At 40.2% G+C, this 72,089-nt stretch overlaps 3 protein-coding genes across 3 annotated transcripts; 2 read left to right on the top strand and 1 right to left on the bottom strand.

Moving 5' to 3' along the window:
- Positions 1–26,785: 26,785 nt before the first annotated feature.
- Positions 26,786–28,694, bottom strand: tmem81 (transmembrane protein 81). The gene is made up of 5 exons (XM_063900077.1): positions 28,458–28,694; positions 28,203–28,348; positions 27,413–27,528; positions 26,970–27,160; positions 26,786–26,878 (listed from the first exon to the last, which is right to left on the bottom strand). Exons 1-5 carry the CDS (start codon positions 28,680–28,682, stop codon positions 26,786–26,788), a joined length of 771 nt encoding a protein of 256 aa, XP_063756147.1. The 5' UTR covers positions 28,683–28,694.
- Positions 28,695–31,865: 3,171 nt separating this feature from the next.
- On the top strand, positions 31,866–36,041 carry LOC134868733 (ras-related protein Rab-7L1-like). Its single transcript, XM_063890040.1, has 5 exons — positions 31,866–32,342; positions 34,047–34,118; positions 34,196–34,377; positions 34,991–35,112; positions 35,361–36,041. Exons 1-5 carry the CDS (start codon positions 32,225–32,227, stop codon positions 35,479–35,481), a joined length of 615 nt encoding a protein of 204 aa, XP_063746110.1. The 5' UTR covers positions 31,866–32,224; the 3' UTR covers positions 35,482–36,041.
- A 5,104-nt stretch (positions 36,042–41,145) lies between these two features.
- On the top strand, positions 41,146–67,059 carry LOC134865861 (cryptochrome-1-like). Its single transcript, XM_063885653.1, has 15 exons — positions 41,146–41,339; positions 43,898–44,061; positions 48,769–48,877; positions 49,090–49,232; positions 49,356–49,540; positions 49,871–49,959; positions 51,115–51,255; positions 51,494–51,805; positions 52,411–52,562; positions 61,416–61,618; positions 62,010–62,114; positions 62,268–62,384; positions 62,962–63,042; positions 63,732–63,853; positions 64,698–67,059. The coding sequence occupies exons 2-15, from the start codon at positions 43,904–43,906 to the stop codon at positions 64,704–64,706; spliced, it is 1,926 nt and encodes a 641-aa protein (XP_063741723.1). The 5' UTR covers positions 41,146–41,339; positions 43,898–43,903; the 3' UTR covers positions 64,707–67,059.
- Positions 67,060–72,089: the final 5,030 nt, after the last annotated feature.

Here is a 72,089-nt window from a genome sequence, read left to right as displayed (position 1 = left end):
ATACCTGGTTTGAAAGACACAGGTCCCCTCAGTGGACAATCTGAAGTGTGCTAAAGATGAGCATTTGAGTGAAATATAGTTCCACAATAACTAAAAACCACACAAAGAAAATTATAGAGGCACAAGTAGAAAAGGACACAGAGATAAATAGGAAAATTGGACAAGAGGGTCAAATTGGAACTCTACCATGAGGAGTACGTTAATGACAGCCAGACCCTTGATTTCCCTTTTATGATAAACTCTGACAGGTGGATTTTGAACTCAACAAGCTTTCTGCAGACTAGCATCATGTTTCAGAAGTAAATACTTGGCCTTTAAAGATTGCTTTAAGGAATGCAGCTCCATCAATTATATTCAACACGATGGAATTCACTTCAGTAATTCTTCACCCATAGCCTTTAGAAGACAGTAGACAAACATAAAATCCATTGAAGAAGAAATGCAGTTGACAGAAATATTTTACACGATTTTTTGGAGTGTTGTTCTTGTGACTTCAGGTGCATTGAGATTGAATGAACAACACATGCTAACTTTGCTTTTTTTTCACAATCATATTGCCACAAGCTGTTATGTGAATACTAGGAAAACGAAAACTGCTCAAAAACTACTAAAGGCATTGACAAAAAAATGTCCTTCTTATTGTTGGAGTACAATACATTGATATGGGTGGTTAGACTTTGGGTTTGGAGGACATGTTATGACATCATCTATATCAGCGGTTCCCAACCTTTTCGACTCAGGGCCCACTTAAGAATAAAAAAAATCCCGGCCCTCATTCAACCACAAGCAATACGGAGGCTAAATAAAGTTCTCCAATTACTTTTTATTTCATTTGTAAAAGGAGCTGCCCATCAGTAACAAACAGAAACAACACACTAAAACGTGAGGGGCTGTCTGCAATAGGCAAATTAATAACGATTTCCTTCAGAAATTGAGAAATGCATTCATATACATAACAATTGCACATGTGTTACACGCATCAGATGTAGTGAGGTAAATCACACATACAATGAAACATCAAAACAAGCCAAAACGAGTGCATTAAACTAATAGGCCTTAAAAAAAATGCTGTAAATGCAGCATGTAGGCTCAGCCAGGAGCAAGAGATCGCTTCGTGTGAGCTCCCTGATCAGCCTGTTGGGTGTTCTTTTCCCCATAATGACCGCCTCGCTGCACATTATCCCTTACTTATACACTACGGATGTTTGTGTTTTTTACCAAAAACGACCAATCAGGTGCATTATCAACGTGGTCCAGCGGGAAAGTTCCTACCGTCCTAGATATTCTATTCTATATTCTATATTCTATGAACCGTAAGAGAAACGTTTGAAATTGTACAATGCATCTGATTGGTTACTTATAGACCAGCTCCCTTCTCCTGAAAAACACATGAGTTTGACACACCGTGAAGGAAATCTTCTCGAGGTTCTTGCAGTTGATGAATAAAAAACAAAGCGCGATAAAACACAAATTCATTTACATTAAATATCTGAGAGGTCACAGACTTCAGCCAAAGAACAACCCACTGAAAAAACTGCCTGAATCCTCCAATGCCTAGACAAGGCACAGTTATATTTTAAGGACTTTAAATGAAGCATTGGAAATGGATTTACATGCGTTCAAATATAAAGTGTCATATCAGTTTTGAGGAAAGTAAAAGGAAACATCCAGTTGTTCATCCTCCTACATTATTACTTCTATGTTGGGTGTTCTTGGCTTTGAAATTGGACCTTTGTGCTTGAAGTGGTTACATCCTCACCTTGAAAATAATCAAAATATCTTCCAGTCATTTCAGCCTAAACACATGCTTTAGGTTGACAAAGTGATGGTAAGGAGGAATCAACAGGCAGGTTGTCTGAAAGGGAAAATAAGTATGACCTGTTGTGGGTTCAATCACTCCAGTATGAGAAAATAAAACTGAGAAAGATCAATAAAGCACAAACACAGATATGGTTTTCTCATTATTATGTTCTTGTACAACAACATAACAATGAGAAAACACAACCTGTAGTGCTCTCCAAAGATAGACAGATGTGTGTATGTTTATAAAGCTTTAGACACCGCCTACAGAACACATTTCGATCCTAACAATCATTACAGAGATGAAGTGATGGGCAAGTTACTTCCAAAATGTAATACAGTACATATTACTTAATACATTATTACTGTCTCTGAACAGTAATGTGTTACACTACTTTGAGCTACTTTGAGTTACTTTGTAAATTACGCTTCCCTGACACCAATTGATGTATTCACAACATCTCCTTTGTAGTAAACAAAGATCAAGGTCTTCAATTACTCACATGCATGCCTCGGGGCCTGCGTGATCAATACATGTGATTAACGTGGTGCAACTTTCAGAATAAATTGGAACAACACAGCGTGGTGAGACGAGTGGAAACTGTAAACACAGATGGTTAGGGGGAAGCCTTTGTGTATAGTGCTTTCATATAGAATAAATGAAAATAGAATGTGTGTGTTTCTATTTTTGTCATACATTTTGCTGATAGAGACAGTGATAGAAATGTTGGATGAAAATCAAAGGGGCCCTATTACACTTTCGGGAGGGGGTTATATATAGGTTGTTGTGCATGTAAATGGTCTGCAAAAGCTAAACTCCCAAAGTGTCTCTCCCACACACAAGAATGAGCATAAAAGGCCCCCTTTAATAAAATATATGTGCTGAGCCAGATCATTTTGGAATGAGAATATAAGGTTCTCCTATGTTAACTGCTGCGGTTAAATATCAAGGGAGATGATGCAAAGTTATCTGAGCCAGCAACTATAAACAGTTCAGTAAAATGCAGTCATGGATGTTTACCAAGATAGGTTCGATTTCAATGAAATGTGTTACACTACTTTGCGCTACTTTGAGTTACTTTCACCAAAAATAACCGCAAAAGTAGAGCTAAAATGCTAAAATGTAGTTTATTGCAGCTCATTAATTAAAGCTATCTATGGCAGTATGCAGAAAATTAGGAAAATATTTAGACGTAAAACTCATGCTCCATTTAAGTGGGCTGAATAATATGTGATACAGGTAACATGACGTCTCTGTGTGTTATGAATAACATGTTAGTGGAGCCTCTGCACGGCCCTGTGACCTGCTGTATATGATCGAGTCTCAATGGCAGCGTTAGCTCACCTTGTCATTGGTGTGTTAACGGGGATTTGGCTGACAAGCTTTCTAAAAGTTGGCGATTCCACAGAGGACAGAGGCTGCATATCTTCAGCACTCAGCCACGAGTCTCTCAAGCAGCATAACAGACCCAGAGAAAGTAACCTTCTGTTGCTTTGGCCTACGCACACTCCTGTCTTTTTTGTTCTTTTCTCCGAGCCTGCAGCTCTGCATTGTGAGCCTGCAGCTCTCCATTGCGAATCTGTTTCTGCAGCCCTCTTAACCAATAGTAAACAGGCTTACTGAGTTACTATTCTACCTGCACAATTGTTCCTCTGATGTCGGAATGTCTCTCGATGTTTGTGATTTCTTAAAAACAAAACACCGCATCATTTCGGGTTGAAATGTGTTGTAACTGCGTTACTGAGAATTTTAACGGGCATTATATTACCCACATTTCAGAAGTAATGCGTTATATTACTGCGTTACAGCTAAAAGTAATACATTACTGTAATTCCGTTACTTTTGTAACACGTCACACCCAACACTGCAGAGATGGAGGTCACGACCTTGTGACCCCTTAGGAATGTTCCTATATCTTTCTTAGAGTATAGGTTACACACTGTCTTCACACTGACATGTTAAGTAGGCCCCTTATCTGAAACTATAATGAATAAACACATTTATGAAAGATCACATACCTGTAAGATTAGCTGCTATGGTTTGACGATAAATAGTTTTTAATTGACACCCTTGACCCAACTTTTGACATGAACCATTTGAACTCAACATGTGACCTTGAATAATCTGCTGATCAAACAGTATGTTATGTTCAGGAGGCGTTTGAACAGGGTTACACCATTCATTTTGCTTCAAGATACTGGGAAAACACAGCTCCAGTTTATTTTCCTGTCTTTCTTTACTTACCTTTGTTTATTGCTTGCATATGTCTGTTTGTGTGATTCAAGGGCATTTCATTTTCTCACCTTATGTTCATTATTTCTGCTGTTGCTGATGTGTTTGCCTACCAGACCATAGATGTTACTTTGTTAGAATGTATGTGTTGGCATATAATCAGGACATACATCATCATGAATCACGACGTGTCTGTTTGTGTACTCAATGCCGGTGTAAATTACGCTTCCCTGACACCAGTTGATGTATTCACACCATCTCCTTTGTAGTAAACAAAGATCAAGGTCTTCAATTACTCACATGCATGCCTCGGGGCCTGCGTGATCAATAAATGTGATTAACATGTTGCAACTTTCAGAATAAATTGGAACAACACAGCGTGGTGAGACGAGTGGAAACTGTAAACACAGATGGTTAGGGGGAAGCCTTTGTGTATAGTGCTTTCATATAGAATAAATGAAAATAGAATGTGTGTGTTTCTATTTTTGTCATACATTTTGCTGATAGAGACACTGATAGAAATGTTGGATGAAAATCAAAGGGGCCCTATTACACTTTCGGGAGGGGGTTATATATAGGTTGTTGTGCATGTAAATGGTCTGCAAAAGCTAAGGTCCCAAAGTGTCACTCCCACACACAAGAATGAGCATAAAAGGCCCCCTTTAATAAAATATATGTGCTGAGCCAGATCATTTTGGACTGAGAATATAAGGTTCTCCTATGTTAAATGCTGCGGTTAAATATCAAGGGAGATGATGCAAAGTTATCTGAGCCAGCAACTATGAACAGTTCAGTAAAATGCAGTCATGGATGTTTACCAAGATAGGTTCGATTTCATTTTCAGAAAATGCAGTTTTAGGACATTACCAGAGAAAAAGGGGGTATTGTTCATTGGTGTGTAATTATTGAAGACTGAAGGATATAGGTTCAGTTTCATTGTTTAGCTTAAAAGTGGCTTCATGTTTGAAAGGTTGGAGGAAATGGCTGGTTTCCAGGGTATTGATAATTTAATGACTGCTGCAGGCAATGGTGCCAATTACATCTTTTTAGTTTAGTGAATCATAGATGTCAAGGATGGACCTCTACACAAACATCTCTCAAACAGTTGGCTGTCATCCCCAGAGTGCTATGCCACACAATAGTATCATTATTCCAACATTGAAATTAAAATGGAGATAAATTGCAACAGCGAGAAAGGCTCAATTGTGAAGATACTCTATCTCAGTTCAGTAATTGTTGCTTTCAGAGCTGCTGTCATGGATTGAGGTGAACCTCAACCACTGGCTGAAACCTATACCCTACAATTCAGCAGCGATAAAAGGGTAATAATAGCTGTCATCATCAGTAATGCTCTCCCTCCAGACAGTACATGATGCCCTGAGTGTGTAATGGCAAGGCTCACAGACAAAAGAATTGTCGGTGAACTAAGGATTTTTTTTCCCGGAAATTATGAGATCAATGAAGTCTGCTTTTATAGCTGTGTTTCTAACACATTTGAAATTGGGAAATAAAGAAAATACAGATTGTAGATATATAACTTGGATGTGCACTATTTGTAACATGAAATTATTCATTGTAAAGAACCAAAGATTGGGTGTAGTTATATATAATGTCATAGAAATGCCCTCTTGAGAGTCCTTTAAATGTGTGCATTACTTTAAATATTAATACATATATGTACGCTTATGTGTAAACACTTTATTCAACAATCTATTAAGCTATGTACGAAAAGCAAAGCGCCCCATTTATATACTAACAGTGTGAGTGAGCCCAGAGAATAGAGGGAATATAAAGATTTTGCATGTTCCCTGCATAAGAACCATTTTCTTTATTCCTTTTCCTCATTTTCTTTAATACTTTACTTCTTTGCTTCATTTCTTTTATTGCAGATCCCAAAGTATGAAATTACCCAAACCTGGTGATAAGTGCTTTTCAGACATCTGTTCCATTAGGGGTAATGCTTAATTGCAAATTATTTTATGTTGAAGGAGTCTTTGTTCAGCTTAGCTTGTCGATAAGTGGGTGTGCAATGTCTTGTGTGAGTTATCCGTTTCTCCCCCATACACATGATAAAAAAATGAATGAATTATCTTAAAAATCAATATGCTTTTGATAGAAACTAATACCTTTTCTTGCTCTTTTTCTGGGCTACTCTGACCATTCGATATTACTTTATCTGTCATCTTCTCTCATATCATGTCCAGCAGTGGCTCAGTCAGTAGGGGCTTGGACTGGGAATCATAGGGTCGCCGGTTCAAGTCCCCGAACAGACTTGAAATATGGAAAGTGGACTGCTACTTGGAGAGGTCCCAGTTCACCTCCTAGGCCCTGCTGTGGTGCCCTTGAGCAAGGCACCGGACACCTCCAATCCCCCCTCCCCATTGCTCCCCGGGCGCTGCATGATAGCTGCCCACTGCTCCTAGCACTAGGATGGGTTAAATGCAGAGGACCAATGTCACTGTGTGTGCTCTGCTGTGTGCATGTATGTGACAAATAAAGAGGGTTCCTCCGATTCTATTCTATTCTATTCTTCTATCTTTCTTAGCTTCTCTAATATCCTCAGCTAGTACAGGACTTTCTCAGGACTCTCTCAAGATAAACATTGATTGTATATATTTTATATTTCATATTAAACATGCATTAACCATAGCATTTTTTGAAAAAGGGACAAATATTGTTAGCAAAATTGAAAATGAACAGCAACAACAGGTACACACAAACACACACACACACACACCGTTTTTCCATATATTTAGGGGACATGGACTTACAATTATTTTCCGTGAACTAACCCTTAACATAATCCCTGCATCTCTAATCATAACCCATAACTTAAATTTACTTTACCTTAACAAAGTCTTTTGTCGGAGATTTGGAGTTGCATGTTGTCCCCACAATGTAAGTAATACAATACCACAAACACACACACACACAATATTTAAAGGGATGGGAAATCAACAGTTTTCCTAACAATACACAACTGCCATAATTAATTGCACAGACTTTGTAAGTAAAGGCTCAAATTAATCAATCAAGGACACTGTGCCCATGGTAAACTTACCTGTGACAGACTTGCTAATAGGGCAGTCACCCAGTACACGGCACATTTTTCCCTGCCTTTATAAAATTGACTTGCAAATTGGTCAGAAATTACCTGCATGCCAAAAATACCACAGTGTATTTCAAATCCACCATTTGACCAGTCAGAATCAACCCCCTGCCTCTTGCAAGCTGGAGTCTGACCAGACCGAATTGCACAGCATCTCAGAAAAAATTCCTGGGTTCTTGAATGCTGACACCATGAATCTTTCTACAGAGTGGTAAAAAACATCCCGCACTTTAGAAATGTTAACCTACCTCTATCAAATGATCCTTCGTGTCAGAAATACAGGCATGTCTTTTGGGCATTTTTTCTCAGAAATGTTAAAAGCCAAACACATCATTAAGTTGATGCTTTTATCCAAACAAACCTCACCACTGTAGACGTGACGGGAGAAAATCAGGGTTAAGCATAGCCAAAGGACACTTTCACATGTTCACTGCAGGGGCTAAGGATAACCATTGAACCCCTATGATTGGTAGATGCTTCGATCAGACACACATTAACCCCCCTGCGCCGTGGCTGCCCCATCTCATCAAAGACCAGTACAACCTGAGGTCTCAACAGCCTGATTTTACAACATATCAAACTATAGTACAAATTATTGCTTTTACTTGGTTTGACCACCTTTTATTCATTTCTTCAGACTGAATAGACCTTTTTGTTCCCCCTTCTACTCTGATAACTTGTTTCATTATTTCTTAAACCAAAAAAAGTGACAAACAAGACAAGAAAATCACAAACATGACCCAAACTCTGGAGACACGACATCCAAAGACCATGGGCTCTAATTAAAACACGTCCTACAGCAGCCATCAAACAGCAGATTGAGGTAAGACACATTGATGAAAATCAGAAGGTTCTTGTCATCTCGTCAGGACTCCCCCTCTCTGATTGCAGAAGGTATTTATACAGACAAAAATCACTATGTCAATCTAAATTTACAATCAGCAGCAGGAGAATGTGTCAATAACTTAAAAATACAAGTATTAGTAAAAAATGCTAGATAAACCTACAAATAAAATAGAAAACGAAAGAGTGTTTGATGACTGCCGACGTTGTTTTATACAATACATATGTTTTGGGTTGAAACGTACATGTGTCCAGGAACAAGGAAAGGGGAATAATAACTCAACTCAACTTTATTTATGGAGCACCTTTATTACAAACAAGCAGCCCAGTGCGTCACAGATCAATCTCGGATCTTCTGCTTAAAATAACACAAGATGGTTTCAACAGAGCTCAACAATGTTTAAAAGTTACATCAAACAAAGTGTGCTTTACTTTAAAGTCTCTATACTTACAACATCTCCCTAAATAAACCATCAACAACATCTGCAGCCAGTCTAAGCTTTATCACAGATGATATCTGATGTCATATTGCCACTCCATAAAGTGTGTAGAATTCATGTGATACTGAACACAACACTTTTCAAAGAGCCACACATCCATCTGAAGTTCAGTTACATCATGCTGTGAGAACTTTAATGACTTTAAGGGCGTCTGTCGAGCAAGGACTGTGAATAATGTATCAAAATAATGTGACATACATCAGAAAGACTGAATGCCGAAAGCACACTGTCTAAAATAAATCAAAGCAAAAACAGTCAAAAATACCCACATAGTTCAAATCAAAACAATGATCACAACAGGAAGGGCAAATACGGTCAACGCTTTTTCAGGGTTGGTGGTTTTAGGGGTATTAATGTACAGGAGGGACAAAAGAGAATTGGAGTAGGAGGTGGGAAGTGAAGGGCTGGTGCATTAGTTCCCAATCAGCTCCAACATTTTCTGTTTAATGTCCAACGTGTACCCAAAAAAACAGCTGGGTTTTCGGTCCGCTAGCTAACGCTGTTATCTTGTCTATGATTAGCCAGTGATCTTCTGTTGTTTTCCTGCCTCTTTTGATTGTCTTTCCTTATTAGTTCTGACTGTTAACTATCTGAACTCCTAAACATCCGTCCCTTTATCCCCTCATTCATTTTGATTTTATCACTGTCCTGGTTTTCAGTTTCTTTTCCTGATTTATGTTCGGGAAGAAAAAAAGGGTCACTATAATATTCGTTGGACCGCCTTTTGTCATGAACGTTGTTTCGTGTCTGTCATGTCCTTGTGTTGTGTTTTATTTTGAAATGTTTTCCCCTCTTGTGTCATGTTAAGCTTCACTTCCTGTCTGCGTTTCCCTCCTGTGCCTGATTGTGTCATTGTGTTCACTTGTTGCCCCCGTGTTTTCCTCCCCCTTCCAGCTGTCTCTTGTCTTGTGATTACCCATGTGTATTTAATCCCTGTTTCCCTTTTGTCTCTTGTTCGGTCGTCGTCATCTCTTCCCTGATCTTGTCCAAGATACCTGCCTGTTCCTGTCGCCCTTCATGTCTGAAGCTAAGTGTTTTTCATGTCCTGTGTTCCCCTTGCTTTGTGTTTTCGTCAACAGCTTTTGAATAAAGCTCGCTTTTTGTTTGGACCCTTACCTTCCTCCCCTTGATTTACTGCACTTGGGTCCTGTTTCCCCAACCCTGACACCTTTAGCTTTGATTACAGCACGCATTCGCTGTGGCATCGTTTCCACAAGCTTCTGCAACGTCACAACATTTATTTCTGTCTTGCATAAATTTTCCGCCAATATCTTGTATTGATGACGGGAGATTCGGACCACTGCGCAAAGTCTTCTCCAGCACATCTCAAAGATTCTCAATTGGGTTCAGGTCTGGACTCTGTGGGGGCCAATCAATGTGTGAAATGATGTCTCATGCTCCCTGAACCACTCTTTCACAATTTGAGCCCGATGGATCCTGGCATTGTCATCTTGGAACATGCCCGTGCCATCAGGGAAGAAAGAATCCATTGATGGAATAACCTGGTCATTCAGTATATTCAGGTAGTCAGCTGACCTCATTCTTTGGGCACATAACGTTGCTGAACCTAGACCAGACCAACTGCAGCAACCCCAGATCATAGTACTGCCCCCACAGGCTTGTGACCTTTTTTTTGGCCGGGCAGTGTAAGCTCTGCCTTGTCTGGAAAATGCCTTGGTTAAAGGTATTTTCTTGTCTGAGTTTCTGTCTCATATGTTTGGGCTCACCCTGTTCAACTGACTGTGACAGAGTTGAGAAGTGAGAAGATGTTTGTCACACTGATGGAAAAAGTTATTTAGTTTACCTGGACATCAACGGTAGTTAGCATTAGCCCCAGGATGGCAGTTTCAAGAGTTAAGAAATCCTCTCAACTAAAAAATGTTTTCCCTTGGTTATGTACTGATTTGTACAGACTGTGTCAGTTGCGATGTTTCACATTTCCTTTGCTGGAGGGGGAGATGTCTGTGGAGATTCAAACAAACCCTGGGCAAGCTAGATTAGGTACATCAGAAATGCAAAACAGCCAAACACTGTCTATTAGGCAGTGGGGTATAAGGGTGAGAAGTGGTGGATGGAGCGACACCAAATGTATAAATTCTCAATGAGGGAGATACAGTAGATGTGCTTCCTGCCTCTTTTCACAGTTTATTAGACTTTCTAAGTTAGAAAACTATGGTAAACAAATAATAATGATGGCAAAGTATTTTCACACTTTGCCTAAAGGGGATTTAATGATGTTTGGGTTGTCAGTATGGCTGGTCCTTTAATTTGTGTTGATAGCAAACACCACAGGAGAATGGAGGGTCATGGGACACAGTTCTGTTTAGTTTGCTATACTTGGCGTGGTTGGTAAGGAATTAAAGTATCATTTATTTTTATTTTATTAGTACATTTTGCAGGGACAGTGCAAATTGACATTTCTGTGAATGCTGCAGAGTTAGCAAAGAGGCTATTGTCATCTGTGGGTCCATGGACAGATAGGGTTGGTTATAATGTCAGCCTAGAAACAAATTCTATTTATAATAACAAGTCAATAGATTAAATAAAAACATGCAAAATAGAAAGGATCCCAATACTGGAAATGCAAACTAAAAAAACGTGTTTTTAAATAAATTAAAACAAACTGAATGTTTTTTTTCTCTAATTGTTGATGGGATGGAGTTCACTGAACTGCAACCCTAACAAAAACCTAAAATAGCTATTCCTGATGATGATGAAATGATTGGGTTGACATTAAGCTTTTGCAGTATTTAAATTGATATGGATCTTGCTGACCATTATTCACATAACAAGCGTTTGAGGTGGAGAAGCGCACACACACACACTTAAAAAAAACAAGGTTTAATTATGAGTGAAGTTTTCAAGTATACATGCATGAGGACACGAAACACACTTGTGCTCACGATCATCAAAGCTTGTTGTTGTGCTGTTATTAAAAGCCTTTAAAAGCTCCCTTGATATTCAAATGTTAGAGTCAGAGGCCCTTGAGTCGGGTCTGCGCTGATCACAATGATCAAATGCTCGACAAACGCTGATACACAAGAGGGTCTCCAAAGCACTTGAAATATAAGCGTGTGACACACAGACAAAGAGAATTCAAATTGATGGTGTGATGAACTAAAAGAGGCTCTGAGGCCGGATGTTGGATATTTTCCCCCTTATTTTCCATATTTGTTTATTTAAAGTGGTTTTCACCTTCACCTACAACACAAGAGTCTGCTGTTTTCTGTGGTACGTCTCTCTAATAAATGTAGAACCTATTTCATTCATTTTCAAAACAATTGGTCTCTCTTCAACTCTAAGGGTCTCACGATGCTACATATGTGGTGTAGCATTAAAGCATGCTGGACTTAACAAGCCGCTCAACTAGACAGCTGTCCGCTAGTTGGCTAGCTGGCTTCTTCTGTTGTTGCTCTAATATATTATTACAATCCCCACTTTCTTTTGTATTAGTCCAACACGTGTGTTCGTGATCTGAATATAACAGCAATGATCCTGCTAGGAATTTACATAAATGAGATTGGTCAGTTGAATACAGTTTGCATGATGATGAGCTAATGGAAAACATTGAGATAATATATTAATGGCTGCTCTTGAATGCCACATCCCTGTTATTAAGTAGACTAAAGTCTCACTTTTCAAAGACATTATGCAAATAAGTAATAGTAACATATTCTTAGCCCTCTTACTTGATTAACCTATGCCAGATAAAGGCACGGACTGACACAGTGAGACAAAGAGAGGGAAACACAGAGGAAGATAAGGGCAGGAAAACAGGAAGGAGAAAAAAAGAAAGACAAACAAGAGGATTAAAGTGAAGAGGCCCAGAGATGAAGCTCAGTTATAATAAATGTCATTGTGCAAGAGGGAATGGCTCTGTCCATGGAGACAAAGTGTAGACATCTACATAAAAAGGGGGCCTGTTTGCCCCCTTGAGCAAGGCATCCAAACTGCTGCCCACTGCTGCAGAGGCTAAAATGCAGAGGATAAATATCAAGGTCACAATAAAATTGGTTTTAGGTGTGCGTGCATTAAAGCAGTAAATATGAAAATGAATAACGTTTGACTCCCATCGACATGTTTAACCTCAGACTACATTCAAGCATTGGGCTATTAGTGTTCTACAAACACGTTTTTATATTTGTACTAGTTACATTGGACGTCCTCGACTGATTTACTGATGTAAATGAGGTCTTATAACTACTTGGTTCTCTTGTCAATGTGTTCATCCTTCGTAACCTTAGAATTCTCTTGTTGTATATTTTATTCTGCTGGATGTAATATCATTCATTTTGACTTTTACCCGGTCTATCTTTATGTACTTCTTTTTATCATTTTCTGTTTTGTTTATTCTTGTATTCTGTTCCAGCTGAATGTCTTTTATGCAGCAATTAATTGTCCATCTGTTAGAATAGAATTACTTTATTGATCCCAATTTGGGAAATTGTTACATGTGAACACTTGAGTACAATTGTATACTGGCAACAAAAACACAAAACTGCAATACTTTTAAACGAGTTATTTAACTTTAAATATCCATGTGAAATCAAATGACATGGCATAGTACATTTTTAGGTGAAAGTAGGGCAGTTTCACACAGTTTTTTTTCAACTGGACCAATTACAATACAAGTCTTTTTGTGACTTCCAGTAAAAAAAAAGGAGCAATTAATCATCATTCTCATGTCTGCTAGCATCAAACTAAACACACACACTCAAATGGTCAGCTCTCACCAGTTAGTCCATATATAAATGTCAGAAGTGAAATTGATTTAAATTGCTTTGTCGTCACTGCAGGACACACAAACGCACACACATGCACTAATGTTCTCTTCCTCACTGCAGGATACAAACACACACAAACACACAGACACACACACACACAAACACAGAGTCTCCCTCCTGTGACTGTCTCCAATTAATGAGCAGGTGCACCTGAGCAGGTCTTTTAGAAAAGGTCATCCATCAGGGGGGGTGTGTGTGTGTGTGTGTGTGTGTGTGTGTGTGTGTGCGCGTGTGTTTTGTCTAACCGATTTGCCCTCAATTTCAGCACCAGACTATCTATCGTGTTTCCTTTTAATTTTACCTCTAAAGCTTGACTATAGTTACTGCTGCTTAAACTGTCTGTTTGCATTACATGGTTATGGGTATGCATGAGCAGGTGGTGAACACACATACACCCCCCCCCACACACACACACACACACACACACACACACACACACACACAAACAAAAACATACATACAGACACACACACAATCAGAGGTGGGCACTGACTTTAGCGCTCAGTCACATCTAATATGTCCATTTCTGACCCAGTGGTCATGGATAAACACGGAGCCTGATACAAGGCTTGGTTGAAATGCAGCCAAGACATTTTTAGTATCTCTCTGCCTATGTTTCACGATTTATCTGTGGTTTTGTCTGTGATTTTTTTATTTATTAAATTGAATAGTCTCTAAAATCACAGACAAACATACAGTAATTAGTTTAAGCCCAAGGTGACATTGTCAAATTGCTTGAACCAGCAATTAACTGTCATCTTCCTTCCTTACCTACTTAATTCTACTCAATTATCAAGATTGTCTATTGACTTATCAGACATTATTGCCCAAACTGCCCTTTCCAAAAGCTGGATGATGACAAATTGTCAATATAAAACGTGTTACACCCCCTCCTATCCTGCTGCATAATACACTTCTTCAGTGTTCTCTGTATGTTTAAAATAAAAAACAATGTTCCTAATTACCCTGCTTTGGTGCAACCCTCCTTAAAACTCAGAATCTAAACTGGAAATATTCATTGATATTGGGAACGTTGCTGTGATCAAAATCAGTGTCAACAAGGACAACCTTACTTTTCTTTCTCTGCTTCCATTGTATAAGCTCTATCACAGCCTCTAAGGACACAACTTGTTTTAGTGACAGCTTGTCAATACTTAATATCAAAAAGACAAAAAGTCAATAGTCTCAGGATGTGATGCCAAAAACAGGCTTGCTTTACTCAAGACAATAGAGTGGTGCAGGAACGAGTCCTAAAACCCAGAAGTGAGTTAGCATTTTACCACTTCCAGTTCCCTCATCTCAGAGTCAATGGGACTTCTCCACAGGATTGTGTGGTTGTCACAAAGGTCTGTGGTTGTCACAAATTTAAGAGACGGATCACGTTTTGTTCTACGACATTAAATTGGCGTGACATTGCAGTCTTGCGACCCTGCTGTACTCGTCTGTAGTTCGTTTATAGCATAACGTTAGCATTTTGCTTCTGGCGATTAGATTTATGATTTTGAAAATTATAAAGTAGGTGTTACGTGCCGGGCAGGCTGTACTTTTGTTTCTTGCCTCCTACTCTTTTCTCTACTCCCTGTCATTCGCTACAGCTAATCAGCAGCTGAGTACCTGCCTGGGCATCTCTGACTGATGACTGATTGGCTCCTCTCACCCTCAGCTGACCAATCAGCACCCAGGACCAGCCATAAAGGAGACAACCAGGAAGCCTTCTCAGGGGGTCACTGCTGGGCCTGCTGCTGACTGGAGAGCCTCAATTTGACTGCGTGTTAAATTACTGTGACTATTGTGTTTCCTGTGCTATATGCTGTCACTGTGTGTGTGTGTGGTGGGAGGTGGAGGAGTTAGGTAAGTTTGGGGTACCCTTTACATCTCATCACGTAGATAACATATGTTAGACACACTAGGTTAGCGGATTGTTGCCACCCCTGTATTTCGCTTTGTCCAATTATTAGTAGTTCAGGAAGTGAGGGTTTTTGGTTGAGTTTGTTTCAGAAGAGAGATGTAGAGATAGGCCTGGTTTTTGTTACATTTATTTCTTTTATTTGGCACAATCTCCCTTGTCTCCTCCTCCTCCTCCTCACCTGAAGAACATTTGTTGTTCATTCCTTAGTTATTAGAAATAAACATTGTCTACATTTAATCTGACTTGCTCATTAATTGGTTGTCGTGTGTTACTGTCTCCAGGTCCCCTAGACTTTAGTGGGGACGTAACAGTAAGGTAGACGTGGAGATTATCCGGCCGAACAAGACGTGCATTTATCACACAGGTTCGTTTTCCACAGATCTTATTTTTTACAATATTCCAAAATCCTATGGAGAAACTGCATTGCTTTTTTGTCGAGGGAACCCATGCGTAGCTTACTTCCGGGTCAGCTGACAAAACTACGTCATCCCTGCATCACTCTATTACGTTTCTTTTTAACAGTTTTCATCTGTACTTGTTTCTGCATGTAGATGAGAGTAAACTAGTATATGTATACACGTCTTTTCATGTTTTTATTTTTATTTAAAGCAAAATATTTACTTAATATGAGAAAGGGCTTATGTGTGTTCAACAAATAGCCCATAGCTGTATTAATAGAGCTTAAAAAAGCTGTTGAGTGATGATTGTCACCATGTTTAATGTCATTGCAGTGACTTAAACCATCAGTGAATCAAAAATGGTTAGGGTCTCACTACAGCAAATCATTCCCCTTTTGGGGGACTAGAAGAAGGACTCGTTGTACTGTAGATATCTTAAGGATTGTGAATGTTAGTCTAGTATGTTGACATTTGCTGACATTCAAGGTAAACAGCTATCTCTATGCTCTATGCACCGAGAACAAGCCGATCTGATCTCACTGATGTGACTAAAATCCACAAAGCACAGTGGGAGACGTGCAGACAGTCAGGCAGAAACGGGAAGGGGGGTGGGTTCGAAGACAGACATGAAGAGGAAAGAAGCAATTCTGCTCATCTGCTGTTTTCTTTATCTGTCTATCTCTGTCTCTGGCTGTGTTTGTAACTTTATAATACTGACAACTAGATGAATCAAAAAATAATATCATCGTAACACTTCTTTTGAACAACTAAATTTTACCCAGAACTGTATTTTAGTTTGTTCCTACATCTGAAAACCCTGTGGCAGTAGAGAATGAGGCCACATATTTACGTCGCAAGTCAGCAGGAGAGAGTTATAAAGTGTTATTGTTTTAGTGAGGAGGTTACTGAATTAAAGTCAATATATTATAGTTGTTGTCCAAATTAAAGGGGTCTTATTTTTGGGGTTTTTCCCTTTCCTGTAGTCTGTTATTAAAATTTGTGTGCATGTAAATGGTCTGTAAAATCCCAAAGTCCCCTCCAGAGGGAGTTTCTCTCTCACACACTCCCCCCTTGCCTGAAACGCCTCCATTGGACTCCTTTGTTTACTTCAGAAACATAGTGACATCACTATGTAACACTCACCCACCTGCCTGAGACACCTGAGACTCAATTGATTACTTCTACAACATAGTGACATCACTACGTAACACCCACGCTTCTATTGGCTGCCACTCCTAACACATTGTACGTGATAGGTTAAGGGGCGGGACAACTCTCAGCCATTGACCTACCACGACAGAGCCGGCCAGCTGACCAATCAGAGCAGACTGGGCTCTGGTTTATGACAGAGGATGAGAAGAGGTGCGGCACCACAGGCAGTATGAAAAAGATAAAGAGCTTTTTGAACATTAAAGCATGGAAACATGACAGAGTAGAGGCACAAAATACAAATATGACCCTGAATATCAGACTTTTTAAGTATAAGTTGGATGTACAATGGAAAGATTGAGTTTTTCCCCATGTTCTGCAATAATCTCTGGATCTGAGTCTGTCATCTTCTCTTGGTTTTTGTTCTGGTGAGCACTTTTGGACAGCACAGTGAGATTAAAAAAAAATATGGTGCACTCAAACACAAAAGAGCGTGTTTCTCTGAAAGGTCAACGCTACTTGGCAGTGAGAACGGAAGAGAAGAGGACAGCACTAAAAACAAACAGCGGAAGGGCTGCAGAGGAAAAGGTTAAGAGCATACTATACAAACAAAGAGGTGATGGATTCTTTTCAAAGGTAAAGGTGACATTTTCAGGTATGTTGTGAAAAATGTTGGACTTTTAGAACCTACTTTATTTTTATTTTTGAGACTTTGTGTAACCTATTTAAAAATGTCACACTTTGAGATAGTACAAAGTTTTCATGATATTTACCTCATCAGAAAATCCTTTCACCTGTTTTGTTTGAAATATCTAAAATCTCACCGGAGCCTAAAACAGATCTTGGGCTCTTCTCCTCTTATGTTTGGCTCCAAAGAACATCCAGGTATTTGTTGATGGTAGGACATTTCAGAAAACCAAACTTTAGACCAAAATGGAAAGTAAAATGAGTTATGTTTTACTGTGTGATGACCAATCAAACAGCTCCATTTTCCATTGTTTCTCTCACACACAAACCAAATAGTGACTGTACTTCTTAAGTTTAAAGTTGCTGCATGCTGCAATGTTTGGCAATCTGTTCATCCTTTCAAATCCTGGCCTACTAATTATCTGTGGAGGGAGCTCAGACAATGAGAACACCAACCACAACACAGTTTAAAAATGGTGTTTTGTGTTGTAAAAATTACTCTTACATTGATGAAATGCTTCTATAGAAAATAAATTCCTCAAACATAAAGGTCCCATTTTTGTAAAAAGTTAATTATTTATTATATATATTATATTATTAGTTAATATATATATATATATATATATATATATATATATATATATATATATACAGTATATATAGTCTACCTCTGCCTCACTAATGCTGCTGCCGCTACAGTTGTTTCTACACTGCTAATGCGTTCACCTCACTGCTGCTGCTGCTGCGTTCACGTTGGTGATGCTCGCCTGCCCTACCACCACCCCAGCTTCCTCCCCAGCTTCCACTTGTAGGCTCGGGGGATAGTTATCTAATTATCACTCATTGTTCTATGTTAATATGTGGAGTGATGAGGCCCGAGCCTAGACGCCACACTCAAACTATATACTGCTTCTAATAAACATATGAATGAAACACCTGAGTTGTCTGACTGACCTTAAATTCTATAGGGCTGCGTCCCCCCATCTACCACTATCCCGTCGTCTCACAACTTTCATTACATATCCAAGAAGGTAATTGTTGAAGGTGAAAAAGTGTCCAGCGTTTTCACACTCAGACTGTTATGAGTGAACAATCCCCCGCTAATGCTTGTTTTCATACTTTGCAATGGAGTAAGTGCAGTGTAAATGAATGACATCAGCTAACAGGAAGTAAACATTGACTAACACTGTTGACTAGCAACATAATTCTGTGGCAGCGCGCTATAATGCAAAGTTTCAGACAGTTTGTATGAGAAATAAAATTAGTTTTTCCATTAAAGCATTTGAACATGTTTGTAGAAACCCAAAGTACTAGTATGAATTGTAAATATGATGTGACCTTCCATTTTACTGCAGTCTTGCTTGCAAAAATGGACTCTTGCTAAAAGCTCTGTCGTAACAGCACTCCCCCTATGACCTGCAGATGAAACATTGCTTAATGATGTGTCTTGTTATCTGCAATTTAGAACCCGCTACTAGTAGTGATTAGTTCCCTCTAATGCATGTTTTCTTTTTATGCCACATCTTTTTGCAAACTGAATAGAGCACAGCATGTATACTGTAACTTAAAGTGTAGCCTTGCAGTCGACTGAATGTAATTTGTGGGACTGGAGTTCACAGAGGACAGAAAGAGAGAATGGAACAATTACTTTGTGCAAAATGCTCTCCGCCCCAGGCATGCATTAATGATCATATAATTGTCCGAACCAGATGAAAGCCCCTCTTTTCTCTGTGGTTCCTAACTAAGAAACCATTTAGTGTCCACAAATGTGCCCATCTAATTATCTTCTAAAGGACCTGTGTAAATGACCTTTGCAGTTTTATTTTGGTAGTTATAAGATCCTGACTTTTATTTTGAAAGAACTTCTACCGGAAGCCAACTGACAATGAAGCATTAAAAGCCGACACGTGTAATGACGATGGACAATGCTACAATGAACATTTAATAAGTGTTAAATTGGGTGTTTAGCACCTGGCTGATAAAGGCACAAGGTTTGTTCCAAGTGTATTTGATATGTTGAGTGATGTTATGCTTTGTTGTTTCGTGGTTTTTGCAGAGTTTTGTGTTCATGCTTTGAATTAGCGAAACTGCTATTAGCCTATTAGCCGACAGTGATGTGTTCCGCTCATTTAGTTACAGAGCAGTATTGTGTATAATATGTTCAGTTGAAAGAGCTAATGTTTCATCATGTATTGTCGGTGGGAACTATGATGGTATGATTTCGTTTTTGAGGGATGTGGGGGGTTTTGTCTGTGGGACGGTAACCGACTGTTGTATTTTATTTCTTCTTTTATAGCTCTTACGTTGGAAACAATGGGTATACATTGCTACTCAAGGGTATACATTAAACAGTTACCATCAGTTCAAGAGTTAAACCATCATTCAGTTGGGGTCGCTACAACCTGTTTTTTGAGGGCTGTTGGATTTGTTTTGCAATATTTATCGAAAACTTTCCCTAGCATATTCAAACTACAGCCCCTATAATTTTACAGTCTAATATCCCTTTGTCAGGCTGCAACTGCACACCATGAGGCAGTTTTAAAAACCCAGCTGCCTAGACTTCACAATCGTCTAAATCCTCTCTCATGCCATTAAAAAGTTGTTTCCTAGAAAATGAATCTGCATGTTAGCTACAATATGTAATCAGCTATAGGATCCTATAGGCATTGAAATCTGGGGACGTGATTATGAGCTTTCTCTCCATGGCAACAGTTACATGTTCATCTCAGTAATGACGTTGCAAAATAAGTCAGGAGTGTAGCATGAGATCAGGAAGAGAAACGACCTGAGAGGGTCCTATCATGCTTTATCCCAGATAAGAGAGAATACCCAAAGTGTGTTTAAAGACAAAATATGCAGGAAGTAAAAATCTGATGTTATTGCAATTCTCTCGTTAAACATCCAGGCTTCAAACTTTCTTTGTAGTCATACATTTATCTATTTATTTTCCGTGGATTATCCAGGAGGAATCGGCAGCAGGGAGAGTTAAATAGCCCAGAGGGTATAATCATTACGCAGAATAAAACAAAACATACAGCTGCGAGCTTATTCTTCATTTGCTTGGTGCATTGTGGGAGAATAATGTCCATAAACTGCACACTCGGAAACCGACATGTGCAATCTGTCAGTTTTTGAGCATACCTCATTTCGTCCTTTCCCAGAGTGAACACACTATGTTTTAAAAAACTGAGCACTGGTGTGTGGCACTATAAACAGACTAATGTGTTTTATGTTTTCCATTCCTGTATCGTGATAATACATTCTGTCAATCAACCACTGTAGACAAACAACTGACCCGACAAAGTTTACTATTTCAGATTTAATCCTCATTTTTAATTATTTGATTGTACACAATGGCCATGAAACAGGCTTTTAATTCACTTTTCAGTTGTTGAGATTGCACACGTACAGAACTGTAACACAACCTCTCCAAACCGTTGGACCCCAACTCGCCCCCAGGACAACATTTACCATGCAGCAGAAGACCCTGTCAAATACACGTTTAAATCATACTGCGAAAAGCCCAACATTTCCAGTTAAGATAAAAGCCTCTTCAGTTTTTCATATGTACAATTTAATTAATGATTTACTGATGAACACAAAGGTATAATAATGATTTATTTTTTTCCTAGATATGGGAACAACACTCCCTCAATAACATACAATTAAACTACAACCATTTAAATGACTGATTCAATATCCGTCCAGCAGTATATTTATGTCTGGGTTTTTCAAGGTTCCCCTAAAGGTAGGGTTTTTCCCAGATCTCCTTGTGCACCATACATTTTCTCCCCTAAAACTATTGAAATAGTCATCACATCATCCTTGTCTTTTTCTTATTATTACTGGACACAATAACTCTCATCCCATTTAATCTAAACATAACTTTTCCTCTCAACAAGAAAACTCTACAGGATATCTTCTATCTGAATATTATAACGTAACTATAGCTGCAAAACAAGGGTTGGCTAATTATAAAGTAGCATAAAATAGAAGTACCTCTAAATCGCCGTGAAGTACTGATTTTAGGATTGACGGCTGTTGATATTGATGATTAGTGAGGCATACATACATACATACAACATCCAGCACTCAAAAGAAAAACATTGAAAGGTCACAGCAACAGTTTAAATAAGAGTAATTGTTGAACACATCTCTCTGGGGCCTGGTCTTAATCAGCATCTTACATTTGAGTCGTTCCTCTGGTTGCTTTTCATAGCCTTTTTTTCAGGCATATATTCTGGAGGTATCACCTTTTATTTATTCAATGAGAACAGTACGCTGCAGAGTATAATGTGTCCTGTTATGGTTCATTGGAGCTGTAATTAAATTGTGCAGTAAGCGCTGGGAAAACAGTTACATCTGTCAGAGTGATGTTGTAAGTAAGCACATGGAGGGAAATGACGTTCTTCGGGGTTTAGTAGGGACAGTTCCATGAGGAAATGAATGAATTACGGTAAGCATATCATCCTAATTGCATTTGTGATATTTCCCCGGAGTCTCTCATTTGCCTCTGCTCCTCCCACAATAACAAAAACAAACACACTCATCACACACAAGCAAAAACATCTTCGCCACCGTTCTCTCTCTGATCATCTTAGCCGAAATACTGTAAATATTTAAAACAGCAATATAGTATGAAAATACTTCATTGACTGTAAAGGTCCAGCACTCCACCTGTAATTAAAGGGACCCTATTATGCTTTTTATGAGGTTTCTCTCTTTCTGTGTGTTATGTAGGTTTGTGTGCATGTCAATGGTCTGCACAGACTAAAATACTAAAGTTTCTCTCCCACACACTCCCCACATGCCTTACTCAATTGATTACTTACGCAACATAGTGACATCACTACGTAACACCCACGCTTCTATTGACTAGCGCTCCAACACATTGTATGTATAGGCCAAGGGGTGGGACTAATCACAACAGAACCAGCCAGCTAACCAGTCAGAGCAAACATGGCCCTGGTTTCAGACAGAGGGTGAAATGAGGTGCTGCAGCACAGGCAGTAGGAGAGAAATAAAGACATGTTTTGCACATTTAAGAATGTAAACATGTCTCACTAGAGGCAATAATTACAAATAGAAACCTGAAAATGAGCATAAAAGTGCCCCTTTGCATAGATGCGAGCATAATGTTCTAAAGGATCAGCAGAAATGGCCTTCTAATTATACGGAACCATTTTATACTGTATCATTATGGAGTATTATTACTTCTGCATTAGGGGAAGATAATGTTAACTTTTCTATTCACTGTTTTATGAGTTTATTATGTACCAGGGGTCAGTATACGGATACTGATAGATAGAATCGGAGGATGAAACCCTCTTTATTTGTCACATGCATGCACACAGCAGAGCACACACAGTGAAATTAGTCCTCTGCATTTAACCCATCCTAGTACTAGGAGCAGTGGGCAGCTATCGTGCAGCGCCCGGGGAGCAATGGGGAGGGGGGATTGGAGGTGTCCGGTGCCTTGCTCAAGGGCACCACAGCAGGGCCTAGGAGGTGAACTGGGACCTCTCCAAGTAGCAGTCCACTTTCCATATTTCAAGTCTGTTCGGGGACTTGAACCGGCGACCCTACGATTCCCAGTCCAAGCCCCTACTGACTGAGCCACTGCTGGACTGAATGCACCATTGGGTGATTGGAATGGTATCCACACATTGTAAGAAGTCTCCCGTAAATACTGAGGAGATATTGTGTCTTGTCCTAAATAGTGGAGATGTTCCCGATGAGGGTTATATGTTTTGTCTATAAAATCTGCAACAAACGCTAATTTATCGGAAGGGCAACTGAGGGTGCAAGGGTGGGTGGTGCAGTCTGAAAATGTTATTCATAGCCCATGGTCAAGCTTCTTTCTATGTATTTGTCCAACTTTAAACCTGTTCTGATGTTATTTCTAAGTGAAGATGATTGGAAAAAAAGAGCTGTTTTATTCAGAATGACAAAAAATAAAACAATTTAATTTTAGTTAAAGGTGCCATAAAATGGAAAACTGTATTTACCTTGGCATAGTTGAATAAGGACAGCGCGGTACATTGAACTGACATACCGTGAAACTCAAACACCATTGTTTCCTCCTTCACGTGCAAATCATGAATATGCATATCACAGCGGTAAAACGGGCGAACTACAACAACCCCTGTGTGTGAGGTAACACACGGGTGTCCAGCCCCAACAGTTGCATACACCAGCTGCTGGAAACACTAACGCTAACACTTACCACTCCGTAACGTTGCTCTCCAATCTCCGCCCAACTGGCTGTTCTTCAAATCCATCGGTTTCCTCCTCCGATAAAGGCTCAAACATATAAGGTTGGATGCCAATAGCCTCCATGGTTCATCTCTCACAGTTTCGCGAACTTCACTTACTTCTGTGGGCTCTGAGGCAGCCATGGATTGCTCCTTGTAAACCAGCCAATCAGAGCAGAGCTCGTCATCATTATTTAAATGAGCCCCCAAATAAGGCCATTCAGTTTGTTTCATTCTAGGACAAAATCATAGGGCTGTAAATGAGTCTGTGAAACCACATCTGGACATTTTTTGGATCAACCAAAGTTATATACCTTCTTTGTAGACACCAGAGAACAATTTAAAATACCACATAGATGCTTTCTATGGCAAAAATCTGATCACTTGTGAGGTTACTTGGTACAACTTTCTTCTATATAATAGTTGGCTTTATTGATGGTTGATATGTTATGGTTAAAAGGGTAATGCTTAAGCCTTTAAAACAAATAGTTTTTGGTTGGACAAAAGGGAAACATTTCTTCAGCTGGGTTTTTTCTCTCCGCCACTTTCACACTATCTTTTTAAAATGTCAAGCTCACCAGGTGGACACTGTAGTACACCGCATCCCCTCTGGAAAGACCTGCAGAGTGTTGGGACTCAAATGTAGTCATCAACAAATTATGAACCTCTTTTGACTCTGAGATGTGATGACTTCAATATATACTTTGAAACTTGATTCGAATATGAAACTCGAGCAATTGAAGGATAAATGTAGCCAACACTGATTTTGTTTCACACCAAAAAAGCACTTTTATGAATGCTTCATAATAATTACATAGCTGTCTGCATTGTTCATCCATCAAACTGTTTTGTTTTGTGTGTGTAATGAGCATTTCAAATGTGCTATGCATCCTCATGTCTTTGAGAGGGTCTGCTTCCTTTTCTCCCTATCAATCGGATTCGTTCCCCCGTGGCAGCCGTGGCCCATTACGCAGCTTTGTCGTGATAAAGGAAATAAAAGAATGTGTTCATAATCAACCTCACACTTTCCAGAAGCTTTTACTGAACCAACACTGCCATCTCCTGGCTCAGCTGGAACACCCAAACTGTTGTCAAATGTGTGATAATGTTTTCATGAGTGGAGCGTGAATGTTTTTCCTCAGTTGTTTTATGCTACACCCTTAATCAGCTTAATGTCCTCTACGGGGGGCTTTCATTTGCAATCATTTCTCAGCTTTCTTGCACATTTGGTGCATGGAGCTCAGGAGAGTCTTTTAAAGCAAAATTACAAATGAGAGCACATTTTAGTGTTACTCACCAAACAAGATTAACAAGCATTGAGGTAGATATTCAATTCAGGAACATTTGAAAATCTATTTAACTTTTATTTTTGCATCCTAGTCTTTTTTTGTTGTCTCTGTTTCCTGTAGATCAGTGGAATAGTCCTTAGTACATAAGTATTCTCAGGGATATGTACTAAAAATGTAAAGTGGAAAAACCCATTCTACAGTAATATTGATTGTTAATGAATAGCGTTCATAGAGGAAAGCCCACTCAAAGTTGTGCAACACCACATTAAATATATTTCCGCTAACATTTTGTTTAACTATCTGGGAAATATTGTACATTTTTACCTGTTTGTGCTTCAAGCTGTTATAGAATCGGAGGATGAAACCCTCTTTATTAGTCACATACATGCACACAGCAGAGCACACACAGTGAAATTGGTCCTCTGCATTTAACCCATCCTAGTGCTATAGGAGCAGTGGGCAGCTATTGTGCAGCGCCCGGGGAGCAATGGGGAGGGGGGATTGGAGATGTCCAGTGCCTTGCTCAAGGGCACCACAGCAGGGCCTAGGAGGTGAACTGGGACCTCTCCAAGTAACAGTCCACGGGGGCTTGAACCGGCGATCCTACGATTCCCAGTCCAAGCCCCTACTGACTTGGCCACTGCTGGACAAACATATAAGTCAAACAATGAAAGAGGTTCGGAGGGAAGAGTCTCTTTGGTGAACAACTTAGTATAAGTATCTGTATAATGTATGCCTGGTTGTTAATAGTCTACTATGAATACCTGGGTGCATGTGTTTCTGCCATGCCGAATGCAACCAGGGTGTAAATAGCTAATGGGCTATATTCTAACCAGTGTCCAACTTGGCAGTGGATTCACATCTGATGTGATAAAAAGCACATGCTGTAGATTTACCATGGATAACTCCATCCATCAGTCAAGATCCTCTATTTTCATCTGCTGTTTTCCCAGCACACATGTTGACTTGTCTCAGGAACAACACACCTGTTACTAACAACATTACCAATGAATTTGTTCTGCTCCCTGTTAACCGTGACAGTGTGACAGTGAGCCAAACACAGGACCCTGAAACTAAAGAAGTAAAAGGGAATTCAGCCATCATGTATTTTATTATTCACACCTGGTTGTCAAAATGTCTTCTGAGAAAAAAAAGGCACATTCTGTCCTCTTTTTCCTCAAAATGTCAAACTACCTGTCTCATTTGGATCAGTACTGTACTGTTAGCGAGGCACTATTACAACATTTTTTATTTCGGTTGATGGAAAAGGATATTTTGCAGTGGTGGTCTAGTAGCCGAGGAGGCTGAGATGCGAAACTGCAATGTTCCCATCTGGGGATTATTATTGCATCTGTTATTGCTTGCTGTCATCTCTGTACTTCTAATGAAGAGGCAAACTCCCCCAAAATAAAATCCAAATCAGATTCATCTAAATCTAATAAGGCATAATTGCCCAAATAACACCGTAGACTAGGATCCTTAGGGGCAGTGCGAACACAACATTCACATCATTATCGTTTAATTGGATTCTGCAAACGTGTTTACAACCGTCCCTCAGTTTCACATCCAGCATCAACATCATCAATCATCTGGGGCTTGTTTGTGTCCACCTGATAAATGTATGTCTTTCATCCTCTTTTTGGAGGCGTGGTTGGTCTCTACTAACTCCTGAAGGCAATATCTTTCTTTTGACTGGCTAAAAGCTCCACTGTGTTCAGCAGGTAGTCTCTAACCATGCCTGTTTGCTGTTTGCTGCTGAGCAGGAAGTGTGCAGTGAGAGTTTGTTTTATTGTCTGTGCGGTGAGTGATGAAAGGACAGTTATAACTGTGTTAACCTATGAGCTCTCTCCTCCTCAGTGTCCAGTACAGGCCCAGCAGCATCAATCCAGCACCAACGCCTGCCAGGCTCAAACTGATCAGCATCTGCGTGTTCAGACACATCAAATGTTGAAAAGGAGGATCCTTATATGCATGACTTCTTCCCAAATCCATCCCATCCTGAACCAAACTGTACCGTGTAAATCAGAGGCGTCCTCTGGTCAGGCTGGTCTGACTCGGTCTGGTTCTGCTGGTTTCCAGAGTCCCACTGGGCCAGAGAGCTCTCGTAGTCCAGATTGATTACAGAAATAGGCAAAACCCGGATCCCCCAGTAAACCCTCTTCACCCTGCGGAAGCTGGCATCTTGCACGAGACAGCGATAAGTACCTGAAATATAACATGCTTTGTTAATTAATAAACACTTGAAATGATGTCCTTTCATTCAACAGGCAGGAAGTGTGTTTGTGTCTGTGTGGGAACGTGTGCCCCTGGCTTTTGTGTGTTTCTATTTGTGAAAATTTAAACATTTTTCTAGTAGATGCACCTAACTTAGAATTAGCAGAAGTCTGTCTGTTCACCTGAAAATGAGTTTCGATCGTTTAAGAGTCAGAGTAAGCGAGTGAGTAGTTGTGTGTTAACCTGCGTCCTCCTCCTTGACAGGGTCCAGAATCACTCGCTCCAGCAGTGGAGCATCCCAGCGAGAAAACAGAGTGTCGTCAGAGCTGATTATTCCTCGGGCATAACGCCATGACACCCTGAGCCGTTAAAAAAACATTACACTGAGCAGTCTGTCAGAGACCTGCCGCAGTTACAGGTGGTTCTGCATCTATGAAACAACCTCAACTTTGGCAAAACAAGCCATGTTTATTTCATTTTCATCCCATCTTTAAATGGCAGGAAGCAACAGCTTTTAGTCCCATTATTGGGCTACAAATGTATGCATATAATGTGCATTTGTACATGTAAATCAAAATGATTCCAGGTATTCCAGATCTATTATTCCAGGTAATACATTGTTGGCTACTGTCCCGGGCCCTTGACTGTCTCAAGGCCCCTACCGATTGAATGTTTCAGGCCTGTTTTACCTCTGACCCCAGCCAGCAAGACTGACAGGGTGTTGGGCTTATTCAGAAGTGCTGCACCTTTAACCCCACCCACAAGTGATGTCACAGGGTCATGGACAACACCTGTACATTACAACTGTTAAACAAGTCCACAACTGGAGAGCAAACAAACAAGATTTTCAGATGCTGTTTAGTTTCTCTAAAAGTGGTTCTTATATTTTTAACCCTTATTGCTACTACTATGTCTTGACATTTAGTTTTGTAGGATGAGACTCTAGTACATCGACGATGAAAATTGCATGATTCCCCACCCCATTGTTTGCAATCTAAAGAACATGAATCAGTCCTGAATCCTTCATCCTCACCTCCAGGAGAACCTCCCCATCGCCTGCATCACTTCTCCCAGACAGTCGATCTCCAGTCTATCTCCTGAAGTCAAAGTCATGGTCCTGAGTCCACACTGCCACGACTCCCGACAGCTCATCTTACGGACACGACACTCCTCTGACACCTTTCATTAATCAATTTCCACATGCAAAATGAGTAATGTTAAGTGGTCATTTTCCTTCCTACATTCCTCAATCATTTAGTGTTAGATGTTTGGGACGACTCTTAAGTACCTCTGATCCATCTTTACTTCTCACATCTTCATCCATGGCTGACTTGCCATCCTTTAACAAACACAGGGTTTGAGTTTTAACACCCAGCCCACAGGTGGCGCTGCAGGGGGAGCTGTCAACAACAACCTCCACCGACACCTCATCCACCTCCTCCAGGTCAACTGAGGTCACAGGATGAAGGAGGAAGAGGAGGAGGAGGTGAAACCTGACAGTCACATGTTGCATGTTTATGTTTGATGGTAAATCTGCAGGAAATAAAAAGTGTTTTTTTTTGTTTTAAGTTCATGCACAACGTTAAGTATCTCAAAGAAGGTTGAAAGAAGAAGAAACTTATTTCATTCTGTAAGCTCAGTCAAGATGTTCAGGTAAGTTTGTTTCTTTCTAATTAAATTGCATCTCTTGGTAACATGCTGCCAGTTAGTGGTTACGCTTGAATGTCAAAGTATAATTGTTGTCAAATATACAAAATAACATCTACATTGAAATGAATTTAAAACTACTTACTGTCAAAGTGAGCTCACCCTTTGAGTGAAATGTAATACACAATAAACAGGTAAAACATGAGGATTTCAAACCCCTGCAGATTAGAAAGCGTATTTTGAACTGAATGTTGTGACAACCAGAGTTCCAGGCTGCAGGTTCCCTTCTTCTGTCAATCATAATGTTGACGTATAGATCTGTTACTGTCGACCAGATCATTCTTTGTCGAAAAATGGGTAATTAAAAGAATAGGCCTACATATTAAATAACTAGTACACTTATAAAACAAAGTTAAGTTTCAAAGTCCTGGTAAAAAGCTAAAGGAATTCTGCATTGGTGTTATTATCTATTTACTTGTTTTAATCTTTAGATGTTGGAAATAGCTGTTGAACGTAAAGACATAAATAAAGTGACATATTAAAACATACAGAATGCGTGCCAAATCATGCACTCGTCTTTTTGCGGAAGTCCTGGAAACTTCAGGACATAAACATAGGATTGTTGTCACTGAAATTTGAGAAATTGAAATTTTTAATTGAATTTAGTAAATAGCAGCTGAGTTGATTCATGATTATTTGTATACAAAATACACCACCCTCCCAGTCCCAACCCTCTCCAACCGTCTGACTGACATCAAGACCTGGATGCAAAATAACTTTCTCAAACTCAACTCCAATAAATCCGAAATCCCCGTCATTGGTCCTGACTCCCTCGCCCACTCCACCCTTAACATTGACGGCTCCACCATCACCCCCTCCACCAAAGTCCGTAACCTTGGAGTTATCCTGGACCCCACTCTCTCCTTCCTCCCCCATGTCAACCATACTACCAAAACCGCCTTTTTCCACCTCCGAAATATCGCCCGCCTCCGCCCGAACCTGTCAACTACTGCTGCTGAGACACTCATCCATACATTCATTACATCCAGGCTCGACTATTGCAACAGTCTTCTCTACGGCACCACCACAGTCCTCAATAAACTCCGATATGTCCAGAACTCTGCTGCACGCCTCTTCACCGCTACCCGCTCCAGAGAACACATCACACCTGTCCTCCGTGAACTTCATTGGCTTCCAATAAAACACCGAATCAACTTCAAAATCTTACTCACCACCTACAAGGCCCTCAACAACTTAGCCCCCCCCCCCCCTGACCTGCTGACCTCCTCCATCACCATGCCCCCTCCCGATCCCTCAGGTCCGTCTCTGCCAACCTACTGCAAGTCCCCCGGACAAAGCGCCGGACCTGGGGTGATCGGGCCTTCTCAGTTGCTGCCCCCTCCCTATGGAATTCGAAATACCTAAATGTGATTTATTATTATTATTATTATTATTATTATTATTATTATTATTTTTATTATTATTATTATTATTATTATTATTATTATTATTATTATTATTATCATCATCATCATGTTGACCAGTGGAAACCAGCTTGTCATCATGTGGATGATGTTGCAGTTTGTTATATGACCACTAGGTGTCAGACAAATATAAGAGGGAGAGAAGAAGAACAACAGACATCCACTCAACATGCTGCACCATACATGGTCATTTGATTGTTCATTAAACCAGACCATTGATCACCTTTTATAAGTTAAAAACTCAATCTAACACATGAACAGTATTAAGTTATCTAGCATTTTGTTTAATTAATATGCACATTGTTATGCAACATTCACCTTTTTTGAACATTAATGCACATGAGTGGTTTCAGCTGATGAAATTTATTCATTTAAAATCATATTTTAATTGACATTTATTGAGCATTAGAAATGACTTACTTGTGAAAAAGGGTTATTTTAGGATTTCTCAACAATTTAAAGACATTTATTAAGGTTTGGTTGGGTTGTTCTCAAGCTCTTTGGTTCTGTTATCTTTCCTTGATATTTTTGGACTTTTTTGGACTTCAGGTCGACTGAATCGCCCACCACCTCTCTTGGCTCCCCCTGCCTTTTTTTTCAAACCCAAAGAATGAATATGGTACTTTTATGACATTATGAATGGGTTGGGGTGTCGAGAAGAGTTACTTCGTTAATCCTAAGTGCATCTGATGCTTGGAAAAGAACCAAGACATGAAAACGCCACCAACAATCAACAATAAAAACACATTTGAAGAGCGTCACAAAGATGAATCAGAATCAGCAGGGGACTGTTCAATCGACAGTAACAGTGGCCTAGTTGGCAGGCGTGTGTGTGGTGGTTGCACAACAGGACATCAGAAGAGAGGGAGTGAAGTGGAGGACTTGGTTGGAAGAAAGCGGAGGAGGATGAATATAATGAGAGATGCAGCATGAACAACAACAGGAAGTACTGCGTCATTTCTTCAGCTACTTGCCCCACTGGCTGCACTGAAAGGGGAACCATAAAACATCATCATTTTGTTTTTGTCTGGGGATGTGTGCCTTTTGTTTTGTATGGTGGACAGTAAAGTACCGAGGGCCATTGAGCACAAACATTTTTTAGTATTTAAAATACTACAAAATAAACAAGAACTTAAACTTTGAAAATGTTAAGCTATTTGTGAGTTCCATGACCACACATCTCACTTCATGTTTCTGTAGTCAGTATGTGGGTACTGGATACTGGTGGAGGCAGTTTCTTTGGCCTTTTTATCTCAAAGTGAACAAAAAATGTTGCTTCAGTTCCTCTTCCAGCGAGATGTTGACAGTCAGTGTTGCTGCCTTTTTATTCTCTGCTACCACCAGCATGTGATATGTTTATTTTCTCTTATATGTATGATCATTTTGTGTTGGATGCTTAAAAGTTAGAGAGACCAAACCATAGCTCGTTCAAATACTCCACATTTAAGATATAATATTTAAGATTCTCAGGCAAGAAAGTGAAAGAGATCTGCACTGATTCGTCAACTATGTTAGTTCCTGTTCTATAAAGGTGTGGTTTATGACGCTCATTTATTTATGGTAACTTCCTTCCAGATAGCAAAAAAGAAACAAGTGCTGTGCTACTCGGAGGAAGCACTGTTTATGTTTAGGAATATGTAGTTAAGCTGTTAAGTTGGCAGGATATAGAGAAACGGGGTCATCTCTTTGGGTTTAGAGTTAAAGGCATTTGTAATTTTGATCTATTGGGTTCAGAAAGACTGACAGGTAGTTACATGTTTTGGTTGAGCAAATGCAAAGAAAGGTTCAGGGAAGGCAAAGTCTTCTTGTAATATAGTTAAGTATTTGTTAAGAAAAACTACTTTGTCTCATAAATCCTGTTTCCTGACATGCTGTTGAACTTGAGCTGTTGGCACATGATAATCTTGTCTGACAAAGGAGAGCTATGGATGAGCACCTGCTTAAGATACTGATTATTGGTGATGGAAATGTTGGGAAATCGTCATTTTTGCATCGCTACGTCAAAGGACAGTTCAACAAGACGTACAAGATGACAATGGGAGGTAGGACTGTTTTACTTTATCAGTGTTCTGTAGAAAATGTGACATCAATGTTGGTTTATGGCAATTGTTTTCACGGTACCTGAATCAAGTTCTTAATAATGGCTTTTTGATCTCTGGCTTGATTTTAAAAAGTCTATGTCTTTTTTAAGAGAGCATAACACAAAGTGAAAGAAAAGAGCATAAAAGAAGATGTGTTTTGTTCATTGGAGCTTGAATACTGGCAAAAACAAAACCAAGTGAGCTAAGGTTATACTAAATATAAGCAACAAACTAATTGAAGAACAAACCGGGAGGACACGTGGAACACAGGAAGCAAATCCACAAGGGAACAAGATCTATCCAGGGAATGAACACACTCAGAACCACAGGACACAACGGGAACATTGTCCGGAAACATTTAAGAGACACAGCTGGAGAAGGCAGGCAAGAACACAAGGGCAGCAGGGTGATGACACAAAGGTGGAAAGAATCAGGGAAGGGCAGACAATCACCATAGGAGAGAAAACGCAAATACACTAAGTGAAAAAAGACAAGACACAAGGAGACTGTTCTACTCAGTCAAATAGAAAAATGCAAAGAATGTAAATAAACACGGTCTACTCTCACGATAATACATTCAATTAATTTCTAAAACACAGTTATATAGTCAATGGATATTGTTGTTTCATACTAAGTACTTGCTGATGTCTTACAAGACATGACAGAGATGTTATTCATGACTGGCAACAGCTCTCAGGAAAAACACCAGTAAACATTGTGTTTGTCCTTTTCTTAAAACTATTCAACATTAGCATATTGTCATCTTACGTATTAACTAGTGCTGACTCTAACTGTAATGCAGAGCAATATTTTGGGCTACAGCTGTAATCGTGTTTAAAAATAGCTCAGAGATTTTCTAAATATATTGTCTAGCTTCGAGTAAAACTGGAGTAAATGGAGGATTGGTTGGAGGCTATATTTTCCTACCAATGAACTATATTTGGTTGCTCTGGTGATTTACTGCTCGATGTCATTATGCTGTCGGTCTTTCCCAATCGACTTCAGCAGAAGGCAAAAAACAGATGGTTTGTTGAATCACCAGCCAAGTGTTTTTTGAAACGGCCTGCCCTTTTTGAAACTGTTTTATATGACGGCTTCGCAGAAACCCACCCCAGCAACAGCCTGTTCAGCCTGCTGCCATCTGGCAAGCTATTCAGAAGTATCCGCCGCCGCATCATCAGACCAATGATAAACTTCTTTTCTCAGTCCATCCTCCACACTCCACCTCCGCTTGTTGAGTTTGTTACAGAGACTACCACTGCATGTTGTTGTACAATGGCAGTATATTAACCTTGATGCTAAAAACTGTTCTGTGTAACAAATCGTGGCTTCAAGTTACCGAGATAAGGGACTTCCTTAAAACAAATGAACCGTGCCTGGTTCAATTCACTGACTCTTGCGTGTTATGCTTTTTGATAAACAGTTTTACAGTGTTTTCTCTTGTTACTACTTCCACATGTTTCACCAAGGAGTGTTTGAGTAAACTTTTCTCTTAAAATAAAGGTCTTGAATCAGAGAGTAAATTTGAGGGAACTTTTTATTTTTCCTGTTTTTAGAAATCTGTAAAAAACACATTTCTTTCTCCACTTCTGTTTTTCTACGCTTACTTCTCCTTTAACTTTTTCTTTTTCTCTAATATGTTTTGTTCTTTTTCTTTTTCTCTAGTGGATTATGCTGTGAAGCTGCTGCACTGGTCAGATAAAGAAAAGGTCAGACTTCAACTGTGGGACATTGCAGGTACAAAACGTTTTTCTGCATATGGATTAGTGGAAAGATAAGTGAGAGACATGATGAACTCTGTGTCTTCCCTCCAGGCCAGGAACGTTTCATATCCATGAACAGGGTCTATTATAAGGGTGCTCTGGGCTGTGTGTTGATGTTTGACGTCACCAGCTCAGCCAGCTTCCTGAGCTGTCGCCATTGGAAACGGGACCTTGACAATAAGGCCATGCTGCCCAACGGAGACTCCATCCCCTGCATCCTGCTGGCCAACAAGGTGTTTTATTTATTTCTTAAACGGCCAGTGTGTATTATTCACAGGGAAATGGAATATAATTACCTTGTTTTGATTGGTGCGTCATCACCTGGAATTAAAAATAGATGTGTTTTGTTGTTGAAGAATGAGCCTTTTGTTTTGACATGACCTTAAGGACACCGTAGTTAAGCCTGTAAAACTGCCTTTACTCCGCCACCGCCTGACTTTCATTCTTCACAAAGTGATAGTATGCTAAGGATGGCCTCTGAGTCATGTTATGTCATCCATCTAATTCATGACATACATTCCCATCACAAATCCAGCTGTAACAGAATTAACAATGTCAGATCTACATGTGGCCATATGTTTATGCATTTACTTAATTTTTCTTTAAACCCTAAAGAAATTATGATTTTTTTTCAACTTTGAAGTACAGAATGAAATATATTTGAGTTCTGTTTAGTATTATTGGCTGTGACATTTGAGGTTTAACATTTTTTGAAACTATTTCACATCATAGTATCATAGATGGATTACCCTGGATGGCACACATCTCATGCAAGATCCTGAACCCCCTCACCTCACAACAACAATATGACTTTCTGCCCTTCTCTGTGTGTCTCCCTCTCTGCAGTGTGACCTCCCTCAGCGGGTTGTGCCCCCAGACAGCATCGACAAGTTCAGTAAGGCCAACGGCTTCATCACCTGGATGGAGGTTTCGGTCAAAGAGAACAAGAACATCGGAGAAGCCATGAGGTAACTCACATGAGTGACGCATTTGATGTTGAAGGTTTGCAAAAGCATTGAATTAGGCAGGAAATTGGATAAGGCCAAATGTGGCTGGTTTTTCTTTTTTATGAAAGTGCCATCAGCAGATAAACAAGAACACAACTGATGAAGGAGACTTGCTTCAATGCATCCTTTTTCAACGTTATGATTTATTTAGTTTGAAGCCTTGATGGTTCATGATATCACTAGAAATCACTACATCTGTTGTATTTCAGGAGATTGGTGCAGAAGATTTTGTCTGTGGAATCCAGTCTTGATTCGCTGCAACCCAAACCTCAAGATATTGTTAATCCTCAACTTGAATCAGAGTGTGACAGAGGAGCAGGCTGCTGCTGAAACACAATCCGAAGGGCAAGCAAACAGCCAGGACCCAATCATATACTCGGGTTGTTTCAGGGTCCACTGAACAATGCACTTAACCCTCAAGTACTGAGGGAGTCTGTCTGCAAATAGAAGAGGACAGAGGAAGCACCAGGAGATGTCGATGTAAGTGTTGTTTACTGATGCAGATCTTAAGTGTCCATGTGTGAGCTGGCAATGATCTAAGAGGACACTTTAAGTGGGCTAAGGAAACAACACACGTGTTTCTAATTTTAGACAATGTACGGTTACAAAAGAGTGTGAAAGCAACAGCACCAATTTAACTGTCAAAAAGACTAAATAAGGTTTCACCAACATTTCTTCTAGCCATTCAAAGCCAGTTTGCAGATCTAAAAAGGAGCAAAGACCATGCCTCTGAGCCCTGCACATGACTGTCCCATGGCAAACAATTTGACCATATATATTCACGCCTGCAAAATTGGATTTATCATCAATATAATTTTAACGTTTTCCCCCCAAGAAGCCACTTTCCTGAGCTGTCTTCTGTTCCTACATTGCGAAGATAAAGGAATTGATTCAGTGATTCAAATTGGCTTCCAAATGCAATGGGTTCTTACTTGGCCCATGCTACACCCTTTCATGGAAATCACACCATTAGTTTTGTTGTTTCCCTTTTAGACCATAAGACAAACAAACCAAGCCAAAAAACATAAGCTACTTAACGGAAATACCTTTCAAACTTATCTTTATTAGATCACATCAAGCAACTGTACAAATGTATGCGGATGATTCCACATTGTATTATGCTGCAAAAACTGTCCGTGAACTGGACGATGTTTTATCAGCTGAGTTAAATAAGGTTTTTGATTGGATAAAACGAAATAAGTTGGTACTGAACATCTCGAAAACCAAATCAATTATCTTGGGATCGAGTCATAAACTGTCATCTACACCAAAGATGAGTCTGAACTTTGTCTGGGGAACCTATAGAACAGGTAGATAAAGTAAAATTACTGGGCACAATAATTGATAGTCAGCTGTCATGGGCAGAACACATGAATGAAAAAGATGGGTTGCGGTATCTCCATGGTGAGGAAATGTCTTTCTTATGTCCGTACACACATTGTGGGACAGGTGGCTAAATCTCCTGGATTATTGTGCACCAGTATGGTCCTCTGCATCTAAGGGTCAACTAAAGAAATTACAAACTGCCCAGAACAGAGCTGCCAGGTTAGTATTACATTGTCCCATAAGAACAAATACTATCAGTATGCACCGTCGACTCTCATGGTTAACGGTGGAGAACAGGCTGGTTTTCAATACGACTACATTTTTCAGGAACACTGTCTTTTCTTCTCAACCCGTTTTCTTATATAACCAAATTGTCAGATGTAGTCAGGTTCATTCTCATTTTACTAGGTCGGCTAGTGATGGCCAGATGATGTTACCAAGTCCAAAATCAAATGCTTTGAAGAGAACAGTTATTTATCGTGCCGTCAATCATTGGAGTAATTGCCCACTGAATATACGCAAATTGAATAGCAAAGTATCTTTCAAGTACCATCTGAGAATGCACTATTTAAATGTGAGTAGGGAACGGACATACCTACTGTATGAATGTAATGTCTTTTTCTGAATCATTTCTGATGATGTTTATAATGATTTACTGCTTTTAGATTATCATTGTTAAGTGAATTACAATTTCTATCTTGTGTATTGTTATGTTTGTGTTTGGACCCCAGGAAGACTAGCTTGTCCCACTGTGGTGACAGCCAATGGGGATCCTTTTTAAACAATTAACAATCTATCAGTAATCAGTCATATATATATATCCCACAACCCATCTAATAACCTCCCCTATCTAGTATACATCAAAATGTTGATGCTTTCAACAACGCTCATAACGATTAAACATTTTTCACAAGTCATTTTTGTATTTGTTTAATTTGATTACTTTTTGGCAACTATTTCTCCAGAAAAACACAGTGTGCACTGTGAGAGGAGGAGGAGGAGGAGGAGGAGGAGGAGGAGGAGGAGGAGGAGGAGGAGGAGGGAGTCATGAAGAGAAACAGAAGGAGAAGATGGAAGGTGTGTGTACAGTTGTTGAAAGATGTGAGAACGTTGCGTAGAACGTGCTCAGTGCAGCAGGCAGTTCTCCTCCTCCAGCAGGCTGAGACACATGGTGTTTGTACATGTGTGAGTGCATGTGTATACCCTGTATGGTGTCAGATAAATTATGCATTGTTACAGTTGTGTTTGTGTGAATAATTAAGAGCAGGGCACGTTGATGACGATGTGCCTCGAGTGTCAAATGCTCACACACATGCTGTCGACATTCCTCCTCTCAATTTTCGACATGGTCCATCGACAGCTGAGATTTGTGGGTAAATTAAACTGTTTTAAGTATTTTTGAGAAAAAAATGTTATAACAGAACAGAATGATTTAGAAAAGTAAGGATAAAATTTAAGTTGTAAAAAATGTAGCCTTTGCTCCGTGTCTACAGAGAAAATAAACGGGACTTGACAAATGTACTGTTTTGATACTGGACACTAAGGAGAGTGTAATGAATTTAACAGTGATAGCATGCATCAATTTTGCTCATGTTGGATTAGTACAAAACTAAGGTGAGATTGTGGCGCTAGATAGCGTTGTGTCTATGAAATCTAAGAAAACACAGGCTCCTGGAGCTTTTAGTAAATGTATTACAGCCTCGTTGATATATAAATATGTCCAGTAAGTCAAATTGTATTTTGACCTACTGTAAGCAGGATGCTACGTAGAGGAAAGGTCAGGTGGTGACAGGATTTATTCTAAGGGTTGGACAGATGGATGTATTTTTGTCTGTGGATAGGTCTCGTTTCTTGTCATTGAATTGTCGTCTTTGACTCAGTCATCCACATATTGATAATCCTGGAGATCCATCAAGATGTTCGGCAGATGGACTTTTTGTCAATGTGCTCAGGAAGTAACATTCACTGCACAATAAGTATGTCACCACGCCTCGCTCATAATATTCTGTTATCTATTTATATAATGATATTGTCTAGACTAGAGCTTCAATTTTTGGGGGGTCAACAGCTTGGTAGATGACGACTCTGCCTGGTGACACTGCAACCTGTGATGTGGGCAGCTGACGGGATGGCCTCGCTCATATCACGCTGAGCTATGCTTTGTAATATATTGTGTGTCATTACACATTGCGCACTACAAAACAAAACTGTGATTCCCAAATACCTGAGGGGATTATACTGGAGTTGCCAGGGCGTTAAGTCTGGCAGAAAGCTTCTTCATGTAAATCTGTCTGTAGATTTCTTCCTGTGCTGCGTTTATACACAGCAAGGAAACTGGTGTGAACTTCACTGGGCTTGTCCTCATTGTTAATCTGCTCATTTAATTTAACAGTTGTCAGAGTTTCCACACAGCCATCTCAACAAAGGACGCAATGAAAGGCCTGACAAGTACATGGGGTGATAATTAGATAGTGGTGAAACACTGTTTACATTCAACTGCGACTAGTGTTTCAAAAGATCATCCATAAGGAACGACACAGCGGCACTATAACACAATAAAGGAGTGTATTTGAATTATAGAAGTGCATGAAAGCTATCCAGACTGAAAACAGGGACTAAGAATTCTTGGCTCCAAAACAATAACATGTACATGTACACAATGCATGATAAGATGTAGGAATGTGTTGTTTTCTGCATGGTTTTATTTCTTTTTCATTCAGACAAATGTCAAAGCCAGGGGTACTATGATAAAAATGTCTCCCCTCAATGTAATCTTTGCTTAGAGGTTCACGCAGCTTTCCTTTTTTATACCTTCTGTTGAGAGAGGCAGACTGAGGGTCCTGGATTAATGGGTAAAACAAGTGTAGCAATAGCACGAACAGGTGAAAGCAAATAAAGGAGCTGTGCTAAAAGGGATTGATGGTAACGTGTTATGATGTCCCGGTACTAAGGCTTATGGATTTCACACCTACATCCGGAACAACATTAGCCAACATGAATAAGGTCTATAGTTATTTTGGGAGGAAGTAATGTAGGATGTAAGAATATTTTCTGTGTTCACTACAGCTCCTTTAACGGTGATACAATGTCAGATCATTTATTAATGACATTTCAAAGGTGAAAGTTACATAAAATGATGTGTTCACACTAAGCTTCAAGCCAAAAAGCTACATTTAGCATCAATCTGGCACACATACTGTATGCTGCATTCATGTTGTTCATAAATTGGGTGTTAAGATGACAAGATGTAGATGTGATGCAATACCAGCTTCCTTTCTAGCTTTTTATCCATCTATCTATCTATCTATCTATCTATCTATCTATTATCTATCTATCTATCTCGCTCTCTCGCTCTCACATTACATTTCTTTGTGCTGACGCTTTTTTCCAAAGCGACTTACATTAAGTGCAAAACACCTAGAGAATCAAACTCTGAACAACAAGGAAAGTGCAGATATGTTCACTTCAAGCAAGTCATAACATTGAAAGTGCTGGTGAATGTGTTACAAGGCCTTAGCTAACTCTTTAAACATCTCTTTAAACATATATCTAGTTATCTATCCACAATATTAGTACAGAATTTCCCCAAAAAGACACCAAATATTTAGTAGGTTATCCACCACCTAAAACACTATACATTACCATACACCCTATATACCCTAACCTAATGTAAAATGGTCAAATGCAAATTTCCGTCAATCGTTATAAAGGATTATGATTTCAGACCAAGCCGAAAAGGTGCTGCAGAATGTGCTTCACTCAGTACTGAATGCATGGGCCTGAAGGAAAATGAAGCTGCATTCTCACTTTGTCGTTGTGTTGTGTAAAATTAATTGCTGGAAAATTAGGCTTCTTTGTTTATTTTATTTTATTATATGTTTAACACATTCCATTGTGCAAACAATTTAAGGGGTTGTATAGATCGCCTACTTTGGTAGGAACCATACTGGAGAAGAAAATTGATAATACAAATGAAAACACATTTAGTTACCTTTATTTACCTATAAAAACAAGAAACATATTAACTTATGTAGGAATAAAGGAAAGCCAGTATTATTTGGCAAAATAACATCCAATGTGCAGGCCTACATCCCATTTCTCCCTTTTTTAAGAATGCAAAAATTGACCTTGCTGAAGTGCGAATGGTATTATAGCTATCAATGGACTTCCGTTTTTCCATGCCTCTCAAACGTGATCAGGCATCTTACGTGTGACGACAAACCGGCCAATGGGAGCGGACAGGAAACATGACGCAGTTCACGTTTAACAAGAAAGTACGGTGCTACGTTCTCTTACTGTGGGAAATAACAACTTTACTTTTTCTAACGTTATATTAGGGTTAATGTAGCCTCACACCCGCAAAAATTAATATATTTGAGCTTCTGTTTTATCTCCCATTTATTGGTATCTGTCGCATTAAACATGTTGGTGCAAAAGTACACAAAGTGCTATTTTCACTTTTAAAAAATCGAAATATGACAACGACAAATTGATATTTTTCACCATATTTCATCCCGAAAATATTTCAAAAACATCAAACGTAGTTTATAACTGTCAGTTTTATTCTCTTTATAGATATTGCCAACGCATGAAGTCAACAGCTCAAAAAGCCTGGACGCTGTCAACAAGTGGGCACTGGGTTATGTTTACACCGTTATGCCCTGAAGGCAGCATGAGAATTGGGTGGCGCATGCGTAGTGAGCCAAACTCTCATGAAGGTAGTGCAGCAGCAGCAGCAGAATTCAACACATTCATAGAGTGCTTCTAGGCTCACAGCACTTTCCCGTACATCGTAACACTTGGAAGAAATGCGTCTTTCTTTGGACTTGACATAAATATCAACTACAAGGAGCCAGCATCAGGTAAGACGGGTCTTTTGTAGCTTTGGAGCTTGAGTTAAACCGGCCTGTATAACCAGCGACAGCGCTTACATAACGATTGCTCTTGTGACCCAGATTTGTTCTACAGAGATGGTGCTTTCTTGCCATGGACTTGAACTTAAATTATATTTTTTTAAGACCTATTCATGTCCTTAATGAGGCTTTGAGAGCAGCTCGTTATTTGCACTGTTGACTTGTATTAGTTAAGGGAGATGTTTCTAGCCTATGAGGTAGATTCAATTCATTCAGAATAAACGGTGTGACCTAAATTCCTGTTGCATAAGTCATACAAGCCATCACTTTGACACTAACCCTATAACCTTTTTAAACAAACGACCTTTTACCAAATATATTATGATCAAATATCGAGCAATAGAAACACTTATTTGGATATTTTTTTTTACAATTTACTGCAGATTTGCGACACCTTTTTCCATCTTTCGATTTCAAAGCAATATTTGTAATGTAAAGTCATTATCATCTGGTGTCCCATCCACACCCTGCCCCCTTTTCATCCCCCAAATAGTTAAGGTGTTAAGGGGTTGTGTGTGCTTTTTACCAATTTGTAAATTGTAAAATTATTTTTCTGAATTTTCTGACAAGACTGACAAGTGTTCTCAACACTGATGACAAATATTGGAGGCTATTTCGTCACAGAGGCACCCTAAAAGTGAGCAGCTGTCAGATGTTGCTTTGCCAGAAAAAAATTGCACATTTTAGCTGTCATCCTGAAATAATTCTCAACGTGGCTGAGAATGTGACGATGAGTTGTCATCTATTCATGACAAATTGTACCAGATGTCCTGGTGCCATATCAACTGAGGGAATATTTATGAGAACAAACACCTTAACAATATTTAACTCCTGCAAGCCTCTGTCTCTGCGCTGATGCTCGACCTTGACATGTAACTTTTTTTACATCAATAATGAAAAGTGCTTATGCCCATATGCCTGTGACCTCTTTCCCAGTAGGTCTGCTTGGGAAAGACCCTGCTTATCATTACCCTTCATTCACAAACTGTATTACAAGTATGGCCTAGTTTTCACTTCACAATGTGTAGCGACTTCTCAATTGAGCTTCATGGTGTCATCTAATTGCATTATTTCATGTCAATTCGACAGCTAGCAAAACTCAGTATGTAGAGCCACAAATCTGTTTTGTAATTCCAATCACAAGTAATGCACCGGACATCCAGGGTATTAACAGTTATTGTAATGGTGCAGCAAAAATAAAAACCATCAAAATAATTACTTTGTATTGTTCTGAAGCATAAAAATTCATTACCCAAACATCCACTTATTAGCAGTTTCCACAGCTTTTAACAGCATCACAAAGTCTTCAGTCTGGACCCCCCGATATATCAATGGATGGAGATGGCTCTATTGTTATGAAACAGTTTAAGTGTCTTCATATGAGCTTTGTCTAAAATATAAGTCTGTTGATAACAGGTGATTTTAAATGGGGTCTTGTGCAAGGCAGATCAATAACTGTAGCCGCCTGAACCTTAGTAAAATGATCTGCACACTATTCAGAAGAGATGGATTATAGGGACTGATTATAAAGGAGTGTAAGCTAAACCAAAAGTCTCAGAAATGGAAAACATCTTTTGAAAAATGACTTTTTTTGCAAAGTTCAAATGTGTTTTCATTTTGAACCTCAGTTTGCTTTGCACCAGCTTATTAGCCATTTAAATAAGGAAGCACCTGGCCGTCTGCCAGCAGGACTTCCCCTGTTTATTTCACTGCCATCAGCTGTTCAGATGAGCTATTAAGGATTGGCATTGGCATTCTAAAATTCAGATTTCCAACGAATCCTTTAGAAATGTAAATTTGGAATCTGTGTGTCCGTCGTTAAACAACTGTACGTTAGTGCTCTTGCTGGACTTCCCTTCACAAAGCAATACAATGTGTTCTGTTTTATATATGCTCTAGGGGAAGAATAAAATGTCATCGACCAGTATGTTGTTTATATGGAACAGCATTTCGTCTATGAAATGAAGAATCCTGCCTTTATCTGTCTTAAAGTGGCAATTAATTAAAACGGTCACTTTAATGTTTTAACGCCTCACTATCTGCCAATTTTCAGGACTGCGAGCCAATCGATTTAGTCATCCAGTAGCTTTATCTCACATAGGCTTTAAATAGGATGCCTGTTAAAAATGAAAGGCTTTCATAATGAGTACAAGGACAAATATTTAGGAACATTTCCTCCGTCTCCTGAATTATAGTTCCTGAAAATAATTCTTGGCACGTAAACCCATCATTAGTCTTTTGAGAAACAGCTCAGCCCCTAATCAGAGTTAGATCATAATCTTTTGCAATGATGAGGTTTGTGTCATGAAATCGTAATCCCTCCTAATTAATTGTTAAAGCTTTTTAAAAGGTCAGTTGATTGTGAGTTTTAGTTTCACTGTCATTTAAATTTCAACACGATCCAATAACAAAAAACGGATCTGCCGACAATAGACGGCAAAAAATGATTTGGATTTTGCTCATTCTTCTTCTTCCTGTTCTTTTTTTTCTCTCTTCGTCACTTTCAGAACAAAATGGCCCCAAATTCCATCCACTGGTTCAGGAAAGGCCTGCGTCTCCATGACAACCCATCACTGCTGCAGGCGGTCAAAGGAGCAGGCACCGTGCGCTGTGTTTACTTCCTGGATCCTTGGTTTGCAGGCTCGTCCAACGTCGGTGTCAACAGGTGGAGGTAAGAGGATTGAATTTATTTTGTGGGACATTCTGCTTTAGTGTAAATGTGGTTGAGAGACTTAAATTATCATAGATCATCACACATATTTCTGTATTTGGTTAAGCACCAGAATCCAGTTTATTGCCAAGTAGGTTTACACATTCAAGGATTTTGCTTCTGTGTATTTGATTAAGAGGATTTTGGTTTTACAAAAAAGGAAATAAATACAGAAATATTAAGTATATCAAAAATAAAATGAGAAATATAACGTACAAAAAAAGTAAGAGCAATAAGAAAATGACAATAGTTCAGAATTGAAAGTGGCAGAGCTGTTGACAGCAGGAATATGAGGAATGGCTCACATAATGAGCATTAATTAAACACAATGTGTGGTTCCCCACCTGTTGTCACAATGTTAAGGGGTCTTCAGTGGATTGAGAGGACAGGAAAGAGAACAAAACGTATTTCCGCTCCACAAAAAATTCCAATTTTATTTTATACAATTGAAATGTTATACAATTAACCAAAGAACAATAAGAAGCTGTAAAAAAAAAAACCTCTTTAGACTTACTGTTCGGCATAAATCAGCAAACAGTAAGAGGCTAGGTGGTTTACAGAGAAGACAATTTAGCAGATAAAAATATAAAATATCCCTCTTTTAGGAGAGGATTGTGACTAAAAGAGAGTGGAAAATAGACTTGCATTTATTATATTAACACAAACAAGACCATAAATGATACTGTTGCTCTATTACAATTTGGTATATACAAATAATAAATACTACAGTTGTCAAATTACCTCAAAGGCTGATCATTTTTCAATGTTGTGTGTACAGTTTGTTTTACTTTATTTACTTGAAAGAGTAAAAAGAAGTTGCAGAGAAACTTCTGGAAGCTGTGACTCATACATGATCAGGATTTGCTTAAACGGCAGACAGAGAACTGGAGTGAACATTATAAAACCACAGAGCTGCAGTGCCTGAACACACAACACGGTGTCACCCTTTTTCTGCTTTTGAAGCGTTTTCCTTTGTATGTAAGGCTTCTACATTTTTAATGGTGGAGGGAGACTTTTGCTTACTGTCTGCCAAACGTTTGGATGCTTTTCATTCTTGTGTTTTCGTTTTTCATGAGTGGAGAATTTGGTCCTTTTAATATGGGTGGATTTAGACAAAGTAAACAAGGGTTTACAGCTTTGGCATTGTGCACCTGCTCAGCTAGCTTCACATTTTATTTTAGTCTTCACTCACATAATCCCAATTATAGAGGTCAGGTCAGCAGGTATACTTAGGACCTGGTGGCTGAATAAACAGGTTACAGCAAGAGTCTGACTCCCAAAGAGAAGCAGGCTTTAGGTTTAGTGTTAGAAGGTTATTAAAATAGATGCACCAGTGGCAGATATGTTTCTGTTTTCTAAGATAATACTTGGCCTGTATTTGGGGAATTTCTGTGAGTCCATGTGAGAGCTGAGTCTATTTGTAAACTGTGAAATCTGCTCTGCAGGGGAGGGGAGCAGATATCACTCCAATGTTCATTGCTTACTGGCCTGTTTTTGCTCTTAGCTGCTTCTTGAAGCACATGACTCAATATCAAATACAGAAGTCATTGACCTATAGATATCCAGCTGACCTGTATGAGTGCCATGGCGTAACACAAGCAGGAAACACACATCCAAAAACAACATTTTTAGGTCACTGGTGAAGCGGATCCACATCGTTGTTATTGTCAGCTTATTTAAAAGGTAAAATGCTGACTTTGTGAAGCTAACTGATAGCATTGTTATGTGGCCTCCACAACCATTGAGCATCACCTAAAGGACGCAACATTTTTCGACTACATCTTCCATGTTATTTGATCTTGACCTGAGTTCTTTGTGTTTGATGAATGCCTCTCTGCACAGCATGCGTTATTTGATGGACTCAGGGTTGGGTGAAGAGGGTTGGCCTGCTTACAATTTCTGAATGAAATTCAAATTGATTCAATAAGTTTAAGGAAGAAAAAACAGCCATGATTCACATTCATTGTGCGGAAAAAAATGGCTTTCTAGTTGTGTGTCCTTCATGTTGATAATGCTATTTTCTCACCTCATCAGAAAAGTAAGTGTCCTGTTTTCCATTTATCAATTGAAGAAAATAGTGCCCCTCTTATCAGGACTAAGGCACTGACGTACAAGTAACCCAGCTGTCTGTCTGTCTGTCTGTCTGTCTGTCTGTCTGTCTGTCTGTCTGTCTGTCTGTCTGTCTGTCTGTCTGTCTGTCTGTCTGTCTGTCTGTCTGCATCTGGGTCCATCTGTCTGTGTCTGTGTCTGTCTGTCTGTCTGGGTCTATCTGTCTGCCTGTGTCTCTGTCTGTCTGTCTGTCTGTCTGTCTGTCTGCATCTGGGTCCATCTGTCTGTCTGTCTGTCTGTCTGTCTGGGTCTATCTGTCTGCCTGTGTCTGTGTCTGAGTCTGTGTCTGTCTGTCTGTCTGTCTGTCTGTCTGTCTGTCTGTCTGTCTGTCTGTCTGTCTGTCTGTCTGTCTGTCTGTCTGCATCTGGGTCCATGTGTCTGTGTCTGTGTCTGTCTGTCTGTCTGTCTGGGTCTGTCTGTCTGCCTGCCTGCCTGCCTGCCTGCCTGTCTGTCTGTCTATCTGTCTGTCTGTCTTCTGTCTCTGTCTGTCTGTCTGTCTGTCTGTCTGTCTGTCTGTCTGTCTGTCTGCATCTGGGTCTATCTGTCTGCCTGTGTCTGCGTCTGTCTGTCTGTCTGCGTCTGGGTCTATCTGTGTCTGTCTGTCTGTCTGACTGGGTCTATCTGTCTGTGTCTGTGTCTGTGTGCGTCTGTGTCTGTGTCTGTGTCAGTGTCTGTGTCTGTGTCTGTGTCAGTGTCTGTGTCTGCGTCTGGGTCTATCTGTCTGTGTCTGTGTCTGTGTCAGTGTCAGTGTCTGTGTCTGGATCTATCTGTCTGTGTCTGTGTCTGCGTCTGTGTCTGTGTCTGTGTCTGCGTCTGTGTCTGTGTCTGAGGGATTGGTTGAGATAAAATCAATGCTGAGAATGTGTTCAACCAGATGTAGGCCAGAGCAGTTATATAAGGACTGATGTGTGAATAGGCAGCCAGCACACACACACACACACACACACACACAGGTTCCATTGTCTCACGGCACAATAACTTATATAAGAGATTTCAAAGGTATTTTATTTTGAACATCAGAGAGGTACATCTTCTCCCAGTTTTCAAACTATCAAATATTTGCCCTCTTGTTATTTTGAATTACAGGTGGTCTAAAAAGTCTCCTTTTAAGCTGTCTGCTCTGCCTGTGATGCTGCCAGTATCTGTAGGTCAGAAATAACACGGTGTAGATGGCCGCTGGTCAATAGTTTGACCTCATTCAACATGTTATGGAAGCAGAGGTCTATCAGCGATGACAATCAACAGATACCACACAGGGATTATTAGCTTTGTAAAATAATCCTTATAGCCTCAATGTATCATCTCAGCCCTCACCTTTGAATTGGATTTTTAACAAATGGGATTTGTTGTCTTGACGATGTTGGAAGACACCTTTATTTTAATGTTCACGCATTGTACTCAATGTTCTCCATTACCAGTTAAAATTCTTAGTTCAGACCTACAACTAGTCTTCTACTTGCACTGTTTTACATCAAACACGTGTGCTACATTGCTGCTTTGCATCGTGCTTGTTGTTGTTGAAGTTGTACCGTCATACTTATTACGATTACATTACATGATTACCCTTCATCCCTCTGTACACTGGAAGATGGACCAACAATGAAAACTGATCAAATTATGCTTGGTTTACATCCCTGGAAACCATGGTAATTAATCCATGGCTTAACCAACCAGTGTCTGCAAAATAAATCAAATTTAAAAAACAACACACCTATCACTCACACACAATTTCCCACTCACAGTTTGGCATTATTGGTAATGCATTTGGCAAAATATCGGGAAGCCTAACACAGGATGTTGCCCTGCCTCCTTTCATGTATAATTGTCATCAAAACATTGCTTGATGATGGAAAGTGAGCGAAAAGTGTCTGCTTCCTGGAAGTTCACAGAAGCAAACTGAACACGTTTTGTGCCTCTTTAACCAAAATACAAAAGAAAAAGAATCACACACAAAATTATTGAAAGTTCAAGGGCTTCTGCGAGCGTTATCAGCTACAACTAATTGCTGACAGGAAGCTGTGATTAGTCCATTTAGAGAACAGACGAGCGAGAACCTTCCGGCCATTAGTCGTACAGGCAGAAGCACAAAAGCTGTTGCTTCAGAAGCACAACTGAGCACATTGTGAGGGCTTGCAGTAATGGAGCTGCTAATGTACATATCCGCTGTAATCATAGATGACGCATCAAATAATAGGCTGGCTTTATTCATTTTTCCTCAGGAATGGAGGCACAAATGGAGTTACCGTGTTCTTTTTTTTGTAGCACAGGTGGGATCAAAAAGTCGGTCATCATAACTACAGGATATGACAGAAATCTTATATCACTGTAAATGTTTGGTTTTTTTTCACTGTCATGCTAAAGTAGAATCATGACAGTAAATTAAATTACTGTATGGTTATTTATTTTACAATACTATATGAGAAATGCTACAGCCATTGAAATGGTACTGCAGAATCTCCGCTGGTGACCCATTTTCACTGTCAAAGACACAGTGTGCTTCATGATTCCAGGGTATGATCAGATGATCAGTAATTCATTTGTTGTCCTCCTCTTCCTCAGGTTTCTCCTTCAGTGTTTGGAGGATCTTGACGCCAGCCTTCGGAAGCTTAACTCTCGCCTCTTTGTCATCAGAGGCCAACCAGCCAACGTGTTCCCACGGCTCTTTAAGGTCAGCAGTAACAGAAACTCGGCACATGCTCTGATAATCTTATCTAAACAAAGGAAAGGTTTATGTAGCAGAAAATGCCAAGGTGCTGCTGTTCCGCCTCAAAATATAAATATTGTCTATTCAATATGCTGAGTCTGTTAAATAAAACAACATTTGAAGACGTCACTTGGTGCCCGCTGAGCAAATGTGATATCTCTCTGTCTCCGTCACAGGAGTGGAAGATCTCTCGCCTGACCTTTGAGTATGATACGGAGCCGTTTGGGAAGGAGAGAGACGCTGCCATCAAGAAGCTGGCCATGGAGGCAGGGGTGGAGGTCGTCGTCAAGACGTCACACACCCTCTACGATCTGGACAAGTGAGAAAAATACTACCACGCCATTTTAAAGCACACATGATGTTGGATTATTTTAGTCAGTAAATTGTTGTGAAGCTAGATGGCCATGAATAATAATCATTCCCTGTCTCCATCCCTCCCCAGGATCATAGAGCTGAATGGCGGACAGCCACCACTCACCTACAAGCGTTTCCAGACTCTGATCAGTCGAATGGATCCTCCTGAGATGCCCGTGGAGACGCTGTCGGACACCCTGATGGGTCGTTGCGTCACCCCCGTCGCTGAGGACCACGGAGAAAAGTACGGAGTCCCTTCCCTGGAGGAGCTAGGTGAGAAAAGAAACGCACACAAACGCAATAGAATAATATTTTTTAAATGACAAAGTGGTTGTACACAACACAACAACATACAAGGACAACAACACAGTGATGTTTTGTTCATAAGATTTATATTCATAGATTGAAAATAAGCAGAAAAGATAAACATTTTATCCAAACAGTTGTCAAGGCCAACGATTGTGATGCTTTTCATTGATTTTTATCTGCTGGATGAAACTACGTGTTGTTATTTGGGGGAATGAGTCCTAACTGAAGGATTGTTGACTTGTGATTGCCACACAGGTTTAAAACGGGAAAGTAATCCCCTTGATTTTTTTTCAGGCTTTGACACCGAGGGCCTGCCCACAGGCGTTTGGCCCGGAGGAGAGACAGAGGCTCTGACAAGGATAGAGCGCCATCTGGAGAGAAAGGTCAGAACTCAATGGCTGCTTCTAGAATCACACTTATTTAAAGGTGCCATAGAATGGAAAACTGTGTTTACCTTGGCATAGTTAAATATGGAGAGTTCGGTACATTGAACTGACATACCGTGAACCTCAAACACCATTGTTTCCTCCTTCACGTGCAAATCATGAATATGCAAATCACAGCGATAAAACGGGTGAACTACAACAACCCCTGTACAACAACCCCTGTGTGTGAGGTAACACACGGTAGTCGAACCCCAACATTTGCATACACCAGCTGCTGGAAACACTAACGCTAACACTTACCACTCCGTAACGTTGCTCTCCAATCTCCGACCAACTGGCTGGCTCCTCGGTTTCCTCCTCCAATAAAGGCTCAAACATGTAAGGTTGGATGCCAATAGCCTCCATGGTTCATCTCTCACAGTTTCGAGAACTTCACTTACTTCTGTGTGCTCTGAGGCAGCCATGGATGCTCCTTGTAAACCAGCCAATCAGAGCAGAGCTCGTCATCATTATTTAAATGAGCCCCAAATAAGGCCATTCAGCTTGTTTCATTCTAGGACCAAATCATAGGGCTGTAAATGAGTCTGTAAAACCGCATCTGGACATTTTTTGGATCAACCAAAGTTATATACCTTCTTTGTAGACACCAGAGAACAATTTAAAATACCAGATAGATGCTTTCTGTGGCTCCTTTTAAAGCGCTTTTCTGATACACAACATTGGACTCTGTAATGTAAACTTTTGCACACTATTTTGAACATTTCTGCATAACCATAACAGTTATAAAAGCAGAGCTCTTGCACTGAACTGAATATGCTTTAATGTTTTTTAGTAATTTGTTAAATTTGTATTCATATTATTTAAGCATTTTTATGTTATTTTATCATAGTTTTTACAATAGTGTTTTTTTTTCAATAATATTTCGGTATTTGTTCTTATTTTACGTGTTCATTTATTTTAGTGTGTTTATGTACCATAATACACCAAAACACACAAAGTAATTTTATAGTATATCAATATAGTCTTGATGAGTAATGATGTCATTTCTTTAAAATGATAACCTTTCTATAACAATGCCCGGCCTTATCTCCCAGATCCTCCCCTCCTCTCTGACTGACCTCCTGTATTTCTCCCCATACTTTTCTTTATAAGGCGTGGGTAGCTAACTTCGAGCGTCCCAGAATGAATGCCAATTCGTTGCTCGCCAGCCCGACTGGCCTCAGCCCATACCTGCGCTTCGGCTGCCTCTCCTGTCGCCTTTTCTACTTCAAGCTCACCGACCTCTACCGCAAGGTCAGTTTGCAACTCTTCCTGTATAACGTACTTGTTGACTTGTGCTGTTTCAATTACATTCCTATAGTCAGTGGGGAAAATACCCTAAGAAAATCAGTGGCTCTTATGTCTTGTGCACACTTTTTGTGTATCAATATACAGTATTTGTGTCACAGTTTAGGTGTGAAATAAAGCACAATGAAACCTGATGTAATTTCTCATTATATTTACTTTTCTTGTTGTGTTTATTTTGATCCAGGTGAAAAAGAACAGCTCCCCTCCACTCTCTCTGTACGGCCAGCTTCTGTGGCGAGAGTTCTTCTACACCACAGCAACCAACAACCCCCGCTTCGACAAGATGGAGGGAAACCCGATCTGCGTGCGCATCCCCTGGGACAAAAATCCTGAAGCCCTTGCCAAGTGGGCTGAGGCTAAGACAGGATTTCCCTGGATAGACGCCATCATGACTCAGCTGCGGCAGGAGGGCTGGATCCATCACCTGGCCCGGCATGCTGTGGCTTGCTTCCTCACAAGGGGAGACCTTTGGATCAGCTGGGAGGAGGGGATGAAGGTGAGGAGGCGTACATGTTTATGCAGGGGAGGAGGAACAAAAGATGATTCAATACTACACTTGATTTATGAGTTTCGTCCTATTAAAGCCTATTTAATTAAAGTAAAAATACATATCTCTTATCAAACAGTAGATGCCCATGTATGCCCAGTCAGTTTGTTTTTTAAAAGTGAAGCAGATCGTTTTCAAAAAGCCTACACAACTGTGACCTCCAGCATATCTATTAAGTCAAGTTTATTTAAATAGGGTTTCAACACGAGGCAATTCAAAATGCTTTGTAAAAAAAATACAAAGAATGAATCTGAACATGAGCATGATACGGCCCCTTTAACAAGAGCAGTCTCAGTGCTGTAGTGAAGACAAAAAGCCTGACTGGAAAACATCAAAACAGTTACTCAGTTCAGGTTATTTATTTGTACCTGTAGGTAGATTGGTTTGCATAGACTCATACTAAAACAACACGGACAAATCCCTTAAAAAGTACCCTTTGCTTTGTCACACCAGTACAAACATAAGCATTCTGCAAAGTTAATAAATAAATAGTGGCATGAACTTGCTCAGCATTTGAAAGCCATGTCACTGAACCTGTTGTCTTTGTGTCGCAGGTGTTTGAGGAGCTGCTTCTTGATGCAGACTGGAGCGTGAACGCAGGCAGCTGGATGTGGTTGTCCTGCAGTTCATTTTTCCAGCAGTTCTTCCACTGCTACTGCCCCGTGGGCTTCGGCCGCCGGACCGACCCCAACGGGGACTTCATTAGGTGGGTACCTTGTTATCGGTAAAACATCTTGATGCCAATCGCTGGCCCCCCCCTACCTGGATGACACCTTTCTTCCCTCTGTCTCTAGACTACATGCAGACAGGGAAACATAGGCACAGAGAGCAGGAGCTTTTAGATTCTTGTATAGACAAAGAACTAGACACGAGACACGTGCACATAAAACTTAATGCAGGGGACATTGCTGTTGTCAGGTCACACATTTTCTAAACTTTATAAATGTTTTACAGGGTTTGTCAGTAAAATGTCATGCCTTTGTATCTCCCACACATTGTATTTTAAAAGTGACTTTGTATTGGCGTACAGTAAGCTTATGTAATGCCCACAACTAGACAAGAGACACATACACTTAAACACACGCTCATACAGGGTTCAGATAAAAGCAGAGGGAGAGAGAGATGGAGGGATTAAGGGAGACTCTCTGGGTAAGTGAATGAAAGAAAACCTCCTTCCCTCCTGTCCTCTTTTATTTTTGCTCGTCAGTCCATTTATTTCTGTGTTCAATCTTCAGCACTGTCTTGCTTGGAAACAGTCGTGTCTTTTGTAATTCAGTGTTCACAGTGCACTGCTTAGGTGCCTTTAATTGTTCGTGAATGTCCTTGTGTGCATATCGTTAGTTAATATATGTGTCAGCAAAGAAAATTCATTCTTCTCCTCCTCTCGATGTGACTGTGTCTGTCTTCTGGCAAACCACTTGTCTGTGGGGGATTGGGGAAAAAGTTCAGCCATCCCTCTTTTCTTTGTAGATTGTAGCTGATTGCGCCCCTGCCCCGCCCAAGTGCAGGCTGGCTTTCAGCCAGGGCTGCCTTGGTTGGGGATGGAGTTGAGAAATGGATGGTTGTTTGTTTTTACTTTTTAGCCCAGAGGGACTGGCCTTTGCTCGCGCCCCAGCAGCACCCTTTGGGTAGGTTTGTAACTCGGTGGTGTCTCATTTCGTCAAAAGGGATTCTGACCACTTGGTAGGGAAATGCAAATGCCTTTCCTGTGTCCGTTAGGTAGACGACTATGAAGCATTCTCTAGAGGGTGGTGAGAAAAGGCGTTGGACCAGCACGGTGGGCGCTGGTTCTCGTTTCCTGTGCCGCACTACGCTGGTCCATTGTCCAGACGCTGGGCAAAGCCCCTTGTCCGACCCTTTTGAGAAATGTTCAGTGGTGCTCTGCTTATGGGAACGCAGCCCTGCCGGTTCAGGTGGCCCTGGATCAGTTGTTTTGGGGTTGATCGAACACTGAGAGACACAAAACACGCACATTAAACAAAGACACATACTAGCATTTAGATGAAGCACAAAAAAAGGCACTGGTAAAATGTGCTTTAGGTCACATAAACTGATTTTGTTGAATTCTAAATCTTTAACTTGATATAGTAGTGGCACGATATGGGTTAGCAATGACATTTTGTTGGACGTCGTACCTGAAAGCTTAACCTTTCTCAGCTCTAAAACCCACACACACTCTCTCTTCCCCGCGCACACACCAGCCACTATCCACTGCAGGACCACTTGCTACCGGCAGGTCATGGATCTTCCTGGCAATAGGGTTGTGGTCCCTTTTTGGTGAAATGAGGGGGCCTCCTAGTGGGCCGGCCCGGAGTGTGGCGCTGTGGTTGTCGGGGAGACAGTCATCGGGATCTGACCGCTTAAAGGACAACAACCACAGTCTGAGGGACAGGGGGAGCAGGCTTGAGCTATCTTCTCAGTCCCCAACTGTCTGACCATGGGTGGAGGGATGGAGGGGTGTGGAGCTGTGAAGTACAATGGAGGACTTCTGTCATCAACTAAAAACCTAAAACATTTTAGAGCTTGGTGATATTAAAGAAATCACTTTTTATATCGGTATTGTGAGGATATAATAGGGGTGACAATTTAGTTTTTTTATGTTTAATCATCATTAACGTGTGTTTACTGACTAAATGAGTGAAGGTAAACATAACAGTAGTCTGGTAAATTAATAAATGTACTTTTACTGTAATGCTGCCTTTTAACCAGGATAAATAGCACTTATTTGAATACCAAAGACATGATATCTAGTCTCATGTCATAATATTGATATAATATCGATATATTGCTCTGCTTTAAGATATTTAGCATTTTGAATATTTCTATAAATAGAAGTTTTTTTCCCAGACTTTTCCCAAAATATTAAGATATGGGTATTTTTGTTGAGCCAAGGCAGAATCAAAGACAAGAAAGTAGTACAAATAGAGAATGAAAGGATCTATTGATGGCAGAACTGTTCCACTTTACACTTGGTGGTGGGTGGTGGGGGTCAATGCACTCTGCTTTCTAACCGCGTGTCCCAGTAGACGTCATCATCGTTCAACCGGCATCTCTCTCTAGCAACCGGAGCGGTGCCCTTCGTGTGTGTGTGTGTGTGTGTGTGTGTGTGTGTGTGTGTGTGTGTGTGTGTGTGTGTGTGTGTGTGTGTGTGTGTGTGTGTGTGTGTGTGTGTGTGTGTGTGTGTGTGTGTGTGTGTGTGTGTGTGTGTGTGTGTGTGTGTGTGTGTGTGTGTGTGTGTATTGTCACACACCGGGTCAGGTAGTGGCAAAATAAAGGGAGTCCACACATGAAATAAACAAAAACTAATTTATTAGTAACTCATTTTTACTGGTTAAAGTAAACATAAATGATTATACTTAAACAAAAGAAATTATACTTAAGACCACATGGCGAGTGAAAGACTGAGCCCAAAGCTCAGCCTAGAAGCAGCAAAGAGACAACTGAACACATGGCTACCCAGCCCTTAAAACTCTGGATCCCTATACCCCCACAGGTGTGGCCAATTGGCCTGACGCCCTGTCCCAATCTCCACCCAGGGAAGTCCCACAACCAATGGGCAGAGAGAGGGGCAGGGCGTCACACCCCCCTCCTACAGAAAAGGGGCCCCCCCACATTATCCCCCCCACTCCTCCCCATCTACCCCCATCCTCCACTCAGCAACCTGGATCCTAGGAGCACATTAAGAGTAGTGAGAAGGTAGACCTGGAAAAGAGCAGAATAGACAAATCAGTGAGAACACCACCCAACTTTAAGGCAACCGAGAAAGGGCATCCGCTATCACATTTTCTGATCCCTTTATATGACGAATATCCAGATGGTACGGCTGTAAAAACAATGCCCACCGCATCAGCCGCTGATTTGGATTTTGAAGTGACCGCAGGAAAGTCAGTGGGTTGTGATCGGTATAGACCACCAACGGAGTTAGACCAGATCCCAAATAAACATCAAAATGCTGCAATGCCCATATTAATGCTAGTGCCTCCTTCTCGATCACTGAGTAATTGAGCTGGTACTTATTAAACTTCTTAGAGAAGAAGGCCACAGGTTTTTCAACCCCGTGGTCTCCTGCCTGCATAAGTACAGCTCCTGCCCCCACGTTAGATGCATCCACCTGCAGGGAAAAAACCTCAATCAATTACTGACCAACAGACACGGCGATGCCCAACTTGAAACGCACGGCTCAGCAATATGATTGTCCAACATATACTGAACTTCTTTGTCTAAAAGCTTGCGCTTATCTGATGAAACCCGATAAAAACGCTGCTTTATAGGTGCTGCATCACCAATATCCACATCATGCTCAATAAGATGTGTGCGAGAAGGTACATCTGAAAACAGAACAGGATAGCTTTTAATAAGGGCACCCAACTCAGCACGTTGTTTATCATTCAAATTTGTCAACATGTTATCCAAATTTTTCAGTGACTCTGAATTTTTCAATCGCCCTTGCAAAACCACATCAGTGGTCGAACTCTCCTCCATTCTGACTACCGGAGATGAGCTCAGAACTGCAGATGTACAAACAGAAGCATTAACCATACCACTCCCACTTTCCCCTTTCCCCACTGTCTGACGTCCGTAGAAAGGTTTTAACAAATTCACATGACACAGTCTAGTGGCTTTCCTAGAGTTTGGAGTGGCAATGATGTAATTCAAGTCTGAAGCCTGCCGTACTACAGTGTACGGACCGGAGAATTTTGCCTCAAAGGGAGAAGTCACAATAGGTTGCAAAAACAAAACCTGGTCACCAGCCTGAAACCGCTTAGGCTCTGCACGCCTGTCATACAGAGCTTTCATTTTGTGCTGTGACTTTACCAATTTCTCTTTTGCACTTTCAACCGCCAAAACCAACCTATGCCTGAAGCCATTGACATAGTCAAGCAAATTTTGGGGAGGATTTGTTATTTCCCAGCTATCTCCCAACACAGCCATGGGACCCCGTACCTTGTGACCAAACACCAAATCATTGGGGCTAAAACCTGTGCTCTCCTGAACCACTTCTCTCGCTGCCAACAGGAGCCACGCCAACCCCTCCTCCCAGTCACACCCCAGCTCTGTACAATAAGAGCGCAGTAAAGACTTCAGCGTTTGATGAAAACGCTCTAGGGCGCCCTGTGATTGCGCATGATAAGCCAAAGCTTTATTATGCTTAATGTGAAGCTGCTGCAGTATTTCGGCAAACATTCCGGATGTAAAATTCGAGCCTTGATCGCTCTGAATAATTTTGGGAATCCCAAACACCGAAATGAACTGTGTCAAAGCTTTCACCACTGATTTAGTAGATATATTTCGGAGTGGATACGCCGCTGGATACCTGGTTACCTGGCACATGACAGTCAGCAAATAATTATGACCTAGTTTTGAACAAGGCAACGGCCCAACACAGTCAATAATCAAATATGCAAATGGCTGCTCAACCACAGGAATTGGACAAAGTGGAGCCGGTCTGATTGACTGGTTTGGCTTGCCGGTTAACTGACATGCATGACACGTTTTGACATATGCTGAGACATCACGCTTCAGGCGGGGCCAAAAACAGTACCGCAACACCCGGTCATATGTTTTCTTTACCCCTGGATGCCCAGCTACATTATCATGACAAGTTTGCAACACCAAGTCCCGAAACCTACTCGGCACTACAAACTGAAAAACAGGTTCCCCAACAAAAGCTTCTCCATGAGGCACCCATTTCCTAAACAATAAGCCTCCCTGAATAAAATAGCCGTGAGCAGAACTAAGTATCTCACCAAGCGAAAGTACTTTGTCAAACAGTTCTTTTAAACTATCATCATTTTCCTGTTCTTCAACCAACTCAGATCGTGACATAGACTTAAACTGATCAGGCAAAGTCACACAAACTTCAGCAGGTTCCAACTCTGACTTTTTGGTAGCAAGACTCTGTGTGTCACACGCAGTGGTCATGGCACGCGTCACAGCACAGACTGGACACACAACTGCAACATCTGATACACTGTCTGGTTGACCTTGACCAGGCACACTTTTAGTGACTATATTGGGAGGAGGACCATCAGCCCACACCTGCGCCCCAGCAAGACCGTTCCCCAGAATTATGTCCACCCCATCCACTGGCAACTCAGTGCGCACACCCATCTCAACATCTCCTTCACCAAACCTGAGTCAAGACACAGTCTATGCACAGGTGCAGGGAACACCACCATCCCCATTCCTCTGACCAGCACAAAGTCTCCTGTGTCAGTCTCCGACGAGAAGGGTAAAACAGACTTGCACACAAATGAGTCCAATGAGCCGGTATCCCGCAGTATCTTTACTGGCACCTGTTCAACACTACCCGGCAAAGAGACCAAACCCTCAGAAATGAATGGTCCAAAATCCTCCATGCTCTTCTGCTGCCTGGCTTCAACCTGCTCCTCAACCACTACCGCTGGGCTGAGTGAACTGGCCAAAGCCGCTGGTCTTACTTGCGTACCAGAGAATTTATTTTTTGATTTGAGGACTGGACACTCACTCTTCCAATGCCCACTGCCTTTGCAGTAATTACACGTTCTACCTTCTGCCTGCCTTTCTCGCATGCCATGCTCACTCCTAGCATAAGAGTCTGATGCACCTTTTTGATGACCATAACTCTCTCTGCGCACATTATCTGAACTTACCGCATTGAAATTGCTTTTATGAATCAACACGTACTCATCGGCCAACACGGCCACCTGACCAGGAGTACCTACTTTATTCTCTGTGAGGTAAGTAGCCACATTTTTAGGTACAGAGTTTTTAAACTGTTCTAATATTACCAGGTCGCACAGTTTCTCAAACGTGTCCACCTCAGACGCTGCACACCAACGACCAAAATGGGCTGTCAGATCTCGCACAAACTCCACATGAGACTGTTTATCTCCTCTTTTCCAACCACGGAACCGCTGCCGGTACGCCTCAGGCACCAACTCATATGCTTTAAGCACCGCAGACTTAACTCGCTTGTACACTTTACAATCAGCAGTACTCAAAGTTGAGTACGCCTCCTGGGCTCTACCGGTCAGGACGCATTGTAACATTAACGCCTGATCACCCTCCGGCCATTTCCTCGACTCCGCTATTCGCTCAAATAATGAAAAGAATGAATCAGGGTCTTTTTCATTGAATTTTGGAAGCAAGCGCAAATTATTGAATATATCAAAAGATGCCACTGGTGCACCAGACTGAAACACAGGGTTGTCACTATCCGCCGAACCTGGCAATATACCCTGTTGAATTAAGTTCAGCTTTTTATTCTGTAGCTCTAACCTAACCAACTCAGTTTTTTGCTTCATCTCTTCCAAAGCCAAGTCATTTTGCTGTTTTATATTCTGAAGTTGTACTTGTAGCTGTAATTCATGAGATTGCTTTAACAACAAAAGTTCCTTTTGCTGTTCAAAACTCAAAACAGTACCTGCAGACGCCGAAGACTGAGTCCCCCCAACGGGTTGACTAATTCTCTGTTCCAGCAAACCTGCCATCAAACTTCCCTTAACAGACTCCTTTAACTTTTTATCCAATATCTCAATCTCATATCTCTCAGCAATTAGCAGTAACTGGTCTTTAGTACACTGATTCAGTAGTGCTACTGACGGTGAGTCAACAAATTTATCCACTGTAGATGCCATGCCTGGACTAATTACACTCACAGACAATATAGAATAGGAGAAAGAAAAAAACAAAAACAATATCAGCTGGAACCACTAACAAAGTGTGGGACAGCCAAACCAAAATGGAACCTCCCTAGCCCTGACTAACTAAGACATTAGCGACCCCATAACTACCTTAGCTCCATCCCTAGTCTTCGTGCCGCTACTGATGGGGGGTATTTATGCACTTTAGCCCACTGGGAAGAAAAAGGCAACTGTTACCAGCGACCCTCTCTTACACCGTGGATGTGCTCCCGAGACAACCGCTCTACCCACTTTTGCAGCCACACTAAAATTCCCCAAGACCAGTCCCCCTATTGGAAACCAGTCTTCTTAGCCTCACAGGGGATTCATGGTTTCATACCACATTACAAGACTGTCCCCAATAACCACACTCAAAGTTCCAACCTTTATTTTATTGATTACAACCAAAACATTAACCTTTAAGCAAAAAACAAAACGTAAGGATACAATGCTCTACTACTTCCAAACTTCACCGACCAACTCCCTCCTAAAACTGAAATCCAAATGACAAGTCACATGTGGAACTCCCAACACTGGCAGCTACTGAATTGGCTTCAACAGGTGCTACCAATGAGCCAATCAATCCTTTGAAACCTAACAACTTACTAAAGCAAAACTACAATTCCTAACAGGAACACAACGCAAATGCCAGCACACAAACCATATTCAGACCAACCAGGCTGAATTTGACCAAATGACCCTTACCAAACTAAAGATACTTACACTTGTCTACGAAATGAACTTAACAACCGGACGAGCCCCCATTTTGTCACACACCGGGTCAGGTAGTGGCAAAATAAAGGGAGTCCACACATGAAATAAACAAAAACTAATTTATTAGTACTCATTTTTACTGGTTAAAGTAAACATAAATGATTATACTTAAACAAAAGAAATTATACTTAAGACCACATGGCGAGTGAAAGACTGAGCCCAAAGCTCAGCCTAGAAGCAGCAAAGAGACAACTGAACACATGGCTACCCAGCCCTTAAAACTCTGGATCCCTATACCCCCACAGGTGTGGCCAATTGGCCTGACGCCCTGTCCCAATCTCCACCCAGGGAAGTCCCACAACCAATGGGCAGAGAGAGGGGCAGGGCGTCACAGTATCCATCACCCTCTTTTCCTGCACTCTCCCCCTTCCTCTTTCCTTTGTGACCCCCCCCCTCCTTGGGCTTGGTAAGGTCGGACCCAGTGCAATAGGTAGGTGGCCTCTCTTTGTCACACGGAGCAAATCCACAACAGTCGAAGGGAAGAAAAACAAATTGTCAGCAGTTTGAAGCAGTAGATGCTGACCTGTCTTAGCTTGTTGCAGTCCGTTTTTTATCGGCTCAGATGTCTCTGTTGTGTTTCGTTTTTATGTTTTGAGATTTAAAGGAGCAGGGTATACTTTTATTAGGGATGTGTCTGTGTTTGTTTTTAGAGTGTCAGGATGGATCCCCGTCTACCTACGGGTATAAATAAAAAACCTGAACCTCTCTGAGGATTACACTTTTGGTCCACGGTGTGGCTGCTATCACACCAACTTACAGTAAATGTTGTTCGGGACCACAGCCCCTATCCGAATTTCTACCACGTTGTCCTCATTGTGCACTGCCATGCTAACTCACTTCAGTGCCAGAAGTCCTGTCAACCGTGTCTGGCTTGCAGAGGGACTTTGTAAACCCTCTTGCACTGCAGCCATATTGTGACTAAGTGTTGTGGTTGTTTTGTAGCTTTCATTTTGTAGCAGCTATTTGCATAACTCCTGTAAGCATGAAGTGCAGATAACCATCATGCTGTTGTCAGTCCCAACACATTTGTTTGATGTAAATGTTTGAGGACGCAAACAAAACAATTGTACTGCATATTCAATATTTCACAATTAAAATCTAATGTCTCCCTGTGCTTCCAGACGATACTTACCTGTCCTCCGAGGTTTCCCCGCTAAGTACATCTACGACCCGTGGAACGCTCCGGAGTCCGTGCAGGCAACCGCCAAGTGCATCATCGGCGTCCATTACCCGAAGCCCATGGTGCATCACGCAGAGGCGAGCCGGCTCAACATCGAGAGGATGAAGCAGATCTACCAGCAGCTGAGCCGATACAGGGGACTGAGTAAGAGAAGTAGCAAATGTGCTGTGTGTCAAAGAGTTAGAGCTTTGAAGCCTCATTTATTATGTGGACATTCGAGGCAGTTTGAAGCGTTGCTTATTAAGATAAGGCTACACTTACATTAGGAATCTTATAAATGATTTATACTCCAGGAGTGGCTTTGTAGAATTCTATTGCAACCCATGCAATCGTATGCAGAGCGTATTGAAGGCCACAATTGAAATCTTTATTTTTGGGTGATTAGCCTTTGGAAAAACATCATTTTGCAGACGCAAGCAAAATAACATTCAAATGGAAACCGTTACGGACTTGTGCCGTCTGTACTGTGAAGGAAATATCCTCTCTTTTCAAAATAGAAACATTAATATGTGTTTGTGTGTTTTGTGTCTTTCAGGCCTGCTGGCATCCGTTCCGTCCTCCAATGGGAACGGGAACGGAGGAATGATGGCCTACCCCCTCGGAGAGCAGCAGCCAGGGTCCAACAACAACAATTCACATTGTAAGTGAATTTGATTTCATTTGAACTATTACTTTATCGTCTATGAAGGGAAAACGTTTTTTTTTGTTTTTGCATACACTATAAATAAAAGGACGTGCTACATCTGGCTGTGTCCGTCAGTCTCATGTTTTATCTGTGTTTTTCTTTTCTCAGTGCCTGGAGTGTCGGGGAGTTCGGTTTCAACGGGTAACGGCAGCGGGAACATCCTCAACTTTCAAAATGAAGAAGACATGGGGCCTAGCAGCAGACAACAACAGCAGCAGCAGCATGGTAGGGCGCTCTCTGATATGAATGTTTCTTGTTAGCATTCCTAGCATTCTACATTTAGTTGAGTCGGTTGTTATGCATATCACCGACCATTTCAAAATAAAAATGTGAATAATGTTCTGGGCAGAGTGACATTGCAATTCAAGTGTTCATTCTCCCCAGAGATTGATTCTCGCTCAGTACTGAAGTATTGTGGTATCATATTTGTATTTATATTCATGCTGTTACAGTACCTAGTGTGAACTCTAACCTCTCCTACCCTGTGCGTTGCTTTCATTGCTGCTGCCAACACCTGAATATCTATATTGGCATAATTATTATCTGATCTTATTTAACCTACATGTCACTCAAATTTTAATGTCCTATCCAACGGGTATAGGCTCACATTTTACTCATACAACTAAGGGCCAACATTGAAAGCTGTGAGATTTGCCTTGGAAATTCATTAGCACATTTAAGATTTAAATAAGCCATATATTTGTTATTTTGAAAAAGGTGACTTTGTTAAATTAGAAGTAGATGATACTTCTGAGCCCTCTCATTTATAACAACCATGTCTGTTTGCTGTTTTCTGTTGCAGGATACCCCTCAGTGCAAGAAGCCAGCCAGACCATCAGCAGCAGCCGACTCTACCACGAGTTCGCTGTGCCTCAACACCCAGGTAGGAAACAGGAAGGGGCTGATGATTGTGATGTCTCGCTTGTGCTGCTGGATGTTCAGCTGGAGCGTTTGATAGAAATCAGAAATGATGAACTGTATCTGCCAGCTATATTCCTTCCCTTTAGTGGCATCATGTAGCTAGGAATATTCATCTAAGTGGGACTGTAGGATGTATTTATGCAAAGAGAAAACCTTTTATCTCTAAAAGCCCACATTTAGTGACCATTGACACCTTCTGATGCCACTGTTGCATCATATTCTGTACACCTAATTATTGCATTTATACTGACTTATTGATGCTTATCCAACTGTAAACCTGTGGTGAGTTATTTTTAAAAGGCGCACAGGCTGAAAACAGTTATATCTCAAAGCACTAACTAATCTGAACGTTTGTAATGAATCACTAGCACTTATTCACGGTTTATTCTCAAGTTATCTTACGGGAAATGTTCCTGAGGCTGTCCATTGTCTGTGCAATCAGTTTAACTCTTATTGTGTTGTCTTATCAGTTAATTTGCTAATGTTTGTCAAACACTTCCACATTCATATGGAGCATGTGGTTACTGATGTGGTTACTGATATAGGCACATGAGTAATCTGATGAGTAATCACAGAACATTTACTTAACTTAGTAATTACTCATTGTCCTTGTGTTTCTAACAATAGCCTTTTTTGCCTTGTGACATTCAGGATTTCTGCACAGCAGAGGAAGCATTACAGGAAAGAGGGAGCGTGAATCGGAACGAGAAGGGGCGGGGGAGAAAGACCCGGCGTCCTGCTCCGTGCACAAGATGCAGAGGCAGAGTGCAGAGGTCAGACTGCTGCTTAATATACTACAACATACAGTATATACAAAAACACTATATTTTGTCTCTCACTCTTTTGTTATTGTTATCAATTCCCGTAAAAAGATTGAAATCTACACTGATAGTACTTTGCTGTTTGTTGTTAATTGCCTCTGTTCTTTTTTGAATACTTTAACAACCGCTTAAAATATTTAGTACAGTTTATTTTTTAAATATGGGACAGTTTTTTGTAAGTCTGCTTACTGTGAAAAGCATTGTTTAAAAAGTTTCTTAGGGACTATTTCCAGCAGAGGATGAATCCACATTTTGATCTCTAGTGAGTTCTTGTGCTAGACTGTTATGTCTGTTTGTAAAGAGGCAGTTCTTATTTGAGTAGTTTTAGTCGTATAAGACCACTGTGGGCAAAGTTGAGAATACTGATAAAAAAGCAGTTTCTCTGGAGAGTTGACGCATGTGAATTGTGGCGTAGCCTTTCATCCCACAATGTAATCTCCCCTCCCATGTTTGTGTGTTCAAAGACAACAAACACCTTTTTTTGACGAGGCAAATACAACGGTGTACAGTTTTCTGCCCCCACTGCTTTTTTTAATGTCACTATCTTATGTCAGCACAGTCATCTATGTAAATGTCAACCTATCATGAAGTTGCCATGCTCACAATAAAAAATACAAAGTAGGTGTTAGGACACTAGCTATGCAAAACAATTGTTCGAGTAAGCAACAGTAACTATGATGGAAAATAGGAGTTACACTCTTTCAGTAGCACAAAATAATCTTTCCTAAAATTTCAAAATATGAAATGTGCTTTACTTTCTTTCTGTAATCATGTATGTTCCTTATCTCCCCTGCAGACTACCTAGAGCAGCTGTTGATGAGAATTACTTTGAAATCACCATCCAACCAGCGGAGAGAGGGAATCCAAACATGGTCGCCTGTCCTCCAAACACGCGCTGACATCACTGCCTCGAACTTTATGCACCTACTCTCTGTCTTTAACGTCAGAGATTCCCAGGGGTGCGAACGCAGAGTTGAAAATGTGACTTTTGACACTTTTTCTACAAGTCCATTGACCTTTGACTTCTTGAAAACAGGTGTGAAGACGCAAGAGGAATGTGCAAAGTAACAAAACACCTCGAAACTTACACAGGAAAAATGATTCGTAAAAATAAATATGTACATTATTGTCTTAAGCCCGCTGCCACCAGTCAGTACACACTGTGTGAACTCTGAAGCAGCTATACATGTCAGGTATAGAACAATTCAACTCTTTTTTTCAGAGACCTTTTTGTACTTTCACGCAGTTTGTAATAATGCTCACCAGGATAACATATCACCTCCTCGCGTTCCGTTTCACTACAGGAATATTTCTTGTCACTAGTGTTTAATCTTAATATTTGAAGAAATTATATTTATACTGATATTTATTGTGCGCTTGTAAATGTGTGAGAAATAGAGGACAGTGATTTTAGACCTTGATTTCACTGGGCAAAATGACACAAAAAGTAATACCGTAATTAAGTAAAGTTTCGATGTCAATGGGGATTAAGGCACTGGAGGTTCAGTTACTGAGTGAGCAGGAAATCCCTCTGAATATCAACGTGACTTTTCACAGTTGATATAATTAACACAAGTATTCATTTCATTTGAAACCATCCAATAAACAAAGAAAAGGTTTTCAGATTGTATGTCACCCGTATCAGGGATTTAAAAAAAAAAACTCAGACCGGTTTTTATTGTTGGTCTGTAAAAACATGTAATTAGTTAGGAGACATTCAGATGTGTCACTCTGGCTGTAAAACTGCCTTTTTGGAGTGTGGCATTGTAGGTAAAGGAGTTCTTAATAGCTTCCCTGGTAGTTCTGTGTTCCATTGTGTGAGATTATCAGACACATAGATGAAACCTTCAATTAAAATATATATTTTTTTCCATTTCTATGAAAACCATGACGGTCTTGAGCCTTTGTCGCTTTTAACATAACACACCGATCGATGAAACATGATCAGGCTCTGTTCTGTGCTGTTACTGAGATTTCCTTTTCTATCACATGTTTTATTCTGAGTTTCCAATGTTGCTTTTTCATTGTAAATTATTAATTATGTACAGATCCGCTCTATGGTTTCACGATGATTTGTTATAGAATTATTCAGATTTTCACAGCTGTTATATTTCTGTGATATGTTGATTTGACTCAACGCTTAGAAAGTCACTTGCATTCTCACCTCTTTGTTTCCCCCAGAAATCTTCAGGGTTTCTAAAAGAGTAAAAGAAAATTGTATAACTTTGGAGTATCTCTAAGGCATTCTGTGCTGAAATTTGAACATTTTTGCTGTGCAACACGTTCAACAACCAAAAACATGTGGTGATTCATTCGCGAGAGGACGTGGATGTTACATCTGTCAAATACCATGAGGACAGGGATCAGTTCACTGTAAACAAGGGGTTTTTGTCCTAAGATTTTGAGGTACAAAAAGGAGGAAAAACGATTTAAAAAGAGGGAAACGACATTCCTCAAAAACCTTGTACCCTCCTGAAGACTGCTTCACAGGGAGGTATTTTATTAGTTACTTTATGTATTGCTTCTTGCTAAATTTTGCAGCAATAGTAAATACAAAATGTCAAATAACTGTTTCAGAGTGGCAACGCTGTACAGTCTATTGGAGCGCTGTACAGTCTATTGGAGGATTGTGTCTTATTTAGTTTCTACCCAACCCTCCATCATCACCTTTACTTCTGATGAGAACTAATCCAAGGAATGTATGATTGGCCACACCTTTCTGTTTCTCTCACACACACACACACACACACACACACACACACACACACACACACACACACTAAACATTGATAACTAGTGCATACACAAACAGATACATCTACTGTAAATCCTGACATTAAAAGCAGTCTAATTTAAGTCTAAATGTAACATTATTTAAAGTGATCCCTTGCAATTGGTCCTGATTGATTATATAAATCTGTATCATGAATCTGTAAGTCCTTAAAAGGATTTTGGAACATTATTAGTTTATTTTAAGTCAAACCAAATTCTTTTAATTTGTTTTTTTCTTTGTTTTGTTCTCCTCGTTGTGACATGAGCAGCTGCCATCTATCATCTCTGTAATATGTATCTCTTTCTTCGATTCTCCGTGTGTTGTGAAACACTTTTGTTATGCTTGATTAAGTTCCTGACAGGAAATAAAAACTGTAACATACTGACCCATTTTCGAAAGTGCTGATTCTGGGAATGTCTCTAGATCAATGTTAGTTTTCAAATGTTTTTTCTTACTCACCCGCTCTGCAGCTGAACGACATCCATGCCTTCATTTCCTCCCGCCTTGACTACTGTCACTCACTTCTCTACGGTATCGGCTCAACTTCCCTCAATAGAGTTCAACTTGTTCAAAGCGCAGCTGCCATTCTCCTCACACACAAACCAAATCATGGCACCACATCACCTCAGTCCTCAAAGAACTTCACTGGCTTCCCGTCTCCCACCGCATCAAATACAAAATACTTGTCTTCATCTACAAAGCCCTCCACCATCTGGCCCCTGCCTATCTCACTGAACTTCTCACCCGCTACCAATGCCAACAGTCTCTCAGATCCACCTCAGCCAGTCTCCTATCCATACCCAAGTCCAAACTCTGCAGCTTCTGAGACAGAGCATTTTCTGTGGCAGCTACCAGGCTCTGGAATTTTCTCCCCAAAGATCTCTCAGTGATTCCGAGTCCCTCACAGTATTCCAGTCCGTACTTACACATTGGTCTTGCAACATAATCTCTTATTCTAATCTATTCTACTCTGTTTCTTCTTGCACTATTTTATTTGTATTTATTTATTTGTTTTATAGTTTTATGTCCTATATATTATGTTGCATAGTTTTAGCAGTATTGCATTGACATAGCTACACTGTAGCTACTGTGCATATGATAATAAAGCCTTTGAATCTTTTAATTATTAAAAAAATCCATATTGTCTCGTTGAACAGCTGAGACGCGCCAGAGAACAAGCTTAACTTTTGTGTGCTTATTTAACATACTAGTTTTGGTTGTGCTTTTTCTTAAGGGAGCAATGTAATATAATTATGCCAACATACCAGATCTAATCGATACTTATCCCCAGCCCACTGACAGGATTCATCCAACTTTTAGTTTCATCTGTTTGTTGTGTAACTGGTCTTTCCCGAAGTACTGTGAGTGTGGGCTGAAGGAGCGATATCACCCCCACAATAAAGCTATTTATGAGTATGTAAATGCACAACAACAAAACACACGCTCCTAACTTGTCTTTACGTGCACTGATGTCATGTAACACCCGTCATGTTGTCTGACTCACAAAAACACTGACGATTTACACACATTTATTTTCATTCAGTGACGCAAAACTACATTGGGTCACATGGCAGTATTAGGACAGAGCCAGACATGAACTACATAATAGTTACAAAAAAAAAAAATCATTCATTGAAATGTATGCTTAACGCCAAATTGACTTGTGTTTGTGAGTCAGCAAATGCAAAGCAAGTAGCAGCTTGAAACAGTGAGGCTGTTTCAAGCTGCTACTTGCGTCAGATGTGTCCACAGGCCACATTGAAGCATTGAGAAAATTCATGAAAACAGCCCTTTTTCAAGTCTTTTTTAATAGTTCGGTTCTCCAGCATTTAGGACTTTGAGATGACACAAACTTGGAGTATCTCAGTTAAGAAATGCATGGTTGGAAAGTTCCGGATATGCACTGGAGGTGAAAGGGAGTGACTCCTGAGGTGGAGATAGAAAGGGTTTCATTGGGTCATTTTGCAGGATGTGAATTCCCTGTTGCTCCACATTTTTATTTTTCAATGGCTTTCAATTTTTCTATCATTATGATCACTTTTATTCTGCAGTGTAGAAGTAAATGCAACTGTTTAAAGGGCTGAAATCAAAATATATACAGTGAGTGATCCAGTGACAGCAAACATATTTCAGATAACAATATAACTAATGCAACAAAACTCTGTAAAACAAACTTGTTAATATGCTACTAAAATTGCATTTTGCACCAATATGTAGGGCTTAAAGCACACCTGTGGACATACCTGTGCCATTGAAACTTTAAATTACTACCTGAACTCCATTTCACAATATGATAATGCTAAATTAAATGTTAAGTTAAATGTTACAGAAAGTACTTTGTATATGCTAAGTGCACTGTAAATCTTTTTCCTGTAAAATAACAGTAATGTGAAACACGCTGTATCATTACGGTAACCATACTGTAAAACAACTTTACAGCCTATTGATGCAAAAGAGAAATACAATGTGTTTGTGTATTTTTTTTTAATGTACAGTAACTTATTGGCATCAGAGGCCCCAGAAGTGTACTGTGATTTTACAGTATTCATACTGTTACATATAAGATAAACACACATTGTAAGCATACTTTCAATATTCATGTGTTATTTAACATTCTTGTGAGGGGTACCAGTAAAATACTTCAAAGCAGTTTAGAATACCTTAATGTTAATCTTGAATGCAGACACAGTATCATTACAACTGTATTGACCTGTGGGCAACAGCTGCATCTCTTCAACTAATGAAAATGGTTCAAAATGAGCAATACACATCTTAGAATTGATATCAATCAAAACACTTTTATTCAAAGGACAGTGTCAATACAAACACTGCATTCCAGGGAAACCAGCCAAAGAGATAATAGTAGCGAAACAAAACATGAGAGAAGCCTTTTAGACCGTGGATCAAACAATCGTCCAAGAGTGGGTTGTCCTCCCCCAGCTGAAACTGAAAATGAGAACAAAAATCTAAATGCATGTTATGTATTTACACAGAAAAATGGCTTATCTTATATCTGTCACTCTATTAAAAACATACCAAGCAGTATCAGGTGAGGAATTGCAGGTAGAGTGAGGGTTGTCTCAGCATCAGCTGCAGTGGCAGATACCTAGGGAACAGACAAAGGCTTACATATAATTAAGAACATTCTTTCAAGAATGACAATTAAAACAAATCAAGCAGAAATAACTGGTTGAGATTAACCTAGAGGTAAAATAAGTAGGCTTCCGAAGCATTGTTCATTGACCTAGTTTAAATGAATGGATATCACATTCAAAATGTAAAACATAAGTCAGGAAAGCAAATATATGTATTGACATCTGCATATCAGACTGCCCCTGTTCACTCTCATGGGAGATGCCAGGGTTTACAACTGAATCAACGGTGTCATTTTGTACTGGTGAAATCAACGTGACACGAGAGTTCAACCACACTACACAGCAGAGGCCTAACCACACGTGTGTCTATATGTCTGTAAGTGTGACACTTGAAACTTGAAAAGTTTTTTAAAGTCTGACAGCAATCTGACAAAACACACTTGAAACATAAATTAGGTGTATGTTTATGAATGTGCATGTGTCTTACATAGGCCAGTATAGTTACAGTTATTGCCACAGACCTGACAGGGTAACATGATTGCAGCCATTGCACCCACAAAAATTATTCTACACAATGGACAGAGTTTAATGCAAACCTAAAATCGAAATACATGTTCTAATGTCTGTAGCCTAAACACTAAGCACTTTGTATTCTTGGAACACAGTTATTTACAAGAAGCAAAATGCTAAAAGCTAACCTTAGCTAACTAGCTAACTAGCTAACACGCAACAAGTAAAATCAACAGTGAAAGAAAATACGTGTTTTGATTGTAGCCTAAACACCAGCCCATTCAGAACAGTGCTGATTTGTTGTGACTGATTTGTCATCATTCTACATCTTTTCGTAGTCCACTTGTTGTACCCTCTGCTCTCAAGACAAGGTGTGTCACATTAAGATTGGATCAAAAACAAGAGGAGGCTTGCATACGAGTATTTACATCACTGCGTCGTCAGCATGACTGTATTGTTTGATAAGAAACATGTTTAATTATTTGAACGTCATCCACGTGGGAAGCATTCTTCGAAAAGGATATTCAATGATCATCATTTTTATTTCAAAAAGATCTTGTGGGTGCAATTCTATTTCCTCCCTAACATTTATAATCTTAACAGGTTAACTCAAACTAATGCTGTTGGGTCACCCCCCTAGGGCTCAAAGCAGGTTGATGCAAGTTTTTATACAGGTTTTACTATCTCACAGAAGTTGCTTATTGAGTCACTTCAATCTGCAGATTTAAAGGTCCATTATGCATGAGAACTACATGAAAGTGTTATTTGTCTGGCTTTGTAAAGCATTTAATGCAGACGTTGCTTTAAAACTTTGTCCATAAAGCAGTAATCGCTAGTTCTATTTAGATTAATTATCATGTTTTATTGATGTTTTGTGTTAAAACAGTCTTCCTATCGTGCAAAGACATGCAGGTTAGGTTATTTTGTCAACTCTTAATTTCCGAAAAATAAGTGAAAGATGTTGAATGGGTCAGCCTGGCAACCTGCCCATGCAGTAAAAAACAATGTTCACCCAACGGCATTTTGGGTCAGCTCCAGGCACTCTTGAGTAAAAGCACTTTCAGGTAACGTTTGGATCAAAAAGAGTTGTCAGTGTCTTCTTTTTCTAAAATAATTGCGCAGGTTGATTCATGTTTTTCACAATTTTGGCAGAAAGCAGAATAACCTTTTTCTTGTGGTAAACATTTATGATTCTAAACGAAAAAGCAGTGCAAGTCCAAAGAGTTCCAATCAGAATTTTAAAGACATTTTGTTTTAATTTTGCCATCGTTATTGGACAAATGTCAGTGCAAATGCAAATGCAAACAAAAAGGAAATCCAAGATTAAGGGGTTGAATCCAGGATGTTGCGGTTATGACGTGTTATAATAAAGCCTTCAGCAACTGTAAATTCTGATCAATCCATCAATTTATTTAAACAAAAACATATAATGAGCAGAAAGTGACAAACAATGGGGTAACTTAATCAGATTTGTCTATGAATTAAAGGGGCCTGTTTCCAACAAACTGGCTGAAACGTCTCGATTAGACCCCTCATTTACTTCCGTAACATAACGACATCCCAACATAACACTCCCGCTTCTATTTGCTAGCGCTCCAACACATTGCACGTGATAGGCTAAGAAGCGGGACATCTTTAAGTGGTTGACCAATCGAACATAGTCAGGCAGCTAATCAATTACAGCAGACTGGGCTCTGGTTTCAGATAGAGGGTAAAAAGAGGTGCTGCAGCACAGGCAGGATGAGAAAAATAAAGAGCTTTTTCAACATTAAAGCATGGAGACATGTAAGTTCTTAGGATGGACAAGCTC

Source organism: Eleginops maclovinus, chromosome 1 (genome assembly GCF_036324505.1).
Source record: "Eleginops maclovinus isolate JMC-PN-2008 ecotype Puerto Natales chromosome 1, JC_Emac_rtc_rv5, whole genome shotgun sequence".
Lineage (NCBI taxonomy): Eukaryota > Metazoa > Chordata > Actinopteri > Perciformes > Eleginopidae > Eleginops > Eleginops maclovinus.
This window is presented reverse-complemented; position numbering and strand designations above follow the sequence as displayed.

Bases quoted from the DNA above. Each gene is read 5' to 3' on its own strand.
- tmem81 (XM_063900077.1), bottom strand. From the start codon at position 28,682: ATGCAACATGTGACTGTCAGGTTTCACCTCCTCCTCCTCTTCCTCCTT. The intron at 27,161-27,412 runs GTTAACACACAA...GTTATATTTCAG, and splicing joins TGTCAAGGAGGAGGACGCAG to GTACTTATCGCTGTCTCGTG. The intron at 26,879-26,969 runs GTACAGTTTGGT...CTGAACACGCAG, and splicing joins GGACGCCTCTGATTTACACG to ATGCTGATCAGTTTGAGCCT.
- LOC134865861 (XM_063885653.1), top strand. From the start codon at position 43,904: ATGGCCCCAAATTCCATCCACTGGTTCAGGAAAGGCCTGCGTCTCCAT. The intron at 49,960-51,114 runs GTCAGAACTCAA...TTTCTTTATAAG, and splicing joins AGCGCCATCTGGAGAGAAAG to GCGTGGGTAGCTAACTTCGA. The intron at 52,563-61,415 runs GTGGGTACCTTG...CTGTGCTTCCAG, and splicing joins CCCAACGGGGACTTCATTAG to ACGATACTTACCTGTCCTCC.
- LOC134868733 (XM_063890040.1), top strand. From the start codon at position 32,225: ATGGATGAGCACCTGCTTAAGATACTGATTATTGGTGATGGAAATGTT. The intron at 34,119-34,195 runs GTACAAAACGTT...TCTTCCCTCCAG, and splicing joins TCAACTGTGGGACATTGCAG to GCCAGGAACGTTTCATATCC. The intron at 35,113-35,360 runs GTAACTCACATG...GTTGTATTTCAG, and splicing joins AACATCGGAGAAGCCATGAG to GAGATTGGTGCAGAAGATTT.